Consider the following 61,210-nt stretch of genomic DNA (forward strand, 5'->3'; position numbering starts at 1 on the left):
ACACTTAAAATGTGAAAACCAAAGGCTTCTGCTACCTTTTCTCACTTCACTTTCACCTTACGCAGTTACCATTATCATCCCTATTTTCCCAAGGAGGAAATCGAGGCCTAAAAAGGTTGGTTAATTTGCTGAAGTCACCCAGAGCTAGGGCTGGAATCTACACCCATCTAGATGCAGCCCCTAGTCTCAAACATTACAGTGCGGTCATCTCTTGCTAAATAACTTGTTGCTAGTATTTCAAGAAGCACAGGGCTTGGAATTCGAAAAGAGTCTGAAGACCACTAAATTTAGTCTGGTGAACTTTGACGAGTCATTCACATTTTGAATTTCAAGTCCTTCGCGGGTTAAATTTCGGTCAAAACACCCCCACCTATAAGACGCCCCCGATGGGCTAGGCGAAGCCGCCAAATGCGCTGGGAGGCTATCGATGACTTCGGCGCGCCTCTGCCTGTTGGATTGGCTCGAGGCTCTCCCGCCAGGACTGCCCTACTCCCGCGCGCTCGTGGGCCCGCCCCCGCCGCCATCTTGGTCTGGGAGGGAGCGGGCCGCACGCGAGAGTAAACAGCCCGAGCCGGGAAAGTCGAGTTCTGGCTCGGTCGGAGTGCCGCGGGGTAGCCGCGGAGAGGACGCAACCCTGATCTTCGTACGTGGGGTAAGTATCGGGGCCACGGTGCTGGGCCCTGGCAACTCTCAGTTTAGCGCACCCTCCGCCCCCTCGCGGCTGGTTGCCTCGCTCCCCGGGCTTCTCCCGCCCCCGGCGGGTCTCCTCCCACTGTTGAAAGCTGCCCGGGAAAGTGGTGGCGGGAGTGGGCCTGGGCCGGAGCGCAGCGTGGGCCCCGCTGCGTGTTGCAAGGCTCAGGAGGAGGTTAGGGTCTTGGATTTGGGGGCCAGGGGCCGGGCATGTGGACGCGATGGGGTTGTGAGGCCGGGGACGGGCGCGCGGGTCTGGGGCAGGGGCTCGGACCCGGCCGCCGCGGGGCTCTTTCCGTCGGTCATTGGGTTTTCTTCTCTTCCGGTCCGTGCCTTAAGGTGGCCGACATGACGGCCCCGGCTGAGAGCCCCCTGGCGCCGCTGTTGGAGACTTTGGAAGACCCTTCCGCCCCCCATGGAGAGCAAACCGACGCTTACCTGACCCTGACCAGGTAAGGCCCGCCGGGGTTGGGGGTGAGCGCTCTGGTGGGTTTTGGGGAGAAGATAGTTGCCGTGGGGCACGCAGAAGCGAGTTTGTGTATTCTAGGGGTCTGGCAGCTGTGAGGACGCCGGGTCGCGGGCAAGGTGGGGGGAGGTGGTGCGTGCTAAGTGACGTTCCCGGTGTTGCTGCAGAGCTCAGAGCGTGGGTATGGAATGAGGAAGCACGCACGTGTGTCTGGCTGGTGAAGGACCTTTTTTTTTTTTTTTTAAAGTTTGGTTGGAAGTGGGGATGCTGGCGGGATGCTTTTCAGTGTAAGCCGCCCAGGTATTGGGATAGTGTGTTAACTCAGAATCGTTTACTTAATAGAGAACAGCAACCCGGGTTTCATTTTTAACTAAATGCCTCACAGTATTTTTTAATCTGCAAATCACATTTTGCTGAGTTATCTACTTATGTGGAAAAGCTAGGAAAGGGTAGCAGTTGGTACAAAACGATAAAGGTTTAATAAATTTTTAGTGAATTTGTAATTCGCACTGGGTTTTCGTGTTCCCTCTTTATACGCTGATATGGTCCAAATGTGTACACTGTGGAGCAAAAGTTACTCTTAAGGGTTCTTCTTGAATTAAATTCAGGCCGTGTATTGCATGATGTATTTACAGGTATTAAGTATTTTAAGCACTGGGCTCCTCAGCTTGGTAGAGTTCTAACAAACTTCAGAAAGAGGATAAAAAGGGGTATTTTAGGGGGTAATTATAGTTTCTTTTGTGTGTCATTTGCCTAAGTTTGTGTTCTTTCTACTTTTAAGTCGAATGACTGGAGAAGATGGAAGAGAAGTCATTATGGAAATTGAGAAAAAACTTCCTCAGCTATTCAGAGTTTTAAAAGTATGTATCTGTTTATTGAATGGGTTTTTTGTTGAGGGGGAAAAAAAATTTTACCAGCTGACTCATAAAAACTTTGAAATGGAATACAAGCAGGATCATTATAGTATTGTGTTAGTGTTTAATATGTATCAAGTACTTTCTTAATTACCTTACCTGTACTCTCTTAATCCTCTGTGTGCCTGTGAGGGTACTCTTGAATCCCCACTTTGTAGAAGAAATTGGTTTAACTTGTGTAATGTTGCCCATCGCCAGGTTAAACAAAACCTATACTTTTATTTTTTTAAGATTTTCTTTTCTTTTTCTTTTTTTTTTTTTTTAAAGATTTTATTTATTTATTTGACAGAGAGAGATCACAAGTAGACGGAGAGGCAGGCAGAGAGAGAGAGAGAGGGAAGCAGGCTTCCTGCTGAGCAGAGAGCCCGACATGGGACTCGATCCCAGGACCCTGAGATCATGACCTGAGCCGAAGGCAGCGGCTTAACCCACTGAGCCACCCAGGCGCCCCATAAGATTTTATTTTCTTAAGTAATCTCTACATTCATTGTGGAGCTCCAACTTACCGCCCTGAGATCAAGAGTCCTACGCTCTTCCAAAACCTGTACTTCTAATTTAAAACCAGTTAACAGCAATTATTTCATGTTTTTTGTTTTTTTCTGGGAATGTAATTTGAAAGTAAATGATTCTATAATTTTGTCTTTGGTCTATTTTTTGGCAGTATTTTTTTTTTTTTTTTTAAACTCCTTCACTCACCATCAATTTTTGCCACTCTTATCTGGTTAAAAAAACGTTATTATGATTATCTTCTTTGCTTATTTGTAGGGAGGTATTATAGTAACATCAGACTGCGGACTTCTCTTCTTATCCTCAGTACGCAGTGGCTTTGTGACTGTCCTTAACACTTTGTTTCTGAATTCCTTGCTATTAGAATGAAGAGGTTGAACTACATCTCCAGAGTTCTTATTTTTAGGACCATGTTTTGTGTTTTTAAAAAGGAATATTCTGTCATTTATTGTACATTTTAGCATGATTTCCAGTTAAATGTTGAGGCAGTTAAGGTACTGCCTACCCATGAGTATTCCTATTATAGTCAGTAGGGCTTTTTGTTTGTGTAAGCAGGAACTTAGTTTTTGTGTAGTAGTTCAGGACTTATTGATAGTATTTGACAGTATTAATTGTAATATCCTGGTTTTTTTTTTCACTATTGTGTTCCACGTCTCAGCAGTATATTGGATATGATGAAAACATGCATCTTCATAAATTTGGTGTTCAAGAACATGTAGGATCAGGAACTCAGTTGCTTGCACTGTTTAATAGAGTTTGTAACTTAAATGCCTGTTGAATAATTGTTTGAAAGTATGTGGGCGGTTAATGATAGGAAAGTCAACAGAAGCTTTCTAGGTGAATTATTAAGCGCTACAAGGATAATTGAATTCCTTTAGAATAGGAGCCAAGTTAGGTGAAATATAACATGTTTCTATATAGTTGTTTTAAGGTTTTATTTTTTATTTGAGAGACAGAGTGGGGGAGAAGGAGAGGGATAGATTCTCAACCAGACTCCCTAACCATGATTCCTGAGATCATGACCTAAGTCAGACGCTTAACTGAGTACCCCCAGAACCCACAGCATTTTTTCCCAAGGATTGATGTATTTGAGAGAGTGCTTAAGAGGGCACGGGAGAGAGAACTGGGACTCAGATCCCAGGACCCTGAGCTGAAAGCTAGAGTCACTTAAAGGATTGAGCCACCCGCGTGCCCCACCCACAATATTCTTGAAGACAACACTGTTAGGGAATACTTCAGGAATATATATTTAATAAGAAAAATGTTGATCACAGTTAGCTATTCTCCAGGAGATACAGTAGTAGCTCTCAGTCTTAGTAATGCTCTTTCTGTGGTTGTCTGAATTCATTGTTTTAATATGTCAGGCGGGGCGCCTGGGTGGCTCAGGTCATGATCTCAGCATCCTGGGATCAAGCCCCGCATCGGGCTGTCTGCTCAGCAGGGAGCCTGCTTTCACCTGCCTCTCTGCCTACTTGTGATCTCTTGTCTGTCAAATAAAATAATAATAATAATAATAATACTATGTCTTATGCTCCAGTGTTTGGTTTGGGTTTTTTTTTTTTTTTTTTTTTTGTATTTAATTATAAAAGGGGTGCCCCAGGGAAGTGTCTATTCACATACCTATTTTTCCTGCTCAGGAGCAGCAAATACCTGAGGATTCCTTGGATATCTGATTCAGAGCAGTGGGGGGATTTGAAGATAAATCACTTTAAAATAGGAAATGGAACCAAGAAAGACACAGTTACAAATAAACGTAGGGTTGGGGAATATAGTAAGACTACCTTTGACAGAGTTGGGGTTTTATAGCCTATGCATATGTAATATGGGTTGGGCTTTAAATTCCAGATTGATATTCAAATTTTCCAATCTACAAAGTAGGGATTTCTTTTAAGTTAATGTTTAAAGCTCCTATCACTTCAGATCATCCGTAAATGTTCCATTCCAACCCCTCTCTGCCTGGGAGGTGTTACTCCACTCCAAAGCTAGGATGCCTGCTTTTGTTTTTGAGTCTTTTGCTTACCTTTGTGGAGGTGTCTTCAGCATTTTCCATTTGTTGGCTCTTTTATTGCTTTCAGCTGTGTGGAGATGTTCTTTTAAGAGAAACATTCTTTTTTATGTGATCTCTTTCTAGTGCTCTTCCTTTCTTTGCCAAGCTATATAAATGGCTTCCTGGTTTTATTCCTTTTTATTTATTCTCAAACATTTGTTGATTGATTGGATTAAAATATTTTTATTGTCTGGTCTATTTCTCTGAGAATTTGTAATTTTAATTGTTTATAACAAATGTACTTTTTGTTTTGGTAGATGCACATTTCCAGTCAGAATTCAGACCTCTGTAGTGCTGCTCTACAGGCCTTGGGGTTTTGCTTATATAATCCCAAAATTACCTCAGGATTATCAGGTAGTTAAATTTATTGTAACGTAGTATTTTTAGAGTTTATATTTTGGTACTTGGTCTGGGAGTATCCAGCACCCACTATGACACAGAAAAAATATTTTTAGAGTTTATAAATATGGTTTGATATGTTAAAAGTACTGTTACTTCTCTATTATTTTCATAACTTTAGTAATTTAGGATTTACTTTTGAGAAAGAACTAGTGTTTTGGTTATCATCTTTTAGAAGATCTCTTTTTTTCTAGACATAGCTTTAACTTTGATACCACCAGATTTGCTCTAAAAGAATATAAACCTATTTTAAAGTGATTGTAATTATAAAAAACTGAACCTTCTCCTTTATAAAGCATATATGCTTTGAAAGGTAATAATTTAGATGATGTTTTATTGTATAAAACAAGCATATACCCTAAGGAACATGCTGAATTGAAAAGTTCTTTTACATAGTGGTATTGAGATAATTTGGATCCAAAAGCAGCTAATTTTTCAAGTAATCTTAATTACCACTCTGTAATTTGCCATTTTAATGGAAACCTAGGAGGTGATCTTTCGAAAGGGGGAAATTCGGGACAGGGAATAAGGATGCCTGAAAGTTATTACTATCTTCTTTTCTGATGGTAAAGTTTATGCCCTTTTTTATACATACAGATGTTCCTAATCTAAAATAGAAGTTCATTTTAGAACAGAGGTGTAGGATTCGTAACATCTTGCCAAAAATTGTTTTATATGTTTAAAACTAATGATACCTATGAAATTTTTTCAGTTGCACAAATTGAGTATACTGTTTGTTTTCTCTGAATATACTTTCCCATCTAACCTAAGTTTTGTGTTTTGGAAAAATTTGATACTAGCGTTGGTTCACTGATCCTCTTCTCTGAATACGCATTTAATTTTTTGATAGGAATATATATATATTTTTTTGTTTCTGTATTTGAGATTTTAAAGGATACAAACTCTTCCATATAATTAAGGCTGCTTGTTTTTCAGAGACAGATACTCAAGAACTGCTTTTAAAATTGAATGATAGTGTTAAAAGCCCAGACAAAAATGTACGTACTAGGGCACTTTGGGTGATATCCAAGCAGACATTTCCTGCTGAAGTCATTGGCAAAGTAGTGAGTATCGTTTTTGTATACATTTTCTTAACTACATGTCACTTAAAAAATTGAGGCTTATTTGTATTTATTTGGTTCTTTTAGGTATCCAGTATAATTGATTCATTAGAAATAGTATTTAATAAAGGAGAGATGCATTCTGCAGTTGTTGATTATGAAGCATTAAATGTCATCATAAGGTATGAATTTGCTGTTTTGGAAGAATAATTTCATTAAATTTAGAATTTACTTCAAGGAGTGGACTTTGGGGACTAGAATATGAGTTAGAAGTTAAAAGAACAAAACGTCTTATAAAAGTCTCAAGGATAAAAGGTAACAGGAAAAAGAAGGAAGTAGATATGTTTAAGTTACTACGTTTCTTTATTTATTATCTTTATTTTTACTGAGTCTTAAAAATGAAGTCTTGGTTGGGGTTCCTGGCTGGTTTACTTGGTAGAGCATGCTGCTCTTGATCTTGGGGTCATGAGTCTAAGCCCCATGTTGGGTATAGAGCATAGGTAAAAATCTTGGTTATGTTGCTGCTGCAAAAATGATTTTTTTTTTAAGATTTTATTTATTTATTTGACAGGGATCACAAGTAGGCAGAGAGGCAGGCAGAGAGAGAGTCGGGGAAGCAGGCTCCCTGTTGAGCAGAGAGCCCGATATGGGCTTGGTCCTAGGACCCTGGGATCATGACCTGAGCCAAAGGCAGAGGCTTAACCCACTGAGCCACCCAGGTGCCCCTTGATTCTGATTTTTTTTTTTTTTTTAGTTATTTAATTTTTAAAAAATTTATAATAAACATATAATGTATTTTTATCCCCAGGGGTACAGGTCTGTGAATCGCCAGCTTTACACACTTCACAGCACTCACCATAGCACATACCCTCCCCAGTGTCCATAACCCCACCCTCCTCTCCCGACACCCCTCCCCCTAGCAACCCTCAGTTTGTTTTGTGAGATTAAGAGTCACTTATGGTTTGTCTCCCTTCTCATCCCATCTTGTTTCATTTATTCTTTTGATTCTGATTTTTAAAGTCAATTCCATTAAAGCTTTTGCAAGAGTTTAAAAAGTAATAATAATAATAATAACAATAGGCTCCCAGGTAGGGTTAGGGTTAGGGGATATAAGAAGGCATTAACAGCAGCTAGCAGCAGAACAGGAAAATGCTTTACCTTCTTCTTGTGCATCCCTGTTCTTTCAGGGACATGCTAACGGCACACAGACTGTGTTGTGTGGTTTATCTTACTAGTTTTTTTTTTTTTTTTTTTTTTTTTTTTAAGATCTTATTTACTTACTTGAGAGAGAGTGAGAGAGAGAGAGAGCATGAGAAGGGAGAGTGTCGGAGGGAGAAGCAGACTCCCTGCTAAGCAGGGAACCCGATACGGGACTCCAGGATCATGACCTGAAGGCAGTCGCTTAACCAGCTGAGCCACCCAGTTTTTTTTTTAGCCACCCTAGTTTTTCATTCTTATAAAGTTTTCTGTAATTGAACTATTTGTTTTACTTAGCGTTCTGATGTCCTGAATGATGCTTATACTATATCACAATTCTCTGGCTATTTTCTTCTTCTTCTTCTTCTTTTTTTTTTTTTTTTTTTTTCCTTTTTAAGATTTTATTTATTCGAAATCGAGCAGGAGCAGGGGTGGGGAGGGGTAGAGGGAGAAGCAGGCTCCCCACTGAGCAGGGAGCCCTGTGTGATACGGGGCTGGATCCCAGGACCCTGGGATCATGACCTGAGGTGAAGGCAGATTCTTAACCAACTGAGCTACCCAGGTGGCCCTCACTGGCTGTCTTCTAAAAGAATGTTGAATTTACTTGTCTTTTTAAAAAATCAATACTTTAAATATTAATTTGAAGACAAAATGGTGTATTCTTATTTTAAAAATTTATAAAAATAATATTGAAACTTACAAATCAATAAATAAAAGTTTTATCTGCGTGTATGCATATATGTATATATTCTAAAATAGATGGACAGTATTAGGCATGTTTCTGTATGCTGCTTATTTTCCTGGTAGTTTAGACATAAAAGGTGAGGTCAAGCTAATTTCATTGATTTCTCTATTACAGGCTAATTGAACAAGCCCCAGTTCAAATGGGAGAAGAGTCAGTTAGGTGGGCAAAACTGGTTATACCTTTAGTGGTTCATTCAGCTCAAAAGGTACATTTGCGGGGAGCAACTGCTCTAGAGATGGGAATGCCATTGTTGCTTCAGAAACAACAAGAAATAGCATCTATTACAGAGCAGCTTATGACTACTGTAAGTATCGTTTTGTGTAAGGATTTTTTGGATACTGCATTGTAAGTTTCTGGCCCAAGCACAGGAATCATAGTGGTATAATTGCATTGTGATCTAGGAAGTTCTACTTTCAATAGAACGTAAGTAATTGCTTAAGTTAGTGTAGGCAATAGTACTACTTTAAGGAAGGGAGCTGTTTTATTTAGTGTTTGTAGGATCTAGGCATTTTATTTCATCCCCATTGCCCTTAGTGATAGAAAGGGATTGCATTTCTGGAAAAAGAACAACATTAACTGATTTCAGTGCTATTTGGGTTATTTTAAGATAATATCAATAGATATAAATTTAAAGCACATAAGTGCGTGTAATGTGTACATTTTCCTAAAGTTATTACTTGCCTCAGGTTTTAGTCTTTTCAACCATTGTTCTTATAACAAATATTTATTGAGCACTTACATGCTGGGTATTGTTTTATACACTGAATGTAGCAGTGAACAAAGGGAGCTTGTGGAGCTTCTTGTCTAGTCGGTCTGAGAGGCAATAGAGAATATAATATATTCAGTGAAGAACATTATGAAGAACTGTAGAGACTAGATGGAGAGTGCCATTGGAGAGGAAGGATATGGTTACGGAAGGAAAAAGAATAGGATATTTATTTATTTATTTTAAAAAATATTTTATTTATTTATTTGACAGGCAGATCACAAGTAGGCAGAGAAGTCAAGAGTAGTCAAGAGAGAGAGGGGGATGCAGGGTCCCTGCTGACCAGAGAGGCTGATATGGGGCTCGATCCCAGGACCCTGAGATCATGACCTGAGCCAAAGGCAGAGGCTTTAACACTGAGCCACCCAGACACCCCAGGAATAGGGTATTTAAACAGTAATTTGAAAAGGTACAGGAATTAGCAACTTGGGTGATAGGAAGTAAACTCATTCCAGGCAGGAGGAACCATGAGAGCAAAAGGCCCTGCTCTGATGGTTTTGTGTTTGTTGGTGTTCAGTGAACACTGGCATGTGCAGTATTTCAGATGAATGAGGATGAGAGGATTAGGAGAGGAGAAATAGAGGGCCCAATCACAGAGGAAGTTGGCAGTGTTGCAATCATTTGTTTTCCTCTGGCTTATATTGAAAACCTGTTTGAAGGTTTTGAGTCTAGGAGTGTTTATGTGTACTGACTTGGGCTTTAAAGGGATCACTATGCCTGTGTTGAGAATAGACTTTTAGAGGAGTTGAGTAGAAGAAGGGAAGCTAGTTCAGAGATAACTTCAGTAATCTAGGTGAGGTGAGGGAGCCTTCCAGATTTTAAAACCTGGGATTTCGTTTATTTTTTTAAAATTCAGGAGGCCTCATGGGAATGTTTGGAGCCCAATAAAGTAGCCCCAATGTCTTTGCAAGGTTTTTTTTGTTAAGTTTATTAATTTTTTAAGAGCATATGTAAAGGGGTGCCTGGGTGGCTCAGTGGGCTAAAGCCTTTGCCTTCAGCTCAGGTCATGATCCCAGGGTCGTGGGATTGAGCCCCGCATCTGCCTACTTGTGATCTCTGTCTGTCAAATAAATAAATAAAATCTTTAAAAAAAAGAGCATATGTAAAATTCTTTATAAATTTGAAAATGTTCTCAGCTGTTAGCCATGAAGTTATTAATTTTTTTTAAGATTTTATTTATTTATTTGACAGAGAAATCACAAGTAGGGAGAGAGGCAGGCAGAGAGAGAGAGGGAAGCAGGCTCCCTGCCAAGCAGAGAGCCCGATGTGGGGCCTGATCCCAGGACCCTGAGATCATGACCTGAGCTGAAGGCAGAAACTTAACCCACTGAGCCACCAAGGTGCCCCCTATTAATGTATTTTTAAGAGTGAAGAACTAAAACATTATCATTTGAACTCTAATGATACACATACTGAAGTTTTCGGGGAAAAGTATATTGGAAGAAAAAAATTAAGCTGAATTGACAGATGGAATAATGGCCAGATTTGTGATAAGACAGGCATAGTACGATATTAATGATACTTATATTTGGACTTTCACTGTAAAACTTTCAGCTGTGCTATATACATGAAAGTTTTTCTAATAAAACATTGGGAAAAGTTACTTCAACTAAGACAGTCTGATACTGCATATTTTGTTTTCTCAAGAGTGTTTTTGGTAAATATTTTTGCTTTTGTTTGCAGAAATTACTTTCAGAACTCCAAAAGTTGTTTATGAGTAAGAATGAGACGTATGTGTTAAAATTGTGGCCTTTGTTTGTCAGACTTCTTGGGAAGGTAAGTCTACAGTTAATAGTTCACAGTTTATACCTGTGAAACCCTTTCATTTCTTAACTTTACATTATTTGTGCATACCATATATGTAGATTCAGCTGTTCACTAAAATTTGTTTGCCAGCCCACAGTAAGTACTTCCGCTGCTTTTCAGTCAATTGTAAATCTAAAGAGTGGCATAAATTTGAGTCACTCAGTATGCACATTCTCAGCTGAGGTAGAGCAAGATAATGCCCTGCCTTTTTATTTGAACTCGTTGTTCTTGCTGGGGGACAGGGGGCGTGCAGCAGGAGAGCAGGTGCATGAGCAGGGCAGAGGGAAAGGGAGAAGCAGACTCCCCTGCTGAACAGGGAGCCCAGCGTTGGGACTCAATCCCAGGACTCTGGCTGGGATCGTGACCTGAACCAAAGGCAGTCGTTTAACCGACTGAGCCACCCAGGCACCCCTCAGTGTTCTTTTTTAAACAGATGTCCTTTTCAGGATGTCTGGGTGGCTCAGTTGGTTAAGCATCTGCCTTCGGCTCAGGTTATAATCCCAGGGTCCTGGGAGTGAGCCCCATAAAGGGCTTCCTGCTTAAACCAGGAACCTGTCTCACTCTGCCCCTTCCCCTGCTTTTGCACGTGTGGATTCTCTCTCGCATGCTCTCTCACATTAATAAAAGTATTAAAAGAAAAAAAGTCCTTTTCATAAATCCACTTAATGACACATTTCCCCCATTTTGTGCTTTTTTTTTTTTTTTTAAAGATTTTATTTATTTATTTGACAGACAGAGATCACAAGTAGGCAGAGAGGCAGGCAGAGAGAGAGGAAGGGAAGCAGGCTCCCTGCTGAGCAGAGAGCCCGATGCGGGACTCGATCCCAGGACCCTGAGATCATGACCTGAGCCGAAGGCAGCGGCTTAACCCACTGAGCCACCCAGGCGCCCTTGTGCTTTTTTTTTTAGTGAATTTAGTTTTCAATGACCCCTATGCTTAGTGCCAAAGTATTGTCTGTGGTTCCAAAGCATCGGAAGACTGTGATGGGCCCTAGGGAGAAATTACATATATTACATAAGCTCTGTGAGGCATGAATAACAGTGCTGTTGCGTATGAGTTCAGTGTTAGAGAATCACTAATCCATATGGTGTCTTTAACCGGAGATAAATAGGAAGCAAAGTTGAGTTTGTTTGACAGAACAGGTTTTTGTAGGAACCTAACCCTACATGTTTCTTAGGAGCAAGCAGTGGCTCAGTACTTGCTAACACAGTGTTTGCTGTGGACTTTATAGAATTTTGGCAGATTGTTAGGATTGACTATATGTTCTGTCTTTAAGCCAGGTTTTGAGGTTTTATTTGTTTGTTTTTGAGGGGAAGAGATGTGTTTTTTTTATTGTGGTAAATAATATTTCTCCTAACTTTCGTAAGTGTACAGTTCAGTGCCATTAAATACATATACAAGTTGTATAAATACCATCACTATCTATACCCGAAACTTTTTCATCTTCTCCCAACAACTTTATACATATTATACAATAACTCCTCCTGCTCCCCCACCCCCAGCCCCTGGTAACTGCTGTTTTACCTGCTGTCCCTGGATTTGCTAATTCTAGGCATCCCACGTAAATGCACTGTTTGTCCTTCTGTGTATGGCTTATTATGCTAGACAGTTTTTTCAAGTCTTAATCATGTTGTAGCAGGCACTTAACTAAATTTGATTCCTATGGCTGGATAATATTTCGCTCTGTAACTTACTTTTGTTTATTCACTTGTTGATAGACGCATGGCTTGTTTTTACATTTCGGCTGTTGTGAATAATGTTGCTGTAAACATTGATGTACAAACATCTGTTGGATTCTCTGCTTTTAATTCTTTCGGATATATGTGTAAGAAGAATGGAATTGCTGGGTCATAATGGTAGTTCTGTGCTTGACTTTTAGAGATTCCTCCAAACTGTTTTCCACAGTGGGTGCACTGTTTTACATTCCTACCAGTAATACACTAGGGTTCTTTCTAGTTTTTCTTTTCCTTTAAGGATTTACCTATTTATTTTAGAGAGTGCTTGAGGGGAAGGGGCAGAGGGAGAGGGAAAGAGAGTCTCTAGCAGAATGCCCGCCGAGTGAGGAGCCTGACATAGGATCCTGAGGTCATGACCTGAGCTGAAGTCAAGAGCCGGATGCTTAACCGACGGACCCACTCAGGCGCTTCTAGTTTTTCCCTGCTGAACTTGTTTTTGTTTTTGTTTTTAAAAAGATTTTATTTATTTGACAGAGAAAGACACAGCAAGAGGGGGAACACGAGTAGGGGGAGTGGGAGAGGGAGAAGCAGACTTCCACCTAGCAGGGAGCCTGATGCAGGGCTTGATCCCAGGACCCTGGGATCAGGACCTGAGCCAAAGGCAGACGCTTAATGACCGAGCCACCTAGGCACCCCTGTTTTTTGGTTTTTGATATGTTAGCCATTCCAGAACATTTTGTTCTGTTTTGTAAAACTGGGGCGTTTTAATGTTTTTGACAATATGATAAATAGTTCTTTTGATTGCGGACTTAAAGGCTGTTGGGTAATAATTCAGAAACAGTTACAGTAGTGGTGGTTTTCCTGATTGGTGTCCCATCAGTAATGATTGTAAGGAGTTACTTGTATGTAGCTGCTATCAAGCAAGTAAGATGGCATTTATGATCCATCATTTTCAGGATTGTTAGTAACCTGGATGTAGTTCTCCCAAATAACCTTACCTCTTTGTGTCACAAGACCCAGCTTGCCCACAGCTATGTCATTTACATTACCCTTGGTAGTAATAACCAAGGTTGTATGTAGTGGGGATGAGGGGTTTTTCTGTTCACCATATATTGAGAGGTAAAAGGTGACTTTCAGTCGAAGACGTATTATGTGGGCCTTCTTGAAACATAAATCCATTGTCCTGATCTTCCATATTTAGGTGGTTTTCATATAAAGCCATTTTTGGTGGAGCAGACTTTAGTAACAGTAAACAACCTTTTTCATGTTCTCTTGTTTCTCTTTCCTATTCGAATAACTTAGTATTTGTTTCTCCCTAGTATGAACCTTGAGCAGAGAGTCTTCCTATTTTCCTGCTTTCTCTATTTGCTTTTAACTATATTTGAAAGCATGTTAGCTCAGGACTGCCTCTCTGTGCCCTATAGATAGGCAGGTACTGTTCCCTGTGGAATCTTTCATCATTCTTTGTTTTGGTGGTTCCCTTTTCATGCACCTTAATAGTATTTTGGTTTTTTCTCAGGATAGTGCTGCTTATGGTGGTGCTTAGCCTTCATCTGCTGCCTTTGAACGTTCATGAGCCTCTTGACTTTTCTTTCTCTTCTTCTCATGGTCTTCCAAGTGATACCCATAGCAGTTACTCAGTTAAGTTGTTTTGTGGCATGGTGACTTCAGACCAGCCACCTAGTCTCAAGTTCTAAGGATTTTGGCCTCTGAGACCTAATAGCTGACTACCCAGAACCCAGTGCAGGAAAGCCTTTGCTCACTTTTTAAAAAAAATTTATTTTAATTTTTTTAAGATTTTATTATTTATTTGACAGAGTGAGAGCACACGTACGTACACACAAGCAGCTGGAGCAGCAGCAGGAGAGAAGCAGGCTCTCTGCTGATGAGAGAGATGGGCTCATCTCAGGACCCTGGGATTATGACCTGAGCTGAAGGCAGATGCTTAACTGAGCCACTCAGGCGTCCCGCCTTTGTCCACTTTTTTTCTTAAAAGATTTTTACTTATTTATTTGATAGACAGAGATTGCGACTAGTCAGAGAAGCAGGCAGGGAGAGAGAGGAGGAAGCAGGCTCCCTGCTGAGTAGAGAGCCCGATGTGGGGCTTGATCCCAGGACCCGAGCTGAAGGCAGAGGCTTTAACCCACTGAGCCACCCAGGCGCCCCTTTTGCCCACTTTTTAATTGGGTGGTTTGTTTTTGTTGTTGAGTTGTAGTTCTTTTTCTGGATTTTTTTTTTTTTTTTTTAAAGATTTTATTTATTTTTTTAACAGACAGATCACAAGTAGACAGAGAGGCAGGCAGGGGGTGGGAAGCAGGCTCCCTGCTGAGCAGAGAGCCCGATGTGGGGCTCCATCCCAGGACCCTGAGACCATGACCTGAGCCGAAGGCAGAGGCTTTAACCCACTGAGCCACCCAGGCACCCCCTTTTTCTGGATTATTAATCCCTTATCAGATACGTGTTTTTCAGATATTTTTTCCCATTCTGTAATGTTGTCTTTTCACTTGATAATATCCTTTGGTGCACAAAAGTTTTTTATGAAGTCCAGTATAAATTAGATTTTTTCTTTCATTGCCTGTGCTTTTGGTGTCACAGCCATGAAGTTGTTGTCAAATCCAGTGTCATGATTCTTTTTTCCCCTCTGTTGTTGTAGGATTTTTAGAATTCTAGTTCTCATAAGTTTTTAATCTTTGAGTTCATTTTTTTATATGGTGTAAGGCAAAGGTCCAGTTTTCATTCTTTTGCATGTGGGTATTCAGTTTGGCAGCACCATTTGTTGAAAAGAATGGTCTCTATATAATGAATGATCTTGGCATCCTTATTGAAAAATAAGGGGTACCCGGGTGGCTCAGTAGGTTAAGCGTTTGCTTTTGGCTCAAGTCATGATCCTAGGTTCCTGGGATCAAGTTCTTTCCTGGGTTCCCTGCTCCGCAGGGAGCCTGCTCTCTCTGTCTCATGAATATATAAAATCTTTTTTTTTTTTTTTTTTTTTTTTTGAGATTATTTATTTATTTATTTGACAGAGTTACAGGAAGACAGAGAGGTAGGCAGAGAGAGGAAGGGAAACAGGCTCCCTGCCGAGCAGAGAGCCTGATGCAGGGCTCGATCCCAGGACCCTGGGATCATGACCTGAGCCAAAGGCAGAGGCTTTAACCCACTGAGCCACTCAGGCGCCCCATGAATATAAAAAATCTTAAAAGAAAAGAAAATCAGTTGACAGCAGGGGTGCTTGGGTGGCATAGTTGGTTAAGTGTCCAACTCTTGATTTTGTCTTGGGTCATGATCCTCGGGGTCATGAGATGGAGCCCAACATGGGGTTCTACATTCAGTGCAGAGTCTGCTTGAGACTCCTCGATCTCCCCCACCCCCAGATAAAGAAAGAAAGAAAAAAACCAATTGACAGCATATGTGAAGGTTTATTTTAAGGTTTCCTATTTCATTGGTCTGTATGTTTATCCTTATGCCATTACCATATGTTTTAATTACTTCAGTTTTTGAAGTAAGTTTGGAAGGCAAGAGTTGTGAGTTCTCCAAATCTATTTCTGAACTGATTTGGCTGTTTGGGGGCTCTTTGCAATTCCATAATGAATTTGAAGATTGGCTTTTCTCTTTTTGTGAAAAGGCTGCTGTACCTCTTTTTTTTCTTTCTTTTTTTTTTTTTTTTGTAAGATTTTATCTATCTGTTTGACAGAGACACAGCAAGAGTGAGAACACAAACAAGGGGAGAGGGAGAAGGTAGCTTCCCACTGAGCAGAAAGCCCAATGAGGGGGTTCGATCCCAGGACTCTGGGATCATGACCTGAGCTAAAGGCAGGACCCCCCCCCCCCCCCCCAAGGACAGCCACCCAGGCGCCCCATGGCTGCTGTACTTTCTTTTCTTTTTTTCTTTTTTTTTTTTTTTTATTTATCTGACAGACAGAGATCACAAGCAGGCAGAGAGGCAGGCAGAGAGAGAGAGGGAAGCAGGCTCCCTGCTGAGCAGAGAGCCCGATGCGGGACTCGATCCCAGGACCCTGAGATCATGACCTGAGCCGAAGGCAGCGGCTTAACCCACTGAGCCACCCAGGCGCCCTGCTGCTGTACTTTCGACAGAGATTGTGTTGAATCTGTAGATTGCTCTGTGTTGTATTGACATTTTAATGGTTAAAACTTTCTGTACTGGGGCGCCTGCACAGCTCAGTGGGTTAAGCCTCTGCCTTCAGCTCGGGCATGATCTCAGGGTTCTGGGATCAAGCCCCGCATCAGGCTCTCTGTTCAGCGGGGAGCCTGCTTCCCCCTTTCCCTGCCTGCCTCTCTGCCTACTTGTGATCTCTCTCTCTGTGTCAAATAAATAAATAAATAAAATCTTAAAAAAAAAAATAACTTTCTATACTTGAATGTGGAATGGTTTTCTATTTATTCAGGTCTTTTTAAATGTTTTTCAGCAGTATTTTGTAGCTTTTAGTGTACAAGCCTTTCACCTCAATTAGATTTATTCCTAAGTATTTAATTCTTTTAGGTGCTATTGTAAATTGAATTGCTTATTATTTAATTTCCTTTTCAGATTGTTAGTTGCTGTTGTGTAGAAGCACAGCTGATTTTTGTGTGTTGATCTTGTATCCTCCACAGTTGGTTACTGAATTTATTAGCTCTAGTAGCTTTCTTATGGAGTCCTTGATTTTCTAAGCAAGTTATTTTATATTAATGTTTATATGCTGTTTGGTGTGTATGTGATTTATAGCTACAGTTGCTAATGTTTCATTTTTTTAATGTTTCCTTGTGATGCATTGTTTACTTGTCATTTGTCCGTTTTTCCCTTTTTTCTTAAATACTAATTTTTCATATGGATACCATCTTTTTGGTACTGTGGTAAAATTTGGGACTTACCTTCCTAATTTTCTCTAATGTTTTAGAAATGTTCTGTTTTGTGTATTATTTAATTCATGGAGCATTATATTTTGTGATCTTGAGTTTTGAATGTGCAGAAAGAATCCAGTACATTCTAAAATTTAAATTTTTAAGACTTTACATAGCTAACACTGAATAAATTAGATAAATGAAAAATAATAGTGCCTATATGTTGTTTTAGGCAGGTAAATAACTTTGTTATGATTTTTCCTTTTTAGACTTTGCATCGAAGTGGGAGTTTCATTAATTCTCTCTTACAGCTGGAAGAACTAGGTTTTCGTAGTGGAGCTCCCATGATTAAAAAAATAGCTTTTATTGCTTGGAAGAGTTTAATAGATAATTTTGCTTTGAATCCAGGTAAGTAAATAATACGTTAAAATTTTTATTTTTCTGTGGATTTTTCTCAAGATGAAAAGAACAAAGCCATTCTGATTTTTTGGACTTTGTATTGAAACTTAACCTATTGAATATTTTTTATTTTATTTTAAGGGAATAAACTTATAGCTAAAAATAGAATTAGAAAGCCTAGGCATTACTGAAAATCACTGATAGAAAATTTGTTTTAAACTATTTCAAAAATTGAGCAAAGTGACAGATACCATTTGTGGTTTTTTAGTATATTTCAGCACTTAGTTGAGCACTTTTGAGTACCTCTATTGTAATCATCACAATAGATCTGAAATACTAAGTATTATCACTATTTTAGAGAGATTAAGTAATTTATCAAAGGTCACATAGCGAGTAGATGATAGGAAACAATCGTGATAGCTGTGAAACATGACTGGTAAGCTTTTTTCTCACAGGACCTTTAGAATAGTGCCTAAAGTGGGTTTTTACTATTAATATATACAAATGATTCCTTTTGATTTATTGTAACTTTATCTTCCTATTGTCTAGTGGAGGTGTTTGATATATAGTTGACCCTTGAACAGTGGGAGGGTTAGGGATGCCAACATCCCACTGCGTGTAACTTTTCACTCCCCCCAAATTTCACTAACAGCCCACTATTGACCAGAAACCAATAACATAACCAGTCGAATAACCCAAAATTTGTATGTTATATGTACTATGTACTCTAGTTCTACAATAAGGTAAGCTAGAGAAGTGTTAGGAAAATCATAAGGAAGAGAAAATACATTTATAGTATTGTACTATATAAAAAAAGTCTGTATAAATGGACACATGCAATTCAAACCCATGTTCAAAGGTCAGCTGTATATATGAGGAGGAGTATATGGCCCAAAATTAGGTCAGTAGGAATGGCTATTTAATTAGGTAGTTAATCTTAGATATAATCAGTACTGTTTTTGTTTTTTGAAGATTTTTTAAAATTTATTTGACAGAGATCACAAGTAGGCAGAGGCAGGCAGGGGTGGGGGAGGCAGGCTTTTTGCTGAGCAGAGAGCCCTATGCGGGGCTCGATCCCAGGACCCTGGGATCATGACCCGAGCCGAAGGCAGAGGCTTTAACCCATTTAGCCACCCAGGCATCCCTCAATACTGTATGTTTAGAAGATCTGCTAATACTGATTTCATCAAGTATTTTTTCTCTGCCAAAGACAATAATCCTCTCGTACCCTTTTTAGTGTGTTTTGTAAGGTGATTATTTTCATTAACTATGATTTCATTGAAAGTATTGATGAAAGTGCATTGCCAGGCACAAATTTTAATTGTAAATGTTACCTTTTGTTGTTTATGAACTGGTAATGCAAGTTGATGTTCTGGACTAAAGCATAAAGTAGTCATGACTTAAAGAAGATAAATAAAATGCTATCTGATTTGAAATAAGTCCAGAGCTAAAAGAGTCCATCCCTAGTATTATGGATCCAGGAAATCTGAAGGAATCAGATGCTTGTTGTTTCTGTAATCATCAATATGCTTAGTTGCAGTTACAGGAAGGATAAAAGGCAGAAGAGCAAAAATGAACTTGTTTTCAGATGAGCCGTCTATCTCTAGAGCCTTCTGAAAATTCCACTTACCCTTCCCCCTAAATCTCATTGGGTAAAATGGCTAAATGGGAGATTAGATAAATAAAAAATTGGATATCTGTCATTGCCCTGAGTGAAAGAGGGTCTTGTATCTAAAAAAGAATGGCAGTTGGCAATTTTTGCTATGGGGATATTATTGCGGAGCTCCTCTCATAGAGTAGGAGTTGAAAAAAGATTAGAGAATTTGTTCCCACAGTGATTTGACTTTATTTTCTTTATAGAAATGTTAATTGTGAAAGATAAATGGCACAGTAGCTGTCAGAAACATTAATGCCATACCACCAAATACATAGCTTGACGGATGTTTCAAAATCCTTTAAGTCTTTTTGTTACTTGTGCACAGGGCATCTTATTTTATGTATTCCTAGTTAAACTCAATATTAGGCCGGACAGTTTGTTGTGGAGGATTGCTCTGTGTATTGAAGGAAGTTTCGCAGTATCCTTAGGTGCAACCCCACTAGGTACCAACATCCTCCTCTGTACCTCTGGCTCTCAGGTTGTTCGACCTGAGATTTTGTAGACGTTGCCAAATGTTCCTCCGTAGGAAAGTCGTCCCTGGCATACACAGTATCTAATAAACATGGCTTCCTCTTTCTTTTTTTTTCTCTCTTTTTTGACCTTATTACATGTAGTCTAGTTGTATTGAAGTCTTTGTCACGTTAAAAAGTTGAGGTATAACAAGAACAGCTGATTTTAAAAAATTATTTTTAAATCTTTTCTCTTGGAGTGATAAAGGAGACTTACATACTTATTCTTAAAATTTAGTCTTTAGCTTTTATGTTTTTACCTATGTGCTTATTTTCTTGTAAGAAATACTATGCAGTGCAAAAAGACTGAAGTTGTTAATGCAGCCTTTGAGTTCCATCCACGTGAGAACAGAAACTCTAGCACTAACAAAGCTAGAAGTCTGGTGGTATCTGCTGATGAGACTTGGACCTCATCTTCCTGCTAATTTTGAACAGGTAATGAAAGTGTTGAGTATAATGCTTGGTGTGTTTTAATGCATTCTTAGATTCTTAACGATCTAATCTTTCAGTGTTCCATTTGTTGTGTTAGCAGAGCACACTATCTGAAAGGTCTTATTTTCCTAATATAGAACTTGAGTTTATTTTCCTCAAAAGATATTCTCTAGTTGTATGAAATGGAGCCTCTAAAGCTTTCTCAACCAGCAACCACTCAAATACCTATTCTTACTCAAAAGGCATTTTGAGAGATTTTAAAAAGAAATTTCATAGGATTTAGAATGTAATTGAGTGTAAAATCAACATTACTGAAATAGAAATAAAATTTGACACTTGGTTGATAAAAAGCCGGATCAGTTCTTATTTTTTGTCTTATTTCTAAGCTACATAGTGGTAACAAATAATTTAATCCCAGCATAGCTTTTCAGTATTATGAATTTTTCATATTAATACATGAAAATTTTCATATAAATATTAGCAATTTTTTTTAGATTTTGATATCCTTGCTGGCATTTAGACATATCTATATATACCTCCTTGATTTTGCAGTTAATCCCATTCATTCACTGTATTTTTATACAGTGAATAAAAAAGGATAGCTCTGATAATTTTAATTTCTGTCTTTTGCATTTCTTTATTGTTTATTTGGGATTTGGGGTATATCTTTTTAAATCTGTAGTCCTTATCTTTTGGTCTATATACATAATTGCACAGCAGTGTGTATATTATTGGAAATTGTGTTTTATAATAAAATATACTTGAGGGGCACCTGGGTGGCTCAGTGGGTTAAAGCCTCTGCCTTCGGCTCAGGTCATGATCCCAGGATCCTGGGATCGAGCCCTGCGTCGGGCTCTCTGCTTGGCAGGGAGCCTGTTTCCCCCCCCCCCTCTACCTACTTGTGATCTCTCTCTCTCTCTCTGTCAAATAAATTAAAAAAAAAAAAAAATCTTTAAAATATACTTGAATTTTTAGCAAGTTTTAAATTCTTAATTATTTAATGTATTAAGGCCTTCTTTTAGTCTTAACAGCATAAATTAATTGGAATTGGGCATTAATGGTAGTATGTAATGGGAACATATTTACTATAGATTCTACCATTATGAGGTCCTAAGTAGGCTAATCTTACCCAGTTGCACCACACATTCATTGGTATAGATTGGATTGGTACTGGAATGATCTTAGAAATGAGCTTGAGTTTCCCTAAGTTTTTTTTTTTTTTTTTTGGTGCATTTTTAAAAAGTTAAAATGAGTCTGTACCGACAGTCTTAAAATTTGGGCATGTTTATGTGTGTAATTTCCCATCTGGAATTTAGAACTGAAATTTATAGATAGTACACATTTGTAGGGCAAATAAAGTAATAAAAATTTTTACTTTTCCAGTTTTAGTTTTTACCCAGTGCATCCAAACAGCCAGTAGGATTCAACATATCAAAAGAACTTAGAGTACTTGAATATAACTACATCATGCAAGACTTTTTAAAAATATGATAATTAGGTAGTTTAGAGATTTTTCCCTTTTTTTGTTTTTAACCCCAATAGGTGTGCGTGCCTCTGATTCAAAGTACGATAAGCATCGATTCTAATGCTTCACCTCAAGGCACTTCATCTCGTGTAGCTGCTTCTCCAGGTTTAAATCCTATAACTCCTATACACAAAGGTAAGACGTTGACATACTTGGGTTTTTGTTTTCCCGTTTTTAAAGAGGGCTTGAATGAAGCCTTTGCTCAGTTCACATAAAATGAAGCACTTCATAATTTTGGCTCCCTAATCACAAAGTTCATTCTATACTGATTGTTTTCCCTGTGTTACTGTTGTAATTGCATTGTTGTAGTTGGGAAAAGAAGGGTATTTTCCACTATACATATGAGATGTATTACAGACAACTCTTTCATTTGTTTTAGAACCAGAATCTTAGGGCTTTTATTTAAAAAAAACAAACAGATTTTAACGGATGTTTAAAAAAAAAAAAAAAACTGGCTTGGGGGTGCCTGGGTGGCTCTGTCATTTAAATGTCTATTCTTGATTTCCTCTCTGGTCATGATCTCAGGATCTCTGCCCAGCATTAATTTGAGATTCTCTCTCTCTTCCCCTCCCCTCAAATAAAATCTTTTATAAAAAAGTGGCTTAGTTTATATACCATTGGAAGAAAATTATTTGCTGGGTTTTTAAATGTTATGTTACCTGTTCTAGTCAGATTTTTATATTTGTCAGGGATGCCTGCATATTATTTCAAAGTGTGGATTAATGCGTGATAATTATCTTCATTTAAATGGTGTGTGACACTAATCTTTTTTTTTTTTTTTTTAAGATTTTATTTATGCATTTATTTGACAGAGAGCTCACAAGTAGGCAGAGAGGCAGGCAGAGAGAGAGGGGGAAGCAAGCTCCCCGCCGAGCAGAGAGCCTCATGCAGGGCTCGATCCCAGGACTCTGGGATCATGACCTGAACCGAAGGCAGAGGCTCGACCCACTGAGCCACCCAGGCCCCCTGACACTAATCTTGATTTTAACCTAATAAGATAATTAGGAACTCTTTTGTGGGCTTTAAGCAAAAATTCAACTTTTGCTTGACAAAAACTGTTTACTTTTAAAGATACATTTCATTGAAATGAAGTTAATAAAATACGTTCACTTGGGTATTTGAGTTAATATAACTTACCGGTTTCTTTTTTGTTTTGTTCTGTTTTGTTTTGTTTTTTTAGGTGCTTCCCCATACGGAACTCCTGTAACTCCCCGGATGAACTTAAGTTCAAATTTTGGTGGAATGGCCACAATCCCCTCTATTCAGCTTTTGGGACTTGAAATGCTGCTTCATTTTTTGTTGGGTCCAGAAGTCTTGAGTTTTGCAAAGCAGAACAAACTCATACTGAGCTTAGGTATTTAATTTTTTAAAACAGTTCAGAGCAAGAGTGCATTAGGGTGAGAAGAAAGCCAAAATTTTGGGTAATTTTGTATGAAATAATTATGTATGAAATAAATATAAATCTCTTTAATAGAAAACACATGTCAGACCACCTAAGATTTTTTATTGAGATGTTTATTTCATAAAGCTTGGGTTTGGCATAATTGTCCTTTTTCTTTTTTAGAGCCACTCGAACATGCGTTAATCAGCAGCTCTTCTTTTTTTTCTAAACACGCAAATACTCTCATCACTGCTGTTCATGATAGCTTTGTTGCAGTTGGAAAAGATGCTTCTGGTAAATAAGAGAAAATTTTTATTTAAACCTATGCTTAAAAAGAAAAAATAAAATAGCAAGTATTTATATAGTGCCCTCTTTTGACCAGATTGTGCTCGAAGAACTTTACATTTAAATCATTTAGTTCTCATAGTAACCTTCTCTATTAGTCCATTTTTCATACGAAGAAACTGTGTTGTACAGAGAAGTTAGTAACTTGTGCATAGTCACAGTTAGTGGTGGAGCTGTGATTCAAACCTGGGCTCAACGGCTCCAGCATCTATACTTAAACTCCTGTGTTTGATAGCCTATCAAATATTTAGATGAAATTTGGAAAATGAAATAGTTTGCTGTTTAACTGGCTGGGAAATTTTTTTCTAGGGGCTTTCAGGTGTCCTTTCGAATCTTTGTTTTTTTCCTCTTGTCTCAGAAGCAAAAGGTATTCAGTAAAGAAAATGCAGACAGCAAAAAAATAAATAAATAAATAATTACCCTTAAGTAAGTTACCGGGCCCAATGTTAATAGATTATAGTTTGAAAAAATAAGTCCTTGTTGTGATAGTGTTTCATAAACTGATTACGGGGCTGAATATTTTGAGAATTATACTCTTAAGTATTGTTCATCTTATTTAGTGTAAGGATATAAGGATAAGCCTTTATAGTCCTATCCATTGCATTCTAAAGTTTGTTTTGTTTTGTTTGGCAGATGCAGTTGTCAATGCTATTTGGAAGGAGCTGATCAGCTTGATGAAGTCAGTTATTGAATCAGGTAACTGCTATAACTGATCAAATGATTTTTCTAACACTCAATTTTTGTTTGGCTTTTGTACATAAAATTTATTTTCAGGTCAGTTTTTGAAGTGTATAGCTTCCAGACTTTCAAATAAAGCTGTTTGATATATATTTGGAAATTGAATGTTTCTTAGCTAAGTATATTTTTATCCCTAAAAATTTTATATTTTCATCCTTAAAATACTTGCATATTTAGAACTACTTTCTTCCTTTTGTTTTTTTGATAGGTAACAAAAAAGAGAGACCAGGTTCTGAAGTTTTGACCCTGTTACTAAAATCTTTAGAAAGCATAGTGAAGTCAGAAGTATTTCCTGTGTCAAAAACACTGGTAAGGATAATGATTACGTGGTGGAATTAAAAAATCATAACCAAATTGAATTTTTTTGTTGGAGATGTTTAAACAGACCAGGTTTCTTTTTCTTTTAAAATTTTATTACTTATTTTAGAGACAGAGAGCATGCACTCAGCATAGGCCAAGGGAGAAACAGGGTGGGAGGGAGAAGGAGGGGGAAAGAATCTCTAGCAGACTCAACGCTAAGTATGGATCCCCATGCAGGGCTTGAGATCATGACCTGAGCTAAAACCAAGAGTCAAGATGCTTAACTGACTGAGCGACCTGGGTGCCCCCAGATCAGATTTTAAATTTTTTTTTTTTTTTTTTAAATGTTTGGCATGGTGATTTCTTTTTTTTTTTTTTTTTTTTTAAGATTTTATTTGTTTATTTGACAGAGAGGCAGGCAGAGAGAGAGAGAGAGAGAGAGAGAGAGAGAGAAGCAGGCTCCCTGCTGAGCCGAGAGCCCGATGCGGGACTCGATCCCAGGACCCTGAGATCATGACCTGAGCCGAAGGCAGCGGCTTAACCCACTGAGCCACCCAGGCGCCCCTAAAATTTTTTATTAAGTGTTTTATCAGCAATTTTGCCCTGTAATAAGTGTTAGTCCATCAATTTGGAGTCATTTGAAACCTCAATAAAGTAAATGAGTATACCGGCAATACAAAAATCTTCCTGTCAGAAGAATGAGCCATACAGAGAAAATGGGGTGAAGGATATGAAATGAGAACCGAGGGAGCTCAGAATACTAATTGTATAAGATTGCTGAGCTCCACTAATAGTTATTTTGTACATTTAAGAAAATATCTAAGAATTTGCAACTTAAATGAACTCTGTTTAACCAAGTTAATGACTTTGGCATTAAAGACCTTTTTTATCCTATGTAGTGGAGAATGAAAAAAACAAATGGATATACTTTTTATAATAGTGAGTCTCCCAAGATAACTGCAGATGGAGTAAACTGTACCCTACTTAAATTCCTTCTGAGTCTATGTACTGGGCTATCTACTGTGGCAGTAGATCATAGTGGTTAAAGCAAGGGCTCTGGAGCAGACTAGATTGAATTTCCCCACCCAGTTGTTTATTAGCTGAGTGAACTTGTCGGTTTTTCTACTTTCCTACCTTTTCTAAAGGAAGTATAGTAGTAGTTTTATATAATTAGGTTTATACGTGCAGTGCACGATGGGTCAGGAACAAAATAAATGTGTCTGCAAATGCTGTTTAGTATTATCATTAGTGTCTGATTCAGATGAGAGTATGAAAGGAAGCATATTTTAACTAACATAACCTTTTCCATCATACCATGTCACTTATTATGTAGTTCAAATTAATACCAGTATAATATTGAATGGCAGTTTGATAGCCTCTAATATTTGAAAGATGTGTCTTTAGACCCAGCTTCTAGTTAGTTTTCCTTTGAAATATACTTTCCTCTTAAACTAGTGAGTACATAGTTCATTGCAGAGTATCTTTTTTGCAGTATTAAAAAAATAACCTCAAGGGCTATTAATAGAAGAATGTTTGAATAGACTGTGCGCATTCATACAGCAGTTAAGAATGTCTCCATATATTGATGTGAAAACTCCTACAGAGTTAGATGAAGGGCAGTTCCAGAGTATCTCACAGTATGTCATTAATGCTATAAAAGGATATATGTATGACAGCTAGTCCAGGAAGTTTTGTTTCTCTGTGTACTTAAATATATGGAAATTTCGAAGGTCTAGAAAAATGAACTCCACAAACTGATAGACGTGGTTTTCCCTGGAGATAAAGGACTTTGTCATTTTATTTTTTTATGTTTCTGCATTTGTAGTTTTAAAACTAATGTAAATAAATTCACATTAATATATAAATATTGTTGTGTTTGAACTTCTTGAACAGAGAATCATTAATGAATGAGCATTACTTAACGATAAATTGTTAAATTAAAAATGTAGCTAACAGTACTAGATTTTGACTAAAGTAAAGTATTTTTACGGCTAATACACAACAAAACTTTTTATTTTTCTTAGGTCCTCATGGAAATTACAATTAAAGGACTGCCCCAGAAAGTATTAGGTTCACCAGCATATCAGGTTGCTAATATGGATATTCTTAATGCAAGTATCTTAAATGTAATGCTATGATTAAAATTAGCCAAAAGAAAAAGTTCCATGAGCTTTTTTTTTTTTTTTTTTTTCCTGAACATAGTGAAACGTAGATTGTAAAATTTTGGAAATGCTGATTATGTTAAAGAGAAAAAAGGAATTAAATGTGACACTATTAATGGAACTATTTTTCTGAATCACACAAAAAGTTCTAGCAGGAAAGTTTTCTATTTGTTTATACATAGTAATAGTGGTGCTATTTTTAAATAGTAAAATTTACTATTAAAAAATTTGGAAGCATAGTAACGGTTCCTTAATTATAGTGAAATAAATGTAATATTTACAGGATGTTGGTATTTATTGGTCCAGCAAGTTTTAGTGTTCTTTTTATATCTGTAATATACCATTCCTCAGTTGCTCATGTAGATGGAATAACTGTTTGTAAAATATACTAGTTAGTAATTTTTGTGTGCAGTTTATAGAAGTGTATTTGCTACCATTGTGTCATATTCTAAGTAATATCAAAAGTTAAATTTCTTTAGCATAAAAGGATCATTTTACATAACTGATTGTAGAACACTGATGTAACAAGATTGTACTTTTTGTAACAAGAAGATTGACTGCAGTCTCCCATCTTTCTTCAGGGAACTCCTGCTTTGTTCTTAATTCAGTTAATTTTTAAAAATAATCTCTTGGAATATGGTGTAGAAGATGAGAGGTAATTTAAACTAGTCTTTTTGTTTATATTGGAAAAGTTATTTGATTAATGAGGGTTTTTTAAAAGATTTTATTTATGTATTATTTAGAGAGAGACAGACAGAAAGCACAAGCAGGGGGAAGGAGAGGGAGGAGCAGACTTACCCCTGCTGAGCAGGGAGCCCAGTGTGGAGCTAGATTCCAGGACCTGGGATCATGACTCAAGCCAAAGGCAGATGCTTTAACCAACTGAGCCATCCGGGTGCCCCAGATGAATGAGATTCTTTTTGAGTTACATGCTATATCATTTTTTAAATTAAAAAACCAAAGTGAGACTTTTATCATTTCTTGTCAGTTATTTTTAGAATTTTCTAATAGCATAACATATTTTGGCAGAAAATGCTGGATAATGCACGGCTGCATTTTTTTCTTCAGGTTTTTTCTCAATCTGGAAACACTTGTTGGCTGTGTCCTTTCTGGTCCAACTTCACCACTAGCTTTCAGTGACTCTGTTTTAAATGTTATTAATCAAAACGCAAAGCTGTTGCAAAACAAGGAGCATCTCTGGAGAATGTGGAGTATTATAGTTACCCCATTAACTGAATTGATAAATCAGGTATGACATAAGTGCTACATGTTTCCCCTAAAGCTTAAGGAACATTTTCCTTTTTTTCTTATTAGAGCACATGGGGAAATAAATAGAAGTTTGAACTTGAATAGAAAATGTTAAATTTTTTTTCTGTGGGATTTATTTCTTACTTTTTTATATTAGTTGATTTCATTGCATTTCTGCATAATCGAGAAAATGTAATTTAATGGAGACGAATCAGCTTCCTTTTTTCCAGTAGTGATTATAAAACCAGAAGACTCCCAATATGTTATAATACAGCTTTTCATATTTATATTTTGAGTTTTTTAAGTCTTTGTACTATGAGGAATAATAATGGTTATCTTGACTAGACTGTATGTTCTTCAGATTCCATGGGTAAATCAGTTGGTGAATACCTCAAAGCCATAGAGTAGTCCCAAACCAGTAATCTGTTGAATTGACTAATAACCCTTACATTTAAATACTTACTGATATGACATTATTGGCAAGGTGTGGAGCTCAATTATGTCATTATTAATAGTTGATCCATTGCTTTAGCAGTCTTTAAATGGAAGTATTTTCTGGAAATATTTTGCTATAATTCTCAAATGAAATGAAGACTCCGGAGAATTTATTATGGATAGTGTGGTCACCATTATTTTCACTACTAAGTTCAGCACATCATTTAAATGGTCCTCTGAAAGAAAAAAGTTTACATTCCTAAATAATTCCTTGCTATTTGAAGGATAGCAGAGGTCTTTTTTTGTTTTGCTTGAATCCTACCTTCTATGTATAGTAAAAGATTTTGAGTTCTCTCTGGGATTCTTTTGTAGGCCTTACACACTACATGCTTGTTTCTCAGCATTGCTGTAATAGATTACCACGAGACACCTTAAAATATACGGATTTATTCTTTTATATCTCTAGATCCCAGAATATTGATAGGCATCGCTTCTGCTGAAGCCCTGAGGGAGAATTGTTCTGTTCCTCTGCTTAACTGTCTTTGTTTCTGGAAATTTTGATTGTTCCTAGGGTTATAGACACATCACTAATGTCTCCCTCGGTCTTCGCATGTCAGTTTTACCTCTCCTGTCTGATCAAATCCCACTTTACTTTTAGGAACACTGATTATTGGATTAGGGCCTACCCTAATCTAGTATGCCTTTATTTTAACTTGATTATATCTGCAAAGTCCCTGTTGCCAACTAAGGTCATATTCATAGTTATTAGGAGTTCACCACCTCTTGAACATCTCCACACTGAATCTACCTCACTACAAATAAGATAGTACTACATAGGACTAGAATTAGATGGTAATTTGTCTAACTTTTTCATTATTTTTTCTTGTTTCAGACCAATGAAGTGAATCAAGGTGATGCCTTAGAACATAATTTTAGTGCCATATATGGTGCATTGACTTTACCAATAAACCATATTTTTTCAGTACAGAAATTTCCAGTGGTAAGGCAATGTCATATTCTTTACTTAAGGAATTTACATTTTTTTCAAAAATGCTCTTTCATCCTTTATGATAAATTCCTACAGTAATTTTTCCTGCAATCACCTTATGATTTTTAATCAGCTTAGGGTAAGGGAAAATGGTGAAGGAAGACAGAAATTCCTCTTGACCTTTGATAATTGCTGGTATTGTGGCATTGTTACAGTCTTCAAATAGAATTCTCTGGGGGAGGCAAATTTATTACTCTACCCTAGTCGCTTCTGTGACACCTTAAATGTTACAGTGGCTTTTAAGATATATTCTGTTGGGTGTTTGATATGTAGATACACATTTTTAAATTTTCTTTTTTACTGTTATTTTTAGGCTACCATGAAGACCTTACTTAGAACTTGGTCAGAATTATATAGAGCATTTGCCCGCTGTGCTGCTTTGGTAGCAACTGCAGAAGAGAATTTGTGCTGTGAGGAACTTTCTTCCAAGATAATGTCCAGTTTAGAAGATTCAGGCTTTTCAGTGAGTTTATCCCAGTACTGACCTTGGTTGTATTTGAAGAATACTTTTCAAATAAATTGAGATAACATTTGTGAACTGTCATTTACAAGGCTTCTAGTTTATAGGTGGCTAATAATATAAAACAAGTAGCAGCATTGCAAAACAGTTTTATGTCTTTGGTCTACGTGACTCTGAGGTCTGTGTTTCAGGACCCTGAACAGTCCTGCAGTTGTATTACTGTGTTGCATATCTGCCTGTGCCATTGCAGGAGGAGCCAACTTTTCTCATATCTATCTCTTTGATCTTTAAAGGCAATCCTTTGGAAGTTTGTAGACCTAAAAAAGTAGGTCTCATTTCATTCCTTTATTAAGAGGCAAATACTTTTAGTTGGTATGTATCATTCTAGAATAGTTCTCTTTTTATATTTACACAAATAATTAACATATGTACATGAATACAGTATTCTTGACACTTGAATTCTATTAAAGCATTTTTTTTTTTCATCTAGAAAGATGAAAACTTCTACCCTTTGATAGTAGTTATCACTCTTAGCTCTTGAGGCTATCTATCAAGAGCTAGAAATTTGTCTTTTCAGATTTTTTTTTTAAAGATTTTATTTATTTATTTGATAGAGAGAAATCACAAGCAGGCAGAGAGGCAGGCAGAGAGAGAGGAGGAAGCAGGCTCCCTGCTGAGCGGAAAGCCCGATGTGGGTCTCGAACCCAGGACCTGGGATCATAACCTGAGCCGAAGGCTGCGGCTTAACCCACTGAGCCACCCAGGCGCCCCTGTCTTTTCAGATTTTTTTAATGCATTTATAATTATAGCTTTTCAAAAATATTAGCACAGTTTTAATTGTTACATTTTGATATGATAGAATTTCAGAGTGACTTTAAAAATGCAGATCAGATCTTAACACTGAAAAAACTTCGGTAGTACTTAGAATAAAAATCTTAACTGCTTACAACTGCCTATAAGGCTTAATGCTTCATTCCCCAGGGGATCTTATTTAATTACATTTGTTAATATCTTTCATGACACTTTGTTTTCCTTTTTGGCTTATATCAGAATCATTTGTGTACTTCGTTACATTCCTTAACCAACACTCCATGAGGTTAGGGACATTCTGTGTTGATTTGTATCCCTGGACTTTATCTGGTACATAGTTAAATTTGTTGAGTGACTTTATAACTGTTAGGGAGAATGTGCAGCCATAGTTTTAATCTTTTATTTTTTTTTTATTTTATTTTTTTTTTTAAGATTTTTTATTTATTTATTTGACAGACAGAGATCACAAGTAGGCAGAGAGGCAGGCAGAGAGAGAGAGGAAGGGAAGCAGGCTCCCTGCTGAGCAGAGAGCCCGATGCGGGGCTCGATCCCAGGACTCTGGGATCATGACCTGAGCCGAAGGCAGCGGCTTTAACCTACTGAGCCACCCAGGCGCCCCAGTTTTAATCTTTTAAATATTGTCTTGGTTATGTTTTCATCTTTGTTCTCTTCTGGAAGAAATTTAGAATCTGTCAGGTTTTATGAAGTATGCTTTAGATTTTGCTTGGCATTGGTTGGTTCTGTTTTTTGGAATAGTTTGAGAAGAATAGTTAATTCTTAACTGTTCTTTAAATGTTCGGTAGAATTCATCTGTGAGGCCATCTGATCCTGGACTTGGTTTGTTGGGAATTTTTTGATTACTGATTTAATTGCATTGCTAGTAACCATTCTGTTCAGATTTTGTTTCTTCCTGATCAGTTTTGGGAGGTTATATTTCTAGGAATTGATCAGTATCTTCTAGGTTGTCTGATTACTTGGCATGTAGTATTCATAATATTCTCTTATAATCCATTGCATTTCTGTGGTGTTAGTTACTTCTCTCTCTCTTTTTTTTTTTAAAGACTTATGTAAGTCAGTTGGACAGTTACCACATGATCTCACTAGTATGTGGAATTTAAGAAACGAAACACGTTCGTAGGGAAAGAGGAAAAAAATAAAACAAGACGAAATCAGAGAGGGAGACACACCGTAAGAGTCTTATAATCAGGGGCGCCTGGGTGGCTCGAGTTGGTTAAGCGACTGCCTTCGGGTCATGATCCTGGAGTTCTGGGATGGAGTCCACATCGGGCTCCCAGCTCCATGGGGAGTCTGCCTCTCCCTCTGACCTTCTCCCCTCATGCTTTCTCTTTCACTTTCTCTCCCTCTCTCAGTAAATAAAGTCTTTAAGAAAAAAAGAGAGACTTATAATCATAGGGAACAAACAGGGTTGCTGAAGGGTAGGGGGTGTGGGGATGGGGTGGTTGCTTATTGCTGGACATTAAGGAGGGCATGTCATGTAATGAGCACTGGGTATTATATAAAACTGATGATGGGGCGCCTGGGTGGCTCAGTGGGTTAAAGCCTCTGCCTTCAGCTCGGGTCATGATCCCAGAGTCCTGGGATCAAGCCCCTCGTGGTAGGGCTCTCTGCTCAGCAGGGAGCCTGCTTCCTCCTCTCTCTCTGCCTACCTCTCTGCCTACTTGTGATCTCTGTCAAATAAATAAATAAAATCTTAAAAAAAAAAAAAAAAAGACTGATGAATCACCGAACTCTACCTCTGAAACCAGTAACACATTATATGTTAATGAGATTTAAATGAAAAAAGACCTGGTGATTCACAGACCTGTACCCCTGGCGCTAATAATACATTATATGTTAATAAAAAATTTTTTTAAAAATGAAGAAAGTCTTTAAAAAAATAATGAATAATTTCATGAACCATTCTGTGCCAATAACTTTGTTAATCTCAATGAAAGGGACAGATTCCTTCAACAACTAGTATTAAAGCTTGATCTCGAAGAAATAAGTAACTGTAAGAGCCTTATATTTACTAAAGTAATTGAACTTAAAAAAAAGGAAGGAAGAAAAAAGGAAAAAAAAGATATTTATTTAAGTAATCCCTCCACTCAAGGTAGGACTAAAACCCACAACCCCAAGATTAAGAGTCACATGTTCTTCTGGCTAAGGCAGCCAGGTGTCCCTGTTTATCCTCTTTCATTTCTGGTTTTACTTATTTGAGTCCTCTTTTTTGGTTCATAAATCTGGCTAAAGGTTTATCAGTTTTGTTGTACTTTTCAGAGACGCAGCTTTGGTATATTGATCAGTTCTATTTTTTGTTTGTCTCTAATTCTTCTCTATCTGCTCTAATTTTTATTATTTTCTTCTTTCTGCTGGCTTTGGGTCATGTTTGTTCTTTTTCCTGCTCCTTTAGGTTTAAGATTAGGTTGTTGCACCTCTTGAAGTAGGTGCATATTGCTATAAACTTTCCTCTTAGAACCACTTTTGCTGCATCCAGAACACTGTTTTCATTTTCATATGTCTTCATAATTTCTTGTTTCCCCCATTCATTGTTCAGTGTCATGTTCTTTTATAACTTGCATGTATTTGTGTTCCTTGAGATTCTTTGTTGTGGTTGATTGCTAGTTTCATAAGGTTGTGGTTGGAAAAGATGCATGGTATGGTTTGATTTTTTTTAATTTGTTGAGAGTTCTTTTGCAGCTTAACATGTCCATCCTGGAGAACATTCCATGCACACTTGAAAAGAACGTGTGTTCTGTTTTAGGTCAAAATGTTCTTAATATAACTGTTCCTCAGTTATTTCTTCAAATAAATTTTCTGCCCCTTTTTCTGTCTCTTCTTCCGAGATCACTATAAGGTGGATGTTTATGCTTGATGGTATCACTGAGTTTCCATGGTCTCTTTTTGTTTTTTATTATTTTTTTCTCTTTTGTTCAGCTTGATTGCTTTCTATGACTCTTTCCTCCAGTCACTCACTGATCCAGTCTTCTGCTTTATCTAGTGCCTTATTTATTCCATCTAGTGTTTTTTTTAGTTCGGTTATTGAGTTCTTCCATCTCTGGTTGGCTTTTATGTTTTCTATTTTTTAAAAAAATATTTACCAATTTGAGAGAAACGGGGAGGAGCAGAAGGAGAAGGACAAGGAGACTTGGAGCTGAGCTCAACAGTGCTTGACTTGGGGCTCAGTCCCAGGAATTTGAGATCATGACCTGAGCCTAAATAAAGAGTTGGATGCTTAACCACCAGGTGCCCCTTATGTTTTCTCTCTGTTCAGAGTCTCACTGAGGTCCTCCAGTCTCTTGTCAAGTCATTGAGCATCTTTATGACCATTGACTTTCAATTTTCTGTCAGGCATATTACATATCTCCATTTCATTAGGTCTCCTGCTGGGATTTATCCTGTTCTTTCATTTGGGACATATTCCTCTGTCTCCTTATTTTATCTAACTCTCTATTTCTGAATGTTAGTAACGTCAGCTGTGTCTCCTGCTCTTGTAAGTAGTGGCCATATGAAGAAGAGGTCCTGTAGTGCCCTGCAGTAACAGTGTCCCCTGTTCACTAGAACCTGGTGCTTCAGGGTGTTTCATACATTTGTTGTTGTGTGGGTCAAGGCAAGCCGTTAGCAGGCGAGGTGGAGAGTATCTTGCCGATCTAGTTCCTGTACACGTCCATGTATCTAGCCTGGGCATTGGGGAGTGAAATTGGCACCTGCCAGCTTTTGTTCTTGGATGAGTCTCTTAAAGATCCCTATTCCTCCAGCACTTGTTTGGGGATTAGTTATATATGTCTTTGTCTTTCCCTTGTACCCCAGGCGTCTCTTAGACTGCTGTATCTGTGCTGTATCTCAATGAGGTTGTTTGTATGCCGTTTGTATTCTTGTTGCTGTCCCTTTAAGGTGGGGGACTCAATTTCTGCTGTTGGTCCTGGCTTAGCCAGCGGATTTTATTAAAAAGTTCCAGGTGTTGAGCCTCACACAGAACCAAATGTTACAGGGATTCATCTTCCTGGTGCCTGGGTTAGGGTCTGCTGCTTTCCTTCTCTGTGCTTGCAGTGGCTCTCCCTACTGGGGAGTATTTTGTGAGCCAGCTTGATCCCCAAGCTCATCTCTACCCTCCCTTCTGTTTGCCGTATGGCCACTTTTCTACCTTCAGCCATGAAGAATATGTTCTGCCAGTTTTTGTGTCATTTCTGGGTTATTTGTACTGATGTGGGTGTGATCTTAGGTGTATTTTGGAGATGAAATAATCTTCCTAGTCTACCATCCTACCCCATCTCCTGTTCCTGAGAGCTTTAATAAAGGGTCTCCCTGATTGTGAATTTGATGTATTTGAAAATGTTTATTACATATTTTAATGCTACATTGTCTTATTTTGTGTCTTTATGAATTCGCAGTAATTAGTTCCTCTTTGCTGACTTTTTTTTGGATTTTACCAACTTGATATTAATTGATACAATATGCTCACATCTTTTTGAGAATCTGTAATCTTTTTTTTTTTTAACTTACACTGAGAAACTTACAAAGAAAATAGCATGAAACATTTCAATTTGACAAATTATCATGCAGAAATATTTCTGTAGGCATCATCCAGTTCAGTTAATGGAGCATTGTCAGCATCATAGATGCTCCCCTATGTATTTTATTTTCAAATATTTTATTTATTTATTTGACAGAGATCACAGGTAGTCAGAGAAAGAGGGGGAAACAGGCTCCCTGCCGAGCAGAGAGCCTGATGTGGGACTCGATCCCAGGACCCTGAGATCATGACCTGAGCCGAAGGCAGAGGCTTAACCCACTGAGCCACCCAGGTGCCCCATCCCCTATGCATTTTAAATCACCATGCTCTCCTCTCCCTAAGAGGGAATTACTGTCCTAACTTTTTGAAAATCTGTTTCATTAAAAATATTTTTACTATACACCCATACCTGTATATTACGTACATTTGTTTAGCAGTGTTCCTTTTATAGTAAATTTTATAGTAAAATCGTATTGTATGTCTTTTGGGCTCAATGTTTCAATTGGAAGGTTCGTCCATGTTATATTTAACTAAGTTCATTTATTGTAATTATTACATGTATCTCCATTGTATAGATTTAGGATTTTCTTTGTATATATTTCTCTACTTATTTTATGTTTTAACCTTTCTGTGTCTTTTGTAGCATATAAGTAAATACGGGAGTGTTTTAATGAGTATGTTTAATTTCATATTGAATAAGACATGGAGTATGTTTTTTTTTATGGTTTTTAAAGCTTTTGTTTTAATTCCATTTAATTAACATACAGTGTCATTTTAGTTTCACATGTACAATATAGTGATTCAACAATTCCTTATGGTACCTGGTGCTTATCATGACAAGTGTGCTCCCTAATCCCCCATCACCCATTTCACCCATTCACTCACCCACTTCTCTGCTAACCATCAGTTTGTTCTCTATGATTAAGAGTCTCTATCTTGGTTTCTCTCTCTCTTTTTATCCCCTATTCGTTGTTTGTTTGCTTTGTTTCTTAAATTCTACATGAGTGAAATCATACGGGGTGTGTCTTTCTCTGACTGACTTATTTTGCTTAGCATTATACTCTCCAGCTCTGAGACATGGACTATGTTTTAATACTTAGCTTCGTTCAGATACTACTATTGAAACTTATATTCATCTGTCAAATTTGAATATCCATTCAAATTTAATATTTATATCCCTTTTTAATATTAATATCCATTTTACCCCAGCAACCAAAGATAGGATTGTACACGTTTGTTGATCAAGGTTGACACTGGTAGCTGGAATGCATTTCCTAACTGAAAAGAGAGCCGTTTTTCCAGTCTTTTTTTTTTTTTTTTTAAAGATTTTATTTATTATTTATTTGACAGAGAGAAATCACAAGTAGACAGAGAGGCAGGCAGGTAGAGAGAGAGAGAGAGAGAGAAGCAGGCTCACTGTCGAGCAGAGAGCCCAATGCGGGACTCGATCCCAGGACCCTGAGATCATGACCTGAGCCGAAGGCAGCGGCTTAACCCACTGAGCCACCCAGGCGCCCCGTTTTTCCAGTCTTGATAGCAAATTGTAGTTAGAAGTGTCCTTTACTTTGAAGTTATGAGCAAGGAGGAAGCACTTGGAACTTCGATAGCTTTTCTACATGAAAATATAGATTGTCATCTGGACTGACTTTCCACATAGTTTTCGTTAGTTAACTAGGGCACTGCTGCTTTTCCTCCTCCTGGCCCATAATACTCATTGGGGAGGTTATCTTTGGGGGGCAGACATATGAATATTAGTCTAGTGAAGTGGAAAAGTGGTTAGTAATGGAGAATAAGGGGAGAAGAAAGTGCATCTGTTTTATAGATCTTTGATTTCAGTATTTGTTTTAATTAATTTTTTTTCTTAGAACTCTCAGTATGTCTCCTGTTACTCAGTTTTGCTAGGAAAGCTCACTGTTTTGGAATTGGTGCTGTAATTTCCTTTGTTCTGTTTTTTAGTCTTCCCTCCCTGCCTTTAGAAAAGTTTTTCTAGGAAATATCTGATGCTTCTGTGAATTTTTTATTTCAGTTGGATTTCAGAAAGAGGAGGAGGAAAAAGATATGAGGGACCTTAGCAACTTCATTTTTTGTTTTATCCCTGGGTTTATTTATTTATTTTTTTTTTTTAAAGATTTTATTTGTTTATTTGACAGAGAGAGATCACAAGTAGACAGAGAGGCAGGCAGAGAGAAAGAGAGAGAGAGAGGGAAGCAGGCTCCCCGCTGAGCAGAGAGCCCGATGCGGGACTCGATCCCAGGACCCCGAGATCATGACCTGAGCTGAAGGCAGCGGCTCAACCCACTGAGCCACCCAGGCACCCTTATCCCTGGGTTTAATGAACACTTAAAATTTTCATGAAGAGGGGCGCCTGGATGGCTCAGTGGGTTAAAGCCTCTGCTTTCAGCTCAGGTCATGATCCCAGCGTCCTGGGATTGAGCCCCACATCTGGTTCTCTGCTCAGCAAGGAGCCTGCTTCCTCCTCTCTCTCTCTCTCTCTCTACCTGCCTCTCTGCCTACCTGTGATCTTTGTCTCTCAAATAAATAAAATCTTTTTTAAAAAAAAAGTTTAAAAAAATTTTTCATGAAGAATCTGATAAAGAATCTAATTGAGAACCTTGCTCTTCCATTCTCAATTTACTAGTTTTATATGCTGAGTCTTATGGGCATCTTAAGACTGGATTATCTTCCCTAAATGTGAGGAAACAAAAATTATGGTCCTTGGTGCACAGCAGTTAACTAGGAAATATTTATAACTATATACTTCATTCATATACCTTACATGTTATATATGGCGGTAAAGGTCATATTTTTTGTTGATTCTTACTATTTTTGGAAACTATGCCAGTATTTGAAAGTTTCTAATAAAACACTTAATTGTTCTTTCCTAGAATTTGTTGTTCTTGGATAGGATCATTCACATAGTTACTGTAATGATTGATTGCATTGACTTCTCACCATACAATATTAAGTATCAGCCCAAAGTTAAATGTAAGTACTTTTTTACTTTGTTCGCCCACTATTGCATAAACACAACTGTCTAAACTATTGAGATCAAATCCTAATATCTTTTCTGACCTCATTTTACCTGCTTTAGATGTTGTATGTCATATGTGGTTGTCATACAACTATGTTGTATAACCTTGGTATGCTATGAGCTCATGTGTTCTTGCACATGCTTGTGATCTCTCTCCTTTGTCTCTGTCACACACACAAATATCTTTTTTCCTTTGTATAACCTGGAAAGATCAGTATTATTCTATTTACAGATTGCCTAATATGAGTGATTTTACTTATTCCATCATAGGCAAGGAATTATCTGGGCAGGAAACTTTGATGTTTGTTAGAATGTTCTTATTTGTCCCATTACTGATGATGTTAACACTTACTAGTTGGTTAACACAGAATCTGCCAGGTTTTCTATTATAAGTAAGTACCTATGAGTAATTAATATTTTGTGGCAGGTTCTTTAAGACTATGTAAATATCCTTTTTCTAAGCAAACTTTCACCTATGAATTTATTATCCATTAATACTTCTTCTCTAAAGCACTAAGAGGATTACCAGAGTAGTTCACATCGTTTCATTTGATTATATTATATCAAGATGTTTATCTCCTTTTCTTTAATTACATTAATTCTAAAAGCTGTCCCTGATATTTATCTCATATTTTCATGGTAAATCATTCTACATTTAGGGTCATGTGTTCATGTCCCACTTTGGGGCCTTAAAAGAAATAAAATCATTCTATAGCTGTTGAGCACTACCAGGCACCAGTTACTTCCAGGTGCAAATGACATCCTGATGTAAGCTATAGCTTCGTTTGTCCCTGATATATTTTTTTAAGGTTTGTTTATTTTAGAGAGAGAGTGCACCAGTGTGAGTAGGGGAGGGCCAAAGGTAGAGAGAATCTCAAGCAGACCTCTGCTGAGGAGAGAGCTGGACTTGAGGCTCACCTTCAAGATCCTGAGATCATGACTTGAGCCAAAATCCAGCGTCAGCCATTTAACTGACTGAGCCACCCAGGTGCCCCTACCTTATTTTATTTTTATCACTGGCTTTCTGTTATTCAGTGGTTTATAATTCATTGTTATTAATACTTGTGCTCTTGTTGGCCTGTATGACCATTTCATGTGTTTCCATTATTTTTTGACCCCTTTGGCATAAGGTAATCAGGCTCATTCTGTACTCTATCCTTCAGCCTGGAACCAACCATATTTCCAAGGAATGTTGGTCCTTTGCTGAGGATGGATGGCATTTAGAAACCGAGATCTGTTCGTTATTGTTAAGATGTCACTGCTCCTGGATCCTCTTGAGTAGACAGGTGTGGGATATGTGTCACGTGATTCATGGCTGTCTTCTCAGCCTTCGCATACTGGCCTGGAATTTTTGGGTGGCCATTCCCTAGGGAAGAAGGTTGACTTCCTTTTGTTGGTAACACTTGTTTTTTATTTCACCACATGATATTTTTCATCAACAAGCACTGATTTAGAGTTTTCTCTTAAATCTGAGATATTTTACCTTAAGAGAATAGATTCTTTGAGAAAAAAGGTAATTTTTAAAAATCTGTGATTTTCTTGACAAATGTGGGTTTATCCCTGTAGGTAGGTATCTGAAGAGAGACAGGATCTAAAAATAGTACACAGAAAAGTCAGACAGTGCTTTTAAGATACATTAGGCTTGCCTTTTTTGCATTCTTTCTGAGGATTTGGATCTGTGACTTGTTGAGTGTTATTTGTAGGGTTCAGTTTATTATAGATGACCTGGGGAGCAATAATTTCTAAGGGAAGTTTTGTGACGTCTAAAGTTAATTTTGGAACCTATCTTTAAAAAAAAAAAAAGTATTTATTTTACGGCAAGCACTTGCATGTGAGTTGGGGGGGATCGGGGCAGAAGGAGAGAATCTTCAGGCCTACTCCCTGATGAGTGCAAAGCCTGTCACAGGGCTTGATCCCACCATCAGTGAGATCATGACATGAGGTTAAAACAGGAGTCAGACACTTAAGTGACTGAACCACCCAGGCACTCCATGGACCTTGTCTTATAACTTAGTACTTTCTTACAAATCAGTTGTTGAAATTTAGAATATAAACATTTGAAATGCATTTCACAACTCCTTAGAGAAAATACTCATTTTTCTGGGTTTCTTCTAGATCTGCCTACTAGTTTTTGTCTCTGCTTCAGTTTTAAAGACAATATTGTGATACTTACCACTAATGGTATATCCTTTTAAGATTTGTGGGTATCACTCTACAGAAACATGTATATTAGAAGTATCTGTCATTTTTATAGATTATTTTTCATTTAAATGATATAAATTATAAAGACATAGAGTAACACTTTTCAAAATACTTGAGTTTTTAATAAATTCAATTTTATCTTAGCACCACAGAGACCTTCAGATTGGTCCAAAAAGAAGAAGGAACCTCTAGGGAAATTGGCCTCTTTATTTAAACTTACTGTGAGAGTGATCTATTCTTTCCACACTCTGAGCTTCAAGGAAGTACATTCTGATACTCTTCTCACTGTCGGCAACTCAATCATCAGTATTCTTTCTAATGTACTTGGACGCATTTCTTTGCCTTCTATGATCCGAAAAATATTTGCAACTTTAACAAGACCTCTGGCATTATTTTATGAAAACTTAAAGTAAGTATTTAGAATTTCTATGTAATAGCTTTAAATTAAATGTCTTTAGATGTAGGTAGCAAACTTTTGTCATTTTCCTGTTAGCTTCTTGTTATGGATGGTAATTGTTACCATTTAGTGAAGAGGGTAATATATTAAACTGCATTTGTTAAAAAGGTAGTTCAAATCATACATAAATAAGAGGTAGAAATTGGGAGTTTTTAAATTTTGTGTGCTAGTTCAACCCCCCCTTTCAATTTAGTGCATACCTTTTCAGATTTGATAATACAAACAAGCATACCTGTTAAATTTACGATGCATATGAAGCATATTTGACATGCTACTTTGTTGTTAAGTATATGATATACCCTTAAAATACTGTATGCGTCTTATACCGTTCATCTAAGAATCTCATTCTCTTTGATGTCTGCAGAGGGTTCCATAAATCTTTGTACCCGGTTTCCTCTTAGCAGACATAAATGTTTTTCTAGCCTTTTCCCTAACTTAACAGTATTATAGTTGAACATATTTGTACACATAACAGTGTCCACGTTTGCCACTACTTCTGCAGAAAGAGGTCCTAGATGTCAGATTGTTGGTTCAAAAGGTATACATACTTAAATTTCTGAATTACCCTGTAGAAATTTATAGTATCCTTTCCATATGAATTGAAATAAGCAATGCCTTGAACCATGAAAACTCCCAAATAACATAACTTTTTTAAAAAAGCAATTTGAAAGGATTCATCGATGTTTCTTCTAGCAAGCTTATGTGGTTCAGTCATAATAGTCTGTCTTTTAAAAATTAAATACATGGAGAAAGTTTTAGGAACAAATTTGATAAAAGTACATTAGCTTTTTGTGTATCTTTTAGTCTTTAAGCGTAAAAATAATTTATGCTTTTAAGTTTTTTTTAATTTATTTTTTTTTAGATTTTATTTATCAGATAGAGATAACAATTAGACAGAGGCAGGCAGAGAGAAAGAGGGCAGCAGGCTCCCTGCTGAGCAGAGAGCCTGATGCGGGGCTCGATCCTAGGACCATGGAATCATGACCTGAGCCAAAGGCAGAGGCTTTAACCCACTGAGCCACCCAGGCGCCTCAATTTATGCCTTTTTTTTTTTTTTAATATTTTATTTATTTATTTGACAGATAGAGATCACAGGTAGGCAGAGAGGCAGGCAGAGAGAGAGAGAGAGAGAGGAGGAAGCAGGCTTCCTGCCGAGCAGAGAGCCCGATGGGGGGCTCGATCCCAGGACCCTGGGATCATGACCCGAGCCGAAGGCAGAGGCTTTAACCCACTGAGCCACCCAGGCACCCCTGCTTTTTTAAAGATGTACAGAAAGAAGTGACTAATATTAGTATTTTGAGATCTATTCTAGATGTTTTTCTGTGGCTCCCCCACCCCAGGGTTCATTTTTTGAAGATAGGTTTGTTTCACGTTGTTTGATAATTTGACATATTTTTTTTTTTTTTTTAAGATTTTATTTATTTATTTGACAGACAGAGATCACAAGTAGGCAGAGAGGCAGGCAGAGAGAGAGAGAGGGAAGCAGGCTCCCTGCTGAGCAGAGAACCCGATGCGGGACTCGATCCCAGGACCCTGAGATCATGACCTGAGCTGAAGGCAGCGGCTTAACCCACTGAGCCACCCAGGCGCCCGATAATTTGACATTTTTAAAATTAAGTCTTGGGCACCTTTTTATATCACTACACATGTCTCATTTTTATGGCTACATTACATATTTTTAGGTTTTACTTCCTGAAATATAAGTGGTACTCTTGTGTTTTTCTTCCCAGGCTTGATGAAGTTCCTAAAGTGTATAGTTGTATGAGCAACAAGGTAAAAACAGACGGTTGTCTATAAAACATATTTTCATGGTGAAAAAAATGTTAGGGTTTAGGTAATTGTCTTCCTGGTACATAGTTCTGATTTGTAAAAGGATTATACTTCCAGTTTTAATAGACATTTAATAACATGACATGGGCACATAGTTTTTAAAGAAGGATTCAGTCATGTTGCTTTAAATTCATACAGCTCCCCACCTCCTATCTTAGCCTTTTATACGTGAGGGTAATTGGTTCCTAGTATTTTATAGGTAAAACTTGTGTAGTTAACTATTACTCTCTGTTCATGAGGAAATGTAATTTTTTTCTGCTAATGGAAGATTGTTTGAAATCATGGTTTTGTATTAATAATCACAGTAAATTCACCTGATAATTTGTCAGTTTATAATCATATATTTAAGGAAACAGATGGGAGCTTTTAAAAAAAAAGTTTGAATTTAAAAAATTGAAATAATAACATGTTTTGAGTTGTTCAGTATGTTTTATGCTTTTATTTTTTCCTGTTTTAAAGGGACATTTCCATATGTTATCGTAATAAAATTTTCCTTTTTCCTAGTTAGAAAAGCTACTGGGAGAGATAATTGCTTGTCTACACTTCAGCTACACTGGAACTTATGACAGCGAACTTCTTGAACAGATCTCTCCATTATTATGCATAATACTTTTGCACAAGAATAAGCAGATTAGAAAACAAAGTGCTCAGTTCTGGAATGCCACATTTGCTAAAGTGACAACGTTGACTTACCCTGAAGAGTTAAAGTATGCTAAGCACAAAACTTTTATATAGTTACTGTGATTGCTTAAATTGGTATTTTGGTTTTAATATGAATTTTTATTTTGAAGAATTATTGCAGAACATTTCCTCAGTTGAAATGTTACTTGGAATAACATGGTAGTTATTAAACATAACTTGACCTCTTACTTTGGTCCTGAGAGTAACCGTGATTTTAGGAACATTAAAAGCAGTATTAAATTTTCCTTAATAAAAGAAATATAAAAAGCAAGAAATTGGTGGTTACTAAATATAGGTGATGTGTACACAAGAGTTTAATGTAATAGTCTACTTTTGCTTAGAATCTTACATGGTAAAAATTGGGAAACTTCTTAAAGAAGAATATTTGGGAACTGAAGAAGTTAGCAAAAAACTAAAAATTCTACATTTGTCCCAGTTTTGTTTATGTAGAATGAGAAACAATCTTTAAGGTGGATGTATTTTGGTACTCTAAAATTATGATTAAAGTGTTCTTATTAACATATTACCAGTATTCACCAGTACTACTTGACTCAAGGTGTGTATGTTTATGTACTTTTTTAAAGACCAGTACTAAGACAAGCCAAACAGAAATTTCTCTTGCTTTTACCTGGTTTGGAAAATGTTGAAATTACGGAGGAATCCAGTGGACCATACTCAGATTCAGTAAGTTGAGATTTTTTACTTTTGAATATTTGAGCACTTAATTTATTGGATTGCAATGTAATTTCTTAAAAGACAAAATGTTAGAAATTTTTTTGAGGGGCGCCTGGGTGGCTCAGTGGGTTAAGCCGCTGCCTTCGGCTCAGGTCATGATCTCAGGGTCCTGGGATCGAGTCCCGCGTCGGGCTCTCTGCTCAGCAGGGAGCCTGCTTCCCTCTCTCTCTCTCTCTGCCTGCCTCTCTGTCTACTTGTGATCTCTCTCTGTCAAATAAATCTTTAAAAAAAAAAAAAAAAAGAAATTTTTTTGACGTGATAAGTGCATAAAACTGGAGCATAAGAGCATCATGATACAGGGTTTTTCTATGAAGTACATTTCCTAGCTTTAAACACTTTTAAAAAATTGAAGTATAATTGACCTAGAGTATCCTCTTTCAGTTGTACATGGGTGATTTGATATTTTTATACATCATGAAATGACCTTCATAAGTCTAGTTTGCCATCTGTTTTACAGAGTTATGGCAATATTACCCACTGTATTCTTTTTTTTTTTTAAGATTTTATTTATTTATTTGACAGGCAGAGATCACAAGCAGGCAGAGAGGCAGGCAGAGAGAGAGAGAGAGAGAGAGAGAGAGAGGAGGAAGCAGGCTCCCCGCTGAGCAGAGAGCCCGATGCGGGGCTCGATCCCAAGGACCCTGGGATCATGACCCGAGCCGAAGGCAGAGGCTTAACCCACTGAGCCACCCAGGCGCCCCTACCCACTGTATTCTTATACTTAGCATTCCATGACTTCTTTCTTGTATAACAGGAAGTTTGTACTTTTTAATCCCCTTCACCAATTTCATATGTCCCCAACGAATCCCCCTTCTGGTAACCAGCAGTTTGTTTCCTGTCTTTGAGTCTGTTTTGCTTTGTTTGTTCACGTTACATTTTAGATTGCAAATGTTAGAGAAATCCTACAGTATTTGTCTTTGATATTCACTTAACATAATACCCTCTAGGTTGATCCATGTTGTCACAAATGACAAGATTTCGTTCATTTTTATGGTCAAGTGATAGTTGATTTTGCGTGTGTTTGTCTTACCCATTTATCTTTCAGTGAGTACTTGGTTGTTCCATGTCTTGATTTTTTTAAGTAATGCTGCAGTGAACATGAGGGTGAACATCTCTTCAAATTGGTGGGGTTGAATTCCTTGGACAAATACCCAGAAGTGAAACTACTGGGTTCTGTGGTAGTTCTGTTCTTAATTTTTTTTTTTTTAAGATTTTTATTTATTTATTTGACAGAGCGAGAGACACCAGCAGGCAGAGCAGTAGAGGGAGAGGGGGAAGCAGGCTCCCCATTGAGCAGAGAGCCCAATGCGGGGCTCCATCCCAGGACACTGGGATCATGACCTCAGCTGCAGACAGTCGCTTAACCAACTGAGCCACCCATGCGCCCCCTGTTTTTAATTTTTTGAGGCATTTCCATACTGTGTTTCATAGTGGTCGCACCAATTTATATTCCCACCAGCAGTTGTATAGGGGTTCCTTTTCCTCCACATCTTTGCTAGCACTTATTTTTTCTTTTCCATAATAGTCCCACGTCATGGTGTGATTTTTCCTTTGCATATCATTGATGATGATAGTGACATTGAGCATATATACTCATGTGCCTGTTGGCCCTCTATATCTCCAGTAAAAGATGTGTTCATTTGGGTGCGTGGGTGGGTCAGTGGGTTGTGCCTCTGTCTTCAACTCAGGTCATGATCTCAGGGTCCTGGACTGAGTCCCGCATCGGGCTCTCTGCTCCATGGGGAGCCTGCTTCCCCCTCTCTTTCTGCCTGCCTCTCTGCCTACTGGTGATCTCTCTCCATGTGTCAAATAAATAAATAAAATCTTTAAAAAAAAAAAAAAAGATGTGTTCAAGTCCTCTACCCATCTTTTAGTTGGGATTTTTTTTTTTAAATATTAAGTTGCATGAGTTCTTTACGTATTTTGGATATTAACACCTTATCCAGGTGTATTGTGAATATCTTCTCCCATTCGGTAGATTGCCTTTTCATTTTGTGTATGGTTTCCTTCACTGTGCAAAAGGTTTTTAGTTTGATGTAGTTTCATTTGTTTATTTAGATATTTTTTTGCCCTTTGGCCTAAAATAATTTTCTGATAGAAGAGCAGTAAATTTCACCATAGATTCTCAGGTAAATAGTCTCTGATTCTTATTCATTAATGATCCTTTTTGAACTATGGCATTTTGTGTATTTTCCTTTGTAGATGTAATTATTAAAATAAATGGTAAAGTGTTGCTTTAGGTAAACCAGGAATAATAGTTACTGTGTATATTGCCCTTCATTTTCTGTTCTTTCCCAGCATATCTCATTCCTTCTGTCAGAAAAACACATCTTTGCTATCATAACCCATTTGGAACAAGATTACTTTGGCTAATAATCACTGTCTGATCAAGGAATAAAAGTATGGGTATTACATACCCTTGAGGTAGACATTATTACACAACTTTTTTCCTACTCAACAACAAATGGAGTCTTGGCTGTTCATTGTTTAGAACCTATGAGAGAAAAGTTAACAGTTACCTAAGCACTCCAGTTTTCATTTTTGGCCAAAATAAAATTCCTTATCAGATAATTAGATTTGTGGAGACTTGTAATTCATCCTGAAAAAGTCTAAAAGGGATATGATAGGTAATACTTTCTATCATGCATGCCTCCTTGTTTGATATTTAAAGTTTTATGAATGTTATTGTTTCTTAGAAATATTCCCAGTAATAGGAGAGATCTTTGAGTTCTTTAATTTGATTGACTTTTAGCATTTATTTGTGTATCTTATTTTTACAATTTGTAAAATTCTCAAAATATTCAGAATTCATAAAATTATAAAAATGGTGCAAAGTAGCTACTGTATGAGTTAGAGATGCCAAACCTGTTTGCTGTTAATAAATTAGACATGTTTTCTTTGACATGATTTTAATAAGTGAATAATGAGAAGAGATTTTATACTTGAAATGAGTATTTATTATACTGGAATTTTTCAAAGCATGAAAAGGAGAAATAGAACATTTGCACTTAAAAACTTTCATTTTTAATAAAACAGACAGAAAATTCACAGTTAAATATGAAGATAAGTGGCATGGAAAGAAAATCAAGTGGAAAAAGAGATTCTTTTCTGGCACAAACAAAGGATGCAAAAGAAAATAAGAAACCACCAGTCAAAGTATGTTTTTCCAAACTTTTATTTAATGGTAATTTAATATTAAAGTAGATGGATGTTGGAGAAAATACAGCTTCTAATAGGGAAAAAAAAGTGATTAAAGGCCAAATAGAAGATAGGGTTAAAGGGGAAAAATAGAGCTTGACCTAAAAAGACTATTAAGATAGCGTGGAAGTCTAGAAGCTTTGTGAATTGATTCATTTTTTTTTTTTTTTTAAGATTTTATTTATTTGACAGACAGAGATCAAGTAGGCAGAGAGGCAGGCAGAGAGAGAGAGAGGAGGAAGCAGGCCCCCTGCTGAGCAGAGAGCCTGATGTGGGGCTCGATCCCAGGACCCTGGGATCATGACCTGAGCTGCAGGCAGAGGCTTTAACCCACTGAGCCACCCAGGCGCCCCGAATTGATTCATTCTTACTAAGGTGTGCTTAATATGTAGCATCCAGGTGGGCCTGGGTGGCTCAGTTGGTTACTTGTCTGCCTTCAACTCAGGTCATGATCCTAGGGTCCTGGGATCAAGTCCCACATTAGGCTTCTTGCTCAGTGGGAAGTCTGTTTCTCTGCTGCTCCCCCTCTTATTCTCTCTCTGACAAATAAAATCTTTTAGAAAAAATATGTAACATCCATTAAGTATAGTTAATTCAGGCAGTAGCCCCCTTGAGATGGAATGAAATCTAGGTATGAATATAGTATAGGTAGCATAAGAGCATTTTAGAACTTCTGTTACTGAATAGAAAGAGAACACTTAGATAAGATACCTATTCTGGCCTCAAGTCTATTAACCTTAATCTTACTAATTGCCAGTAACTGATTTTCACGCAGTAATTAACTGATTTTCACGTAGTAATTTTCTCCCCGTGATTTCTAATGAGGGTATTCTAGAATCTTGAAACCATGGCCTTGGCAGAAATGAAAGAAAAAATACCATTTTTGAAGAATGACTCTCAACACAGTCTTGTTTCAGTTAAAAAGTAGAAGTGTAAACCGTTGCACTGAAAATTTGTAAAAATAACAGTACCAGTGTTACTGGTATGGAGCGTGTATTATATTGGCAACTTTTACTCAATTTGACTTGGTTTATGCTTCAGCTTGAAAGCTGCTCATACATTCTCTTCTTGCCAAACCACTGGATTTTTGTAAGTTGGCCTGAAAAACATATTTGTCTACGCTTTGTTGGTAAATTGCCTACTTTTTAAAGAGGCATAATAGTTTTTATTTTCCGAATGTTGATTAGAAGCAGAAAGTGAGGGGCATTGTACTATTAACCAAGGATAATTGTACTAATTATTAACTTATCCAATAGGTTTGAACTTCAAACTTCCTAAGTCATTATAAGTTTATACTCTAAGTTTATAGAGTGCTCGAGTAGAGATTGAAGTATTGGAAAATAATTTGGAAATTCAAATGTACATTTGCCTTTTATAAATTTGCAGTTGAAATTAGAACCATCTTCTACAAAAACAAAGAGTGAAATGCCTTTGGAAGAGGAAAAGTCTACTGACTTCGTGTTTATACCTCCAGAAGGAAAAGAAGCAAAGGAAAGAATACTAACAGAACATCAGAAAGAAGTACTCAAAACAAAGAGGTTTGTAGCCTTTTATCGTGAATTGGGTGTTCTGTACTCACATTTGGATTTCATGCAGTATAACTGTAACTTTGTGTTTAGAACTAAAATCCTAGGTATAATATATATTTTAATATATATTTTAATGCCAAAAAGATACGCCGTACATGGCTGCATTTCATAATAAAAATGTTTACTTAGTAACATATTACATGTTTATGCCTTCATAGCTGACTCCTTAATGGAGGTAGTGTTGGAAAAAATCAAAAATGATTTTGAGGAAAATAAGTATCTAAGCCTTAATTTTACATTGTTCTTAAAAGATAAGTAGATGTACAAATCTAAGTTTAATTTCTAATTATAGGAATATCACATTTTGAAGTTATTTATGTAAGCTCTTTTTCAGATACGATATTCCTGTCATGTATAATAATCTGGATGTTTCACAAGACACTTTGTTTTCTCAGTATACCCAGGAAGAGTCCATGTAAGTATGGAAGCTGTTGAAGTAACTGACTTTCTAATTTTTAATTAAAAACAGTATTTTAATTTATACATTTTTATTTCAGGGAAATTCCTCCTTTAACTGAAAAATCAACGGAAGATTCCAAGGTGATATATAAGGTATATTTGGGGGTTTTTAGAACATTATTCCATTATGAAGTGTCTTGTGTTAATTTTAAGATATATTGCATAATCTCATAACTCTAACTGATATACTTTAGCAAAATTGTAGTTATTGTGTTTGTAGATGTATGTGAATGTATCTGTGTTTAAAATAAATGGTTTTTTGCTTTATTAAGTATTTATAATTAGAAACACAAATTAATGGGCATCTGTCACCACCTTTGGAATATTTACAAAATACTGAAAATCAGGGCACCTGGGTGGCTCAGTTGGTTGAGCAACTGCCTTCGGCTCAGGTCATGATCCCGGAGTACCAGGATCAAGTCCCACATTGGGCTCCCAGCTCCATGGGGAGTCTGCTTCTCCCTTTGACCTTCTCCCTTTGACCTTCTCCCTTCTCATGCTCTCTTTCACTCACTCTCTCAAATTTATAAAATCTTTTAAAAAAAAATACTGAAAGTCAGTGATGTGCCTTTTGAATTCCAAAAGTTTGGGACTTGTTTGTTGCCTAACCTATATACATGTGTACGTTTCTGTGCAGGAGGAACAAACGGAGAGGGACATTGTTATTCCTCAAGATGTCACAGAAAACCGTGGTATGGATGAACATCTTGAAAAGGCTTCTCTTTCAGATAATGAGCGTGGTTCTAATGATGAAACCAGTCCAGAAGTACCGAGCAGTAATAATGACTCCAGAAAGAATGCTTTAATTTCATCAAAGAAAACAACTGAATATTCATCTAGTGCAGAAAATACTTCTGGTGTCAACATTAGCTCAGTTTCTAATGCCATCATTTCTGGAATTCTCCCACAGCCTACAAGTCGGAGGCAAACCTTTATTACTTTGGAGAAGTTTGATGGTTCAGAAAATAGACCTTTTAGTCCGTCCGCCTTAAATAATATGTCATCAACTGTTACAGTGAAAAATAACCAGGAAGTCATGGGTAAAATAGATAACCCACCAAAAGCAAAGAAAAGAGAAATGGCTCTTGCAAAATCTGATGCTGAAAAAATAGCACATGGAATTAAGAGATCAAGCCGAAGGTCAAGTAAAGCTGAACAAACAGGAAACAAAAGGTCTAAGCTCTTAATGAGATCTGATCTGGAGAAAAATACTCAGGAATCTATTGATGGCACAGTAGTCTTAGAAAATAACCCACCCGGTTTGCTTAATCAAACAGAATGTGTGTTAGATAATCAGGCTCATCTCTCTGAATCTACAATGGAGGATGAGGATACAATGCTTAAACCAACAATAGAAAATGTGGTATTACTAGAAGACAGTGCTGTAGAAGAGAAAACATTAGGAATCAATTTGGAATCCAAAGAAAATACACCCCCAGCTATAATACCAGCAGATCAAATGGTAGATGAGGATAGTCCTGTTCAGATAACTCCAAATCAGAAAACGCTTAGACGATCCTCAAGACGACGTTCAGAAATAGCAGAGCCTACCCCTGAGAGCCAAGAGAAAGAAAATAATCATCAAAAAAAAGACAGATGTAAGGAAGAAGAAAAGACCCTTCAGAAAAGTCCATTGCATGTAAAAGATGATGTGTTACCTAAACAAAAACTGATTTCTGAACAAACTGTACAAGAAAATTTAATTGATAAAGGGAATAATTTACACGAGAAGACTTTTGGGGAAACTAGCACTACTTCTGAAATTGATGAAAGTAAAAAAAAGCTAGACCTGGAGAATATTAAGTCTGAGGGAGACAGTGCCCAGGACATTGTAGATAAGTCCTCTGAAAAACCAGTGAGTGGACGAACACGCTATCAGACAAGAAGAGCATCCCAGGGTTTACTTTCCAACATTGAAAACTCAGAATCTGATAGTTCTGAGGCAAAAGAAGAAGGTTCTAAAAAGAAGAGATCTGGAAAGTGGAAAAGCAAAAGCAGTGATAGCATTGACACTGAAGACCAAGAAGAGAAAGTGATAAAACAGGAATGTGTAAATGTTGAAAACCAGACACTTGATTACAAAGCAAATTCTGAAGTGGGGAGAGACCTAAAATCTCAGATTTGTGAACAAAAAGATGAGAATACTATTGTAACTCCTAAAGATTCTACAGTTTCTTCAGATGTATTACAGGTTTCTGATGATGTGTCAACTGCTTATGAGGGAAAAAGTAAAACCAACAAATGTACAGAACATTCCTTTTCAGACCCTTCTGTGCCAGATTCAAATCTAAGGACTAGAAATGCCAGCAAGAGATTACAAAAACGAGATTCTATAGATAATAACAACATGGGAGAATCCTCAAAAATAGGGACATCAGACATTTCCTTGCTTTCTGAAAAAACTTTCCAAACACTTGAATGCCAACATAAGAGAAGTAGGAGGGTAAGAAGATCTAAAGGTTGTGATTGCTGTGGAGAAAAATCTCAACCTCAGGAAAAGTCATTCATTGGGTTAAAGAGTACAGAAAATTATGATGTAAAAGTCATTGAAACAAAAAAGATAGATATGCATACACCTGTAACTGTATCAGAGACCTCTAAAGCTAATCTGTGCTCTGAGGTAAAACTTTTGGATGAACATAATTGTGTGAATTTTCATTTGGGACTCAAGGAGGAGAATGATGCTGTTAATGATTCATTAATTATATCTGAAAGTGAGTTGAAAGAAAATACTATACAAAACCCTCTTCCTTCTGGAGTAGTAAATTTTGAAGAAGAAACTTGTGATATGGATTCTGAAGAAGCAACACCTCTTGAGAGCCAAGAGCCATCCAATAAAAAATGTAAAACTGTTAGCCCATGTTTAGGTGATTCTAAAAATAATTCACTGGAATGTTCTACTTTGGAGCCCAAAGAAGAAAAGTCAGAGGCTGTCTTGGAAAAGGAACTGAGTATAGAGAACATTGTCAATGTTGAAACAGATGCATGTAAAGCTAATGCAAAATTCAACCCAGAAGTAGAAGCTATTGAATTGGGTGTAGAAATTGATAAATCTGAAGCTAGCTTTTCTGAACAAAAGAGTACCGAAACTGGTATTAGTGAAGAAGAAGTAATGGAGATAAATAGTGACAGAAGTGATGAATCTGATGCAGAGGCAGCTGAGAAACTGAAGGCTGAAGAAGCAGTAACTGAAGAATTTAATTCTGTTGTTGATCATTATGATAATACCACAGAAATGAGTGCTCTGGTAGAGATACATGAACAAACAGCAGTTGGAGAATTAGATGAAAGAAGTCACGAATCTGGTCCAGGCTCATCTGAAGGAGTGAATGCTGAAATGGAAACTTGTGAAGAGACGGTGATTGGTGAGGTGAGCGCGGAAGCTGACCAAATCAATGAAACAGAAGGCCAGGACTCTACTACCAGAATCTCTACCAAGCCTGTACAAGCTGAATCAGAGACATCAAGTATGGAAGTCAGCAGTTTTGTTCTCACCACACTTGGGATGAGCACTGAAGAAGGAAAAGTTGACTCTAATGAAACCGAAACAAAAAATGAACTTAGTAAGTCTGAAGAAACAATATCAGTTGACAATCAAATGGTGGGAAATGATGAAATTCTACAGGAAGCTCACCATACTTCAGAGAAAGTGGAGGACACATCACAGTCTCTGACATCTGAAACAGCCATCTCTGAACTAATAACAGAAGACAATAATGCATCTCCTCAAAAATTAAGGGAACTAGATCCTTTACTTGTATCAGCAAATGGCAGTCCTAGTGGCGTGCAGACACGCTGTGTCTGGTCTCCTTTGGCTTCTCCATCGACCAGCATTTTAAAGAGAGGACTAAAAAGACCTCAGGAAGATGAGATATCGTCACCTCTTCACAAGGTAGGGGACTTGAGGCTGAATATTATTTAGCCCATGTTTAATTGAGTATTTGGCAGTACAGTGGTTCCTGGTGAATGACAGAATGTTAGATGTTAGATAGGACCACTCATTTTGAATAATTAACCATAGTGACCAGGGAAACGGGCAGGTAGAAAAAAGAGTGTTAATAAAAGGAAACTGAAGGCCGTATATATTCCTTTACTTTAGGACACTAAAGATCTTCAACCATATACATTATTCACCTTTTGCAGAATTGGTGAGGATCTCTTGTGGGTTTTTAGGTTTTGGTTTTTTTGCTCATAATGTGAGGAGACATTTAGAAACTGATAAAGTAGCTTTAGTTAGCACTCACTTTGTGCTAGGACATTATGTAGTCTGTTTCCCATTTAAGTTTTCATATAAATTCTTACTTCCAGACCTTATCTAATGAAAAAAATCTCAGGCTGTGCCTTTATCAGTTTCTGGATGTGATTTCATTTATTATTTTATTTCCCCATCTTCACTAAGCTGACTCCTTTAGTTTGTATTTGCTTTAGCTCCTGACCCTATAACTTGGACATAATTTGTTGAATGAATAAGTTAAAAAAGTAAAAGTTACATATGCTTACATAGCTCAGCTTGTCCTCTACATAGTAAAGGAGATGTTCTGAAAAGGTTATGTGAGCATTCTCTACCTATGAAATTGAACCTGCCATTTAATGTGGAATACATGTGTTTATATATACAGACATACATTAGAAATTGAAGGTAGACTTAATCTTGCCTTTGGCAAGCACATTGTGAAGACTTCCTCAAGATGTACCAAAAATTCTTACACTGAGAATTGAGGTTTTGGCTTTGTTTTGCTTTGCTTTTATATTGAAGTTCTTTTTTTTTTTTAAGTAACTTAAGTGAAGTCTTTGAAAAGTATGAAGATAGAATGCATTGGGATTGATGTCTTCAGTATATTTTATTTTCCTTCAGTATATTTTAGATTTTTAAAAAGTTAACTAATCATGTTTTGTGTGATAGTACCTCAGATTTAATTTTTATTTAGGTAACAGTAAGACATAGTTTTCTATAGCAGATATGTACGGAATCTGCCCACTCTTGGGAGTCAAGACCAGGAGGCATTTATATACATGGTTAGTGGTTATGCCTTATTGCATATTTATTTATTGCATATTATATCAAATAGCTGAATGAATGAAAGCATCGTAAGATTTTAGAAGAGGCTAAAATGAAAAATTGCCACCCAGTCGCTATGACTCTGGGACCCTCTAAAGAGTTTAGAACAGAGTTTAGAAAGGTACACCAGAAGTCGGTTAGTACTATTTCTGCCTCTTTACCTTGTATTTTTAAGTCACTGCAGTAAGCCCACAAGATTAGTGTAATTGGATGATACAGTTTCAGCTGCTACGTGTAATTTCATTTTTCTGCCACTGTCCCTGTTTCAGTCTTTGTTGGTATATTATGTAGAGACCATTTAGAACATGGATAATTGAATAATTGAAATGACCTGTATTACCTGTGAAAGCAGCCATTAGGAAGAAATACAGCTATGTACATTTGGCTTCTAATGAAGTAAATTAAGCTTCTAAACCTACATTCTATTTTGGGGGACCTTAATAGTGAGAATTTATGGTGTGGTTTTTGTTTTTGTTTTTGTTTTTTTTTTAACTTTGTAAATAAAAGCATGGCCTGTGTTTTCAGGTTCGCCGGGTCTCCTTTGCAGATCCAATATACCAAGCAGGATTGGCAGATGACATTGATAGGCGATGCTCTATTGTTAGGTCCCATTCTTCAAATAATTCTCCCATAATAAAAAGTGTTAAAACTTCACCTACTGCACAATCTAAGGTAAGCTGTGAGCTTTAAAATACACATACATGATTGCAGGTACCAAATTGCGTAGTGTAGTTTATCTTAAAACTAATAAAGAACAAGATGTCTTTGGTTTGGATACATTGTTTTGTCTGCAACATGGTAAACAAACATGAAGAGGTGGGAAGAGTCAGTGATAATCCAGTAATTGGTTAGGTAATAGTTTATTACATTTTACATTTTCTCAAAATTTTAGGAAATTACCGCACTCTAAGTAATGAAAGTAGAGTTATAATATAGTTTTCTAGGGTTCTGAGTTTTTTTTTTCTCTCCTTTCTTCTGTCTAGCATAATGCCACTTCAATCAAAGGATTTCTGTCCCCAGGATCACGTAACCCTAAGTTTAAGAGCTCAAAGAAGTGTTTAGTAAGAAGTGCTTTAGTTTTCATGTAACTTTATATTTTCATGTTCAGTCAGGTGACCTCTATGTAACGATTTTGAAATTTATTCTAAGATTACAGAAATGGCTAAAGAATCTATGCCAGGTCCAACAGAAAGTGTTTACCCAGCTTTGGTGAACTGTGTGGCTCCAGTTGATATCATTTTACCTCAGATTACCTCAAACATGTGGTAAGTACTTACTTGTGCTGATTTATGCTTAAAGATGCCAGCTGTTTAAGAGGAATATTTAAGTGATCAAGATTCTTATATTTAGAATTGACCATACATGCACTTTCACACATTTTGTTTTAGAAATATAAATTAATGTGGGAAGATGGGACAGGTAAGGCAATAAGAGAAACATCTACCATAATACAGTAATGGCTAAGATAATTAAATGTATGTGTAATATTTGTCAGATGCTGTGCTGAACTCTTTGCATATGTCCTCTTATTTAATGCTAATCACAGATCCCATAAGGAGTATAATAATTATTTCTACTTTACCAGTTGAAGTTTATAAAGGTTACTCCACCAAAGTCATGAGGCCATTAAGTAATAATGTAAGTGAAGCCTGAGACACAAATTGGGCTTAGTCTCTTCCCAGCATTATCGCTTAAGCCAAACAAACACATCAAATTCAAATTTTGTTTTAAATTAAAGGTATATGTGCCTGCCCTCAGAGTGGGCTAGGTGAGCCTGTATAAAATTCAGTTATGACTGAGCATAAATCAGGAAATCTAGCTGGATAGGCCCTCACAAATAGAACAAATGTGAAAGTAGTTGATGACATTTTTCCTTTTTTTCTTAATCTCTTCAGGGCAAGAGGACTGGGACAGCTCATTAGAGCTAAGAATATAAAAACGATTGGTGATTTGAGTACTCTTACAGCATCTGAAATAAAAACTCTTCCTATCCGTTCTCCAAAAGTGTCCAATGTAAAAAAGGCTCTTAGAATCTATCATGAGCAGCAGGTAAACATGTTATAAATCATGTATAGATAAATGATCCCTCAATAGCAATTACAGAAGTTGGTAGTCTTGCTTAAAAACTCATTTTATGCCCCCTCCACCTCCCCGGCCCCCCAGTCAGGATTAACTTAAAACATCACTTTATAATTTCATAGAGAGGTTTGCTTCTTGGTTTTGTCTGGTTTTGTGTAATGCATCTCTTTATGCTTTGAGTTCTCTTCTCCTATCCCCTTGTCTCATTCATTTCCACCAAATTGATGATTGGTTCCATGGCTGCTTTTCCTAAAACCTAGAGGTTCAAATCTAAACATTCTAATAAAAATCTTTCAAAATTGTATTTAACAGTATTTCCCTTTTGATGTCCAACACAACTGTAACTAATTTTTCTTGTTTACCAACTTTTTGCACATAAATATTTTAGCCCATAGACATTTTTCAAGATTCTGATAGAAGCCAAGATTCTCCACTCCCTAACCCTCAATAAAAATACAGATGGAGGGGCGCCTGGGTGGCTCAGTGGGTTAAGCCGCTGCCTTCGGCTCAGGTCATGATCTCAGGGTCCTGGGATCGAGTCCCGCATCGGGCTCTCTGCTCAGCAGGGAGCCTGCTTCCCTCTCTCTCTCTCTCTGCCTGCCTCTCTACTTGTGATCTCTCTCTGTCAAATAAATAAATAAAATCTTAAAAAAAAAATACAGATGGAAAACTCATTATTTCAGAAGGAGTCGCACTGTTCTGAAACCTATGCAGAGACCTTTTATGTGTTCACTGAAACTACACAAAATTGTGAATAAATGAGAACAGGTTATGTTAAAGCTTGAAAACCAGTGTTTACATTAGAATTTCTAAGACTGGAGTTAGCTAACTACTGAAGACTTCTGCTGTTTTCTTAAAAGTCTTTGATTTAAAAATTATTAAGTATTTGTAATCCTTAAAAACTTCTAAGAGACCCAAAGATTATATTAGTAATTTTCAGTCTCATAGAATTGTCTGCTGTGGACCTTTCATAAAAGTGGGATTATATGAGCCGTGGTCTTTTGTGATTGACTTCTTTGAGCATAATGTTTTCAAGGTTCATTTGTATTAGTACTTCATTCCTTTTTATGGCTAAGTAATACCCCTTACATGAATGTACAACATATAGGTCATCCATCAATTGCTTAACATTTAGGTTGTTTTTACCTTTTGCTCCTATGTACACTCATAAGTTTTTGTGTGGATGTGTTACTCTTTCTCTTGGGTGTCTACACAGGAGTCTAATTGATGGACCCATCAATATGGTAACTATAACATTCTGAAACTAGTATCTTCTCAGTCACTAATCTGTATGCCTAGGGACACCTTTCAAAATTGGATTGTTCTTTTATTTTTATTTATTTTTAAAGATTTTATTAATTTATTTGACAGAGATCACGCGGGGGCGGGGGCGGGGAATGGAGCAGGCTCCCTGCTGAGCAGAGAGCCCGATGCAAAGCTTGATTCCAGGACCCTGAGATCATGACCTGAGCTGAAGGCAGAGGTTTAACCCACTGAGCCACCCAGGCGCCCCAAAAGTTGTATTCTTTTTTTAAAAGTCCATATGTTTTTTAAGTTTGGGAATAATCTGCCTTGGATTTTCTTTTCTTATGCTGCTAAACTTGGGAAATACAGTGTAATTTTTTTGGCTACCTGGCTATTTCTTGAGAAGCCCATTAAATATTAGAGATACTTAACCAGCTTTTTGAAAAAACTGAAAAACACTTTATAATCCCATTTTTTTGTGTCACTAGTACAACATAGTTTCTTAGCAAGATTTGCTAAGCTAATAGTCGTATGATGGGCTGGGAAACTTGTCAGATTCTTTTCCAGTGGTGGTGGTGTTGGTCCTTTTAAAAGCAACTTTCAGTTTTTTCGTTTTGTTTTTGTTTTACTGGCCTGTGTGTAATCCAGGTAAAATCTCGGGGACTAGAGGAGATTCCAGTTTTTGATATTTCTGAAAAACCAGTAAATGGAATACAAACTAAATCTCTCCCTTCTGATGAAGAAAGACTTGCCTCAGGTATGTTTTAGCAAAGCAGGACAATTTTATTTACAGCGTCAGTTGACTTTGAATATTTGCTTCTAGTTTTAATTTGACCATGCTCTGTTAATTTGACGAGGTTTTTGGTTTTGGGGGGGTTTTTTTGGTGCCAGTGGCCAAGTGCATGAAAAAGTAGCTGATACTGATTCCAACTATGTCTAGTTGTTTTTCTCGAACTGTCAACCGCTACTCAAGGATATAAACTAAATAGTGTGTTTCAGTTATGCTGTTAATAAAAATGAAGTAGACTGGCTCTTTCTTCAGTTGCACTGAATAAGTTATGGTGTGGAGTCTTCTGTTGCCTTGTTCTCTTGAGGAAGAACAGTACCTCAGCCTGCACTCTCAACTTAAATCTTAGGCACTTAAACTTTTTATTAACTTAAAAGGAAATATGTACAACTTAAGTTTTATCTGGAATAAATTAATTGTGCTTTTTTTCTTTCAGATTTAATCGATCCTGTTGCTTTGGAAACTCCATTACCTAAAAATCTTGTGGCACAGATCAGTGCACTTGCTCTTCAACTAGATTCAGAAGATCTCCATAATTATTCAGGAAGCCAGCTGTTTGAAATGCATGAGAAACTTGGTAGCATGGCAAACTCTATAATAAAAAATTTGCAGTCACGTTGGAGGTCACCAACCCATGAAAATTCCGTTTAGTATTTTAAGAGAAAATTGAACTTTTTTTCCCCCCAACATCACTGGATTTGTTGATCATAAAATAAGTTCTGAAATATAGCACAGTTTCAGGCTGAAAGTTTGCAAAGTTGATAGCATTTCAAACCCTGAAGGGCTGTGACTTATGTAAGTTCAATTTTGTAGGTTAATTGTGTACGATTTTTGTTCATAAACAGTATTTTCTTGGCTGCTATGCATAGTTTTTCAAAAATTTTAAATATCTTACTGAAATGTAGAAGCAAAAACTAGAAACAAAAGCAGTTTATTGCACACATCTTAAACTCCTACATATTCTGATGAAACATTCATGAAAAATACCTTATTTTAAGTAAGTAAAATTTAACATTTCTATTTGAATTTTTTCCTGAACTGATAACGGTGTTTGTACTTGATTTTTTTTTTTTTTTAATTTATATTTGTTGTGCCTGAGGTTTAAGAAATTTGTTCTCAGTAGAAAACCTTAAATGAGATGCAAAAGAATTGGAACCTTTTTTTCCACAGATGTCAACTTTGGACAGCTTCCAAGAAAAATACCAAAAGCTGCAACTTCTGGGGTTAAAATAAGCCGAATTTACTAAGATGCCGTTCATTTGCATTAGCAAATATTTATGCAGCAGCATTTGCTTGTGAAAATTTAGTCGTATGAGACACACTTATTTTAAAATGCACGACTATTTGTACATTATGTATAGATTACAGTGTTTTTAATTTATAAATTTCAGCCTTTGTTAATGGCATGAATTTTTCTGCAGCTACTTGTGAATACCTTTGTTTAATAGAAACCTATTTTGTATATATTAAACACTGAGATAGCAGTGTGGACCGTGGAAGTGCTGTGTGGGTTTGCTGCGGATGTTTGTAGGATTCTGTATCTACAGAAACAGATAGTTTTGTACTTAGTAAAAACACGAGTTTTTATTTTCTAAAGTAACCAGAAGGAGTTAAACTTTCAGAAATGAGAAAGTATTATATGAAGACTTCGCTATTCATACCACCCCCCCCCCTTTTTTTGTTTGCAAGGAGGGTATCTGCCACTAGAAAGCTTCATTACATTTCTTTTTAAAGTGGAGAGTTAGTGTGACTATTTTTGTTACAACTTGGGCTAAATGATATCTAGGATTTATCTGTTCTTTTCACCTACACGTAAAGCAAACTTGGAAGAAATTTGAAATTGAAATTGTTCTTTTGAAATATGTATGTTTGCCTAGTTTTTAAAAAAAGGTGTATATAATTAAAACATTTGTAAATTTTACCGACTAGTATTAGTGCCTGACTTCCCATATTTGTTTCGTCTCTTTACAGTGAGAATATTTCCTTTGTTCTGATTAGAATGAGCGAATGACCTTCACAGTTTCATACTTTATTCAGAACTAACCAGCTTGAAAAGGCACACATTGTTTTAGCAAGTTACAGAAAGTTTAATTCTTGTGCTTAGTTCCTATATTCAGAAGGGGACCACCTGCCAGCCAGAAAAGTTGGTGTCTTTTTTGTAATTATAAATCCATCATTACAAATACTTTGGGGGTAGAAGTTTCATAGTCCTACACCAAGGTTGGGTTTAAAGGAAATTCTGGGACTGTAAAACTGAGGATTGTAAGCTGACAAAATAAGTAAAAATAGAAACTTTTTGACAGACTTATAATTGTGGTTTATATTGCCTCACATTTCCCAAATTATATTTTATACTAAAGAGGCACATAAATTTTTAGTTAACAGGTGTAAGAAGGAGTATGTATATGTGTTTGTATGGAGTCAAAATTGGCTTATCTCATGACTGCATCTTAATGTTTGTGTAAACTAGCTGGTGAAATAGAAGTTCTTGAGAACTTCGAACAGTATAGGAGAAAAGTGATAAATATTTACTTAAATCACTGAATTTGATACAAGCACAAGCATGTATTTTCAGATACTGTGATTGAACAAGGATCTGTTTAAAAATGTTACTTGAAGGCAGAAACCAGTTTGCTAAATCTTCATTGTTGATACAGTTAAGCGTATATTTGAGGCACCTTATTTTTAATACGCTTGCCTTAAATTTTTACCTGAATAATTCGTAAATAGCAAAAACTGTTAATTCTCCTTGATCAGTTTCAGTATGTTGTTTAACTATTAAAATTAA

The 61,210-nt window shown here is 37.0% G+C and overlaps 1 protein-coding gene across 5 annotated transcripts; it reads left to right on the forward strand.

The window, feature by feature from the left end:
- The first annotated feature begins 504 nt into the window (after positions 1-504).
- RIF1 (replication timing regulatory factor 1) lies at positions 505-60,723 on the forward strand. Of its 5 annotated transcripts, none has more exons than XM_047721706.1 (36): positions 505-652; positions 1,029-1,142; positions 1,938-2,016; positions 4,882-4,978; positions 5,960-6,087; positions 6,172-6,266; positions 8,141-8,330; positions 10,476-10,568; positions 17,381-17,519; positions 19,960-20,111; positions 21,651-21,768; positions 22,814-22,987; positions 23,198-23,308; positions 23,993-24,055; positions 24,306-24,406; positions 26,422-26,508; positions 27,141-27,214; positions 27,628-27,808; positions 29,135-29,242; positions 29,604-29,753; positions 37,956-38,055; positions 40,448-40,712; positions 42,491-42,533; positions 43,095-43,297; positions 43,856-43,955; positions 47,043-47,162; positions 48,591-48,742; positions 49,128-49,208; positions 49,291-49,345; positions 49,890-53,144; positions 54,837-54,983; positions 55,295-55,372; positions 55,461-55,576; positions 56,207-56,360; positions 58,284-58,392; positions 58,859-60,723. In XM_047721706.1, the coding sequence occupies exons 2-36, from the start codon at positions 1,039-1,041 to the stop codon at positions 59,071-59,073; spliced, it is 7,437 nt and encodes a 2,478-aa protein (XP_047577662.1). In that variant the 5' UTR covers positions 505-652; positions 1,029-1,038; the 3' UTR covers positions 59,074-60,723. The 5 variants fall into 5 exon arrangements, with proteins under 5 accessions (XP_047577662.1, XP_047577665.1, XP_047577666.1 ...); XM_047721709.1 differs by having other exon boundaries at positions 26,422-26,484; XM_047721708.1 differs by having other exon boundaries at positions 518-656; positions 1,030-1,142.
- The last annotated feature ends 487 nt before the right edge of the window (positions 60,724-61,210 follow it).

The sequence above is a fragment of the Lutra lutra genome, chromosome 3 (genome assembly GCF_902655055.1).
Source record: "Lutra lutra chromosome 3, mLutLut1.2, whole genome shotgun sequence".
In the NCBI taxonomy this organism is placed as follows: Eukaryota; Metazoa; Chordata; class Mammalia; order Carnivora; family Mustelidae; genus Lutra; species Lutra lutra.

What these genes read in the sequence shown, in the direction of transcription:
- RIF1 (XM_047721706.1), top strand. Translation starts at nt 1,039, where the DNA reads ATGACGGCCCCGGCTGAGAGCCCCCTGGCGCCGCTGTTGGAGACTTTG. An exon ending in TTCCTGTGTCAAAAACACTG is followed by an intron (nt 24,407 to 26,421) that starts GTAAGGATAATG and finishes TATTTTTCTTAG; the next exon opens with GTCCTCATGGAAATTACAAT. An exon ending in TATCGTCACCTCTTCACAAG is followed by an intron (nt 53,145 to 54,836) that starts GTAGGGGACTTG and finishes CTGTGTTTTCAG; the next exon opens with GTTCGCCGGGTCTCCTTTGC.